The 72,089-nt window shown below is 37.8% G+C and overlaps 2 long non-coding RNA genes and 1 pseudogene across 3 annotated transcripts; 1 reads left to right on the top strand and 2 right to left on the bottom strand.

Annotated features, from left to right (window-relative positions):
• Nucleotides 1-25,858: 25,858 nt before the first annotated feature.
• Nucleotides 25,859-27,566, top strand: LOC148938061 (uncharacterized; annotated as a pseudogene).
• Nucleotides 27,567-31,054: 3,488 nt separating this feature from the next.
• On the bottom strand, nucleotides 31,055-58,480 carry LOC148938059 (uncharacterized). 2 transcript variants are annotated; one of them, XR_016138334.1, is made up of 4 exons: nucleotides 57,801-58,480; nucleotides 35,200-35,560; nucleotides 33,240-35,120; nucleotides 31,055-33,153 (listed from the first exon to the last, which is right to left on the bottom strand). It is a non-coding gene; the product is annotated as an uncharacterized LOC148938059 (long non-coding RNA). The 2 variants fall into 2 exon arrangements; XR_016138333.1 differs by having other exon boundaries at nucleotides 31,055-35,120; nucleotides 57,801-58,473.
• LOC148938060 (uncharacterized) lies at nucleotides 54,614-56,953 on the bottom strand. The gene is made up of 2 exons (XR_016139360.1): nucleotides 55,866-56,953; nucleotides 54,614-55,763 (listed from the first exon to the last, which is right to left on the bottom strand). It is a non-coding gene; the product is annotated as an uncharacterized LOC148938060 (long non-coding RNA).
• Nucleotides 58,481-72,089: the final 13,609 nt, after the last annotated feature.

Genomic DNA, 72,089 nt, shown 5'->3' with positions numbered 1-72,089 from the left:
GCACGCGGTTCATCTTTAAGACTGAAATCTCCTTGGCGAAATTTTTGATACCATCTTTTACATGTAGTATGACTTACAGCATTCTCTCCATATGCAGCACAAATCATTGCAGTGGCTTCAGCAGCATTTTTCTTCAGATGAAACGCGAAGTGGATGGAAAATCGAATATGCTCTTTTGTTATTGCCATCGTGAACACTACTGATTTTTGAGGTTATGTGCATCAAACGCCGTATGGCATTTTAGAAGGCCAAATGTCAACGCTTTAAAACGGCAAAAGGGCGGGAAGATATATAAAATTTAAATTGTTATTTCGATTATATGAAATCTAAAGCTCAGAACTTTTTTGTACACCTAATAATAAATTTTTTCTCAGTGTAATAAATCAATATTAACATTTAAGTATAATTCCATAATATATATTATTTAATATAATTTATATTAATATTCTTTCAATTCTATCAATATACATATTGTGCGTATTGTGTATTATGCGTATTATATATTTATATAACCATTTTTCAAAATCTGTACCTCTGATAAGCTAAATCTATATATTGTAGATAAATTGTTGTACGGAATGTGAACTCAAATTTTGTAAATAAATTCCTTGAGAATTCGCGAATTTCCAAGAATTTTAATCAAAATTCCAGGGAATTTATAAAATTTGTTAAGACAGTCTTAAAATAAATTTATTTTATCACACAAGCTCTTTAATATTCTTTAATATTCTTTATTATTTAATTATAAAAAAAAATTACTTGAGATTTGAATATTAAATTGAGGAATACTAAAGAAAATAATATGAAGGGTTGTATAACAATTTGTCCATAATACATGGATTTAGCTTATCGGAAATACTTTGAAAAATAGTTAAATACACAACGCATAATGATGAAGAATATCATTATAAATTATATTAATTAAATAATGTATATTATGAAATTATACACTAAAAAGTTAATATTGATTTGTTAGTTACAAAATTAATCTACGCAGGGTGTTTCATTTTAAGTAATATGATCGATTATCTCGCGAATCGATGATTTTATTGAAAAAATTTTTGAACGAAAGTTGTATGGCTTGAAGGGAGACACATGATGGAAATGTGGACTTGACCTTGAGTGACCTTGTCAAAATCAGGTCAACGTCATTAATGTTTTTTTAAATAAAAATCTCTATTTTTATTAACCTCTATTTTTTAAAACCTCTATTTTTATTACATATTCTTGTAGCTTATCTCGAGAGCTTTCCAAAACATTATAATAAAGTTACGTTTCATTGAATACTTTCCGAGTTATGGAGCTTGAAGATTACAGTACCGCCGGCGTTATCCATGTACGCATGCGCGTGTGAGCAGGATTCTTACGCGCACATGTCTCCGCGATCTTTTTTTTTGATCGAAGACAAGGGAAATGCATTGACGCACACCTAGGGAGCAACCGTTCCCCCTAGGTAGTGGTGGGACTCATCCGTTAAGCGGAAATACCCACTAAAACCCCTCCTTACATACATATGACACCATTAAAGGGAAATAACCTCGGAACGCCAAAGGGCATAACTTCAAGGTTGCCCCAGTCATAACTGAAGAACAGTAACTACGTGCACGACTGACAAAAACACAATTAGGCTTACCCGAATGGGTCTCTATTATAGGACGTCACGAGAAGCGCCGGCAGGGGAGGAAAAAGAGGGCTCCCCGCCCACATCTCCCGGCATTCACACCACGCTTATAAGGAAGTGAACTACAACACACACCAACCATCAACATCATAGATATTACATTAACGAATTAAACAAATAATTAATTAACACTGACGACTTCTAGAGTTAGCAGATGACGAGGACGGTTAGTACCGGATCAGCACGCACAGAGGCACGCGCCAATCAGGACAACGAAGACGAGCAAGGACAGCAACGCGGGATGTGCCCAATGAAAGGAGAATGCGATCAGCCACGCTGGAGACCGATCCCATTACTCCCCCGAACAGGAGATCGACACGTCAAAGGACGCGACGCTATCCAGTCGGATCTTCCACCGCCAGCTGTCTCCTCCTCTCCGCATCCTCTTTAATACACATAACCTCTTCCGAGAAGGAGGAAACTACCCCCCAATTCTCCTCGCCAGAAAGCAAAATGGGGACCAGCGTATCCCTAGAGAGTGTTCCCCACTATCAGCGTCAGGTCGTCCCGCCAGAAAGACCAGGCGTCACAATCCGACAGGGTATGGGACGCATCATCTCTACCACGCTCGCAGTGTTCGCATCCATCGGAGTAATACCTCCCGATCCGTTTGAGGTAAACGCTAAAGCACCTGTGGCCAGTAAGGAGCTGGGTCATCCTGTACGTGAGGTTCCCGAAGCCTCGCGTCATCTATCGATAAAATGGGAAAGTATCATGGCCCTAACACGTTGAGCCGGGTCACCAGGGCCCAACCCCTCGATGTGTGCCTTTCACATATTGAGCATTATCTCGTTGCCTTTATCCTTTATGGCCGCGCGAACTCCATTCGAGATTCTACAATTGTTTCTCCGCTCAATCTACCGGATAGTATTGAAAACATACAGTCTGTTCTCTGCAATAAATCGAAACGGAGGGATCCTAGCGAGCAATGTAGCCGCAATGTACGACACAGTACGGTATGCCGAGATAACTCGGATTGCCACCCGACGCTGCATCCGAAGCACCAAACGCATGTTACGATTGGTAAAAACCTGATTTTTCGCCCACACAGGGGCCGCATAGAGCAAAACAGAATGTATGACGCTCACATACAGTATACGCTTCGCACTCGAGGGGCCACGCAAATTAGACATCAAAGCATTAAGAACACCAAGAAATCTCTCCCCCGCATTGTTAAGGTGTTCCGAAAAGCGCCAATGAGTATCAATGATAACTCCAAGATATTTCATGGTATCTCCCGTGATCACGGGGCCCGAGTCCAGAGTGAACTGGAGAGATCCGGGATCAACCCCTCGAGGGCTAAAAAGTAAAGCTTCGGTCTTGACCGGAAAGACCTCCAGGCCCAATCCTCGAATGTGCTGCATGACAACTTCGCACACCAAGTTGACCTTATTACGTAGAAATTGCCTCGACTCGCTCGCCACAAGTAATAAAGTGTCGTCTGCGAAGCAGACCATACGAGTACCCATTGGTAACCCCAAGTTCATCTCGTCATAGATTATCCACAACAGGGGGCCCAACACCGAGCCCTGTGGAACCCCGCAAGTCACGCCATAATTAAGTGCTGCACCGCTACCTTTAACCGCAACGACAGATCGACTTGACAAATAGTCCTTGACAATATTTACCAGATAAGCTGGTATCCCTTTGTTCGCCAACGCAGAAACAATCCGGTTCCATGGCAAGGAGTTAAATGCATTCTTAATATCTATACTGATGGCCAAGCAAAACTTGCCCTCAGCAGTATAACCGTCTACAATGTCACGTACGTGATTAATCGCGTCGCAAATCGATCTACCAGATCTGAACCCAAATTGATTCGGATTGATGTCATCGTTAGGAAGGGATTGCATAAATTCCATCAGCCCACCAGCCTACAAACTTCTCCACATTCACCTCTGAGGAACTCCAACCTTTAACAAGGCACCTAACGTAAGGTCCATTGCGGCAAGGACGGAGAATGGACTAATACAAATAATTATGGTCCGAGAGCGAACAACAGGAGGCATCAACCCTACAATAAAAGTCTCGAGCACCGCCGCCAGGAATCAAACACAGGTCCACAACGGATTTATCCTGCGGTCTCTCGCAAGTCGGAACCCCAAGGAGGTTTGCCACCACCAACCCAACCATGTCGATCCACTCCTCCAAAATCACCCCCCGGACAATGGTGATACGGTCACCCCAACTGGTGGATCGAGCATTAAAATCACTGGCCATTACGATTCTGGATAACACACCGAGAGACCCTACAACCTATCAACCCTACACGAGAGATCGTCGAGGAGAGAATTAAACTCCGCGAGGGATCTATTAGGAGGGGAGTAACAACTAAAAATCCGCGTGTTGTTAGCCTCCACGGCAACATAGTCATTTCCGCGATACAGCAATTTAGTCGAGATGTTACCTCTGTTGTTCAAAACTAGAATAGCACAGTTATAGTTCAACGATGTGTACCACATACCTGCATCAGTAGTCTTATATGGCTCTGAGATCATCGCGATATAGGTCCTACGCTCAATCATCCTGCGAATCAAAAGATCCTGGGCCCTCCTATCGTGATTAACATTGATTTGAATAATTTTATTCATTATTCAAATCCATAGCCATCCCCTCCACTGGCGCCAGCCTCCGAACTGGCTTGAACTTCCCGGGAAACTTTGCTGCCCCACATCGAAGGCTATCTATTCTGTGATTATGCTGTATGCCAGCCTCAAAGCACAGCACGCACCTCAAAACGTCCCGACACTGCTTCGAAATATGACCCTTTTCCCTACACTTATAACACGACCCCGAACGATCTGCCCCACTCTTACACTGGGAACTCAGATGACCAAACTCCAGGCAGCGGTAGCACTGAGTCTTCTTCTGCGGCATCAGAGTCACTCTAATCATGGACTATCCAATGAGGATCTTGCCCTCCCGAGCAAGTCTCAGTGCAGCAACCAGGGGACACTTCACCCACACAATGTTAAGCCTATTCGCCAGTTTCAAGGGGTCACTAAGAATGACTGCGTCCAACTTGCATCCAGTAAAGTCGGCTATAGCCCTGGAAATCTCCTCCTTTACGATAGAGTCGTCCAGCCCAGCCAGTCTAACCTCCGCCATCCTTTCCGGACGAGACACTCTAACACTGGGACTTATTACCTGTTTCACCTTCTCGGCCAAGAGATCCGCCTTGGCCGGGTTATCCTTTCTCTATACCTCAATGAGGATATCCCCAGATCTCGTATATCTGGTTCTGGAGCGCTGAATACCCTGCTGCTTGAGAGAGATCATTTCTCTGATCTTACGAAACGACTCAGGGATCACACTCTTGTCTTTAAATGTCTTTAATCACTATGACCGAGGATCGGGAAGGCCGACGCCTATCCCCAGGAACAGCAACCTTTCCCGATCCAGACTCATCCTCTTCTTTCCCTTTCCTTCCATGAGGGGTTCCCCTTCCCCCACTCCCCAGACTGGGTAAAGTGGGAGGAGGAAGTGAGTCCTTCCCTACCTTCCCAGAAGCTCTCTTCCTCTTCGGCTTCCTTCTAATCACCCTCCACTCACCATCAGTATCCGTGGCGGAAGGCGGAAACACGTGGCCGATGGATCAGACGTGTCTATAGTCACCTTTCTCGATAGAGATGACCGGGGCTTACCGGTAATCGGTTTCCTGATGTCGTTACCTTCCTTAATTCCGACCTTTCTTGATGTTATAGGTGCATCCACCAGGACAATGGAAGGATCACGCCCAACGATCGTAGAAGACCTCGGAGCACTAAAGAAGCCCTGCGCAGTGAACAGCTCCACCATGCAGCTAAAAACGGCAGAGGCCACCCTCTCCTCCACCACAGGTAAGCTATACCCACTTTTCTCACCGAGGGGAGAGGTAGCACACACCTCGCTATACGTCTTCCTTCCAACATTTTCGGGGGACTTCCGCGAGGAGCCAACAGGACGCCGAGGGGGGGGAGATCTCCCCCCCGGCACTCCAGGGACATCCAGTGGTCTCTCGGATCGTTCTCTCGTTCTTCTAGATTCCAAAAGAAGACATTTGTTCTCTTTCTTCAAAGTGTTAACCTCCTCCTCAGCGACTTGACCTCTCTCGAGAGGGAGACCGTGCGTCTAAGGTTGTCATCTTCCACCTTCGCCTCAGCCCTTCTAACAAGTTCCTCCGATATTATCTTCATTTTCCCGAAAAAGGATCTAAATTTACCGTGAAATTCGCCCTTCATCTTCGTACATCTAAAACGAAGGGACTCGGCCTCGTCTGCAAAATATATCAATCTCGCCCCCAGATGCAGTAGTAGGCATTCGCAGGTCAACCGAGTCGAGAATCGATTCCTCTTCCCCTTTCGCTCCATCGTCAGAGTCATCACTGTCAATGACTACTGCCCTCCCTTTTTTTGCAGAACGAGATCCGACGCTACTGGCCGTCGACATCTGGTCCTCCTCCGGTCGGTCCATATTCCAGCCCAGCTCTCCAGTCGGCCATGTCGTCTCTCTAGGAACCGGCTTGTACGGACCCCGGTAATTGAAGACAGGAGGACGACCCTTCCGCTTAAGCTTGGCCAAGACCAACTCGCCCTGTGACACGGAACGAGCGTTCGTCCAACGTAGGGGAGGGAGGAACAAAGTCCCCCATACTGAGCCTCCTCGGGGAATCCAGAGGTAGGCGCTCCACGCTCACTCTGACCTCCTCATTTTCAACTCTCCTCAGTTCTCGAGAACTAACTAGAGTAGCCATACTTTTGTCTATGTTAAATGCCTCGGTCGACTTAAATGATTCATCCAGCGAATTGGCTTGTTGAGGATCCATTTCCATAATGTTCATAAAACGGTTCGCCCATCATGGGAGCCCTACCGCGGTAAGGCTGCTTCCCCGCTGAAAAGAAATCCCTAGCAAAGAGTACAGAAGCCTGTCAGGCGGCCCACCCTATCTGCACTAAAGATGACTCTACTGAAAAAGGATACGGGATAGGCCCGCGCCATAAGTGATGTTAAAGGTTTAACGTCACCCTTATTACACGAACCCGTACCCCTCCGAAGGGCGGACATCTGTGCCTCAGGCTAGACAATGCTGCAATTTGCCCTATGCAGCTCCGAGTATGGGAGAATACTGGCCACATAACTCCTCACACACACACACACACACACACACACACACACACACACACACACACACACACACACACACACACACACACACACACACACACACACACACGCCTTCGAACCCCCTTCAACCCCGACATAGGCCCCAGTCACTGGAGGGAGAGCTGCCATCGCAACATGGGGGTTCACGGGATTTTTGCCCGCAGTCTCCCGGAGGAGGCTACGGGACTTATGGTTACCCATATTACTACCCCAGAGGCCGCGACGCCAACCTAAACCCTCCAGCCCGGTCGGGGGGCAACTACTCCTCCCTTGGTTAGTCTATCGGGAATCCAGGGATCCTCCACCGTGTCTCATGCAAACAAACACATTCACTCGCTCCCATTCACTCCAGCTCGGGTATTGCGGGTGCGCGAGGCCCGTACTGTCTCCCTCCCTCACGGGAGGGACGCAACCCCTGCAAACGCGATCTATCCACACTGCTTGACATACGCTCACGCGTACAAAATTGAATCCAATCCTTCCCAATTGAACGATTCAACTTTCTTCTTTTTTTCATATAGCTTTTTCTTTCAATTTTTTTACATTAGTAGACTTTTTCAAAGCTTTTTTCAAAATGTCCGCTTACAGTTCAAATGAAATCGTTAATATTATTCTTGTGCTTGGTGAAGCTGAATGAAATTATTGTAGAGCAGAAAGATCGTAATAGATTGTATCGTAATAGATATCCGTTTAGACGACATCCAAATGTAATACAGATAAGAAAAATTTTATTACGAGAGCGTAGAAGAATCCGTAAGAGAAACCGCAAGCAAATAAATGTTGAAGATGACGTTAATTCGCGTGTATTAGCAATGATAAACTTGAATCCTTCGACTAGATTTCGACTAGAGAACTGCAACTAATTTAGAAATTCCTTATGTGGAGGATTTTACAAAGACATAAATTCCATCCCTATCATATCACTTTAACCCAAGATGTAAGTGAAAAGTGATATGAGGCTAAGAAGACAATTTTGTCGTTGGGCATTACGAATGATAAGAGAAGATTCAACTTTTTTCCAGTATGTTTTCTTCAGACGAAGCCTCATTTCATAACAATAGACAACTCAACAGGCATAACTCATTATTGGTCCATATACAATCCTCACTGGACTCAACGTGTTGATAATCAACATCATTGGAGTTTAAACACTTGGTGCGGAATTGTAAATGGATTTGATTGGTCCATACTTTTTTGATAATCATTTAAATGGGGAAACTTATCTTTCTTTCTTGCAGAATAAATTGCTTAAGCTTTTAGAAGAGGTTAATCTTGTTACTCGAAAAATGTGGCAGCAAGATGATGCGCCACCCCATTCTCATCGTATTGTGACAGAATATTTCAATAATATCTTTCATGAAAGATAGATAGGGAGCTGTGGATATATTCGATGATCTTCTGATTTAACTTCGATTTTTTTTTGTGGGGCTAATAAAAAATATTGTTTACAAAATTTTGCCGACATCTGCAGGAGACATGAAAAATCGAATAATTAATGTTTGTCGTAGCATTTCTCAAAATATTTTAATTTCAACAGTAGAAAATTTTAAAAAACGGTTGAGGTTATGTCTGCAAGAAAATGAAGCTCCATTTGAATCTTATTAACAGCTAAAGACATATTCGAATTGATTTTGCCTTAGTTGGCTGGATCAATGATCGGTCTTGCCCTAGTTGGTCAGATCAATGATCGGTCTTGCCTTAGTTGGCCAGATCAGTGATCGGTCTTACCTTATAACTTAACAAGTACTTAACGAAAAGTCACTTTATTATTATTAGTGTTTTGGAAAGCTCTCGAGATAAGCTACAAAAATATTGTTGCGGCCGTGCGGTATTCCGTTCGGCGCTGCTAAAAGATAATCAATATCAATCGATAAGAGTTTGAATAGAGGATCGGCCCTTGGCAACGCGTCGTTCTCCGACTGTTTTTCAGATTTGACGGCCAGATTTCGCGGTGGCCAGACGCGTTTCTGTACCGTTGGTTTAATAAAGAGCGAGTCTTTCCTAAAACAGTGTTCTTCTTTTCCGAAAGCGCTCCGCCGAGTATCGCGATCACGGGAAGTAACGCCGCGAACGCGACAATTTTGGGGGCTCGTCCGGGACCGAATTTTTCGATTCGTGTGTGTGTGTGTGTGAGAGATAATGGCGGAGCGACAAACAGAAGAGACGGGGACTGGACAGGAAGAGGCGAAAAGTCGGAGAGTAATCTCTGCGAGAAAAAGGGCCTGTACTCGAGTGGAAGGGCCGGAGGCGTCTCCGAACTTGGAGGAGATTCTTCGCTTAACGCTGGAGGAGTTTCGCTCTCTGAGGGAGGAGCGCGCTCGTCGAGAGACAGAAACATTTTCAATGCCCGGTCCGCAGGAAGAGATTTCGCAACGTCCGATATCAGGCCAGTCATTTCCTTTTTCAAATTTTAATTCCGACTTGAAACTTAAGCCCGATATTTACGACGGTAGTGTTCCGTTGCGCGAATATCTTACGCAGTTTAATTTAATTGCGCGGGCGAATAATTTGGGAAACGCAGAGAAGGCTGTCGTATTAGCGTCATGTCTCCGAAAAGCGCGTGCGATTTTGGAAGGGGGCACGGATTTTGAGAACTCTCAATTTGAAAATTTAGTCGCGCGTTTAGAGCTACATTTTGGAGAAAATTTATCCTCGCAAAATTATTATTATCAATTTACGAATCGAAAACAGAAATTCGGAGAAGATTTAGCTGCATTAGGCTCGGATATCGAGCGTTTATCTCGATTAGCTTATCCTGAATGTTCTCCTGGAGTTCGTGACAAAATTGCTTGTTCTCAATTTGTAGTTGCATTGTCTGATGTGAATGTTAAACAGACATTGCAGCTAGAAGGGTTACCGTCTTTGAGGGCCGCGGTAGAAAGAGCTTTGGCTATTAAAATTATTAGGGAGAATTGTTTAAAAGAGTGGAGAAATTTTGATTTTAAAGAGGTTAAAGATTGCTCGAATTATAAGAGCAATCCTGAAGAATTTTAAGTAGAGATTTTCGGGGCCCGGTTTTCCAATTTCGACATTACTTTTATTTCTTGTTAATTGTTTTGAGTTACTGTGTTCTGTTTTATTTTTCTTTAAGCTTCCTTTCGTCGTGAGAAGCGTCATGGGGAGATCCTCGAGCCTGAGCACCAAGCAAGATCTTCAAGCTCGTACTTCAAACTGAAAAGAAGTCTGCCTCGCCCCCGGTTTTCCGAGTCGTGGTTTTTCCGGGGGACGATGGGCGAATGCCGAGGCAGGGGCTTAGTGTGTCTTTTAGAAAGACGAAAGGGTCCACGACGATTACCCCCACTTTGCCCGAAAAATAGAAGAGAGAAGTGCGCAAAGCTCAAGACGAAGAGTCAAGAGTGAAACGCGCGAGAATTTCAAGAACAAGATTCTTCTGAAGAGTAGAGAAGACTGGGATTGGAAGTAGCGGCGCCCGGTAACCTGAGGCAGCAGCCCAGGGTAGGGCAGGAAGTCACCAGGAGCCCAGAAGTCTTTTCCAAGAAGAAGTTCTTGAAAGAGGAAGAATTGTCGGGACGACAATTTTATGAAGAGGGGAGGCAGTGTTGCGGCCGTGCGGTATTCCGTTCGGCGCTGCTAAAAGATAATCAATATCAATCGATAAGAGTTTGAATAGAGGATCGGCCCTTGGCAACGCGTCGTTCTCCGACTGTTTTTCAGATTTGACGGCCAGATTTCGCGGTGGCCAGACGCGTTTCTGTACCGTTGGTTTAATAAAGAGCGAGTCTTTCCTAAAACAGTGTTCTTCTTTTCCGAAAGCGCTCCGCCGAGTATCGCGATCACGGGAAGTAACGCCGCGAACGCGACAATTTATATATGTAATAAAAAATAGGGGTTTCCGTTTAAAAAAACATTAATGATCTTGACCTGATTTTAACAAGGTCACTCAAGTCCACATTTACATCATGTGTCCACTTTCGTTCAAAAAATGTTTCAATAAAATCATTGATTCGCGAGATAATCGACCATATCACTTAAAATGAAACATTATATACAGAGTCCCAAAACTCTCCCTTTGTAGTACTTTGTAGTACACTACGTGATTTTTTAAGCTAAAAGAAACAACTTTTTTCTTTAGCAAAATTGCGTGCGACGAGTAGTTTTTACAGTAAATCAAATTAAAAGTGACGAATGAGCACGCGTATATGCGTAGCGGGCGCGCGTTCCTCAGACCGACTGTGTTCACAAGTCGATGATCACTTGATATCAATCATGATTTTTCGGTGCATTAGATTTGATAATGACTAGATTCTTTATTGATCTTCGAAAGAAAATCAACATTTTATCAATCTCATATCGATGTTGCATTAACAATAGATTATTAAGATATTTTATCGATATCATATTGATATCTAGTTGATATATAAGTAATATCTAGTAGATATTCCTTTGTAGGTAAATAATGTACCATAAAATTATAACTAAAAATTTAGTTGCTCATGCAATATTTATTATTTATATTATTACACATATATACTTATTACAAAGGTACTACATATTGATATTTAAGATAATACTAATTGTTTTCTCGTTTTGGCTTCTTATCCCTGCGAATGGTTGAAAATTTATCGTACAAGTAATTTGTTACCTCCAATTTCCTCTTGTCTCTTTCCTTTACATCGGGAGGTACTTTTTCCAGATCCATCCTTTTATCAAGAAGAGCTAAATTAAAATAAATTATATATAAGTCAATTTATAATATATAGAATCTTTTAAAGATGCAGATATGATTCAATTTCTTTCTCCTTTTTTATGTGAAGCCAAGAAACTGTATTCTGAAGGAATAAATTAGACATCTTCAACTGGAGTTCGCATTAATAGTAAAATTCTTGTGTTAAACTGTATTCTTGATTCTATAGCAAAATCCCTAGCAAATAAAGCAGTTTAATGGTTTTTATGAATGTAATTAGTGTATTTATCCTGGTTACGGTCTAATACCATCTGCTGAGCTTGATATAAACCCAATTACAGTTAAATATGCTATAGATGTAGGTAATAATTTTGTTGTTAATCTTCTTGAAGATAATAGTTTTATTTACACTGTAACACGAATTGAAACTGCTACTAATATTACAAAAATATATGAGAAAGATCGAACCAATAATGATAGCAAGAAAGATATATTATAAGCTGAGTAAATTGAAGTTCATGGAGTTAAAGATATTAGTCCTGTAGCAGTTCTTTTAGAGTTTAATCTTGTAAATGGATTTGTAGATTATATGCATTGTGTCCTTTTAGGTGTAGTGTGACGTCCTGGGAGGTCCTGGTAGAACGGACGGAGTCGAAATCAACAGATCCTCGACAGCTATACTCAAACGTTATTTGTGAGATTCTTTTCCTTTTGCGTTAAGAGGGTAAAACCAGGATTAGATACTGCGAAGGAAGTGGGTAACAGGAATGTCGAAATGACTTTTATTTTTAGAAAAGAGTTTTCGATTTTGGGAATGAGGAATAATATAATATCACACTTGTGGTATTTGAATCGGAATTTATTCACTGTTATAAATGATAGGTATATATATGTATATATATATTTAGCGAGTGCGAGTGGAAGTACAAGTGCAAAAATATACGTGCGCGTACAAGTGCAAATGCGAATGCGAATAAAATGCAAATATGTAAGTGTCCGTGGATGTGGAAACGTAAGTGCGAAATAGGAAAATGCGCAAAGGTATCGTCGCTTGAGGTTTTTATATGTTGTCAAAATATGGAAGTAGGGGTGACCTAAATTCCAATGTTATGATTCTACAGGTCTGAATAAAGCCTATTGTTAGTCTACTTTCATTGTGAGTCAGCTATGATTCACGCATTTAAGACCTTTTAGTTGTTCTTGACATAGTTTTCTATTGGTCGACTTAGCCTACATTTGCTATGAGTCAGCGATGACTCGTGGTATTAAAATATTATGGCGCCCTTGACATTTAACGTTGGCCTACTTTCGCTTATAAACTGACCATGAATCAGCGATGACTCGTGATACTAAAATATTATGGAGGCCTTGACATTTAACGTTGGCTTATTTTCGCTTACAAACTGATCATGAATTACACTTGTGACTAAATATTATGGCGGCCTTGACATTTAACGTTGGCTTATTTTTGTTTACAACCTGACCATGAATCATATTTATGACTATTCGGTCGACCTTTTTGTTTTCAAAGAGTTATATTTCGTTATAATAATTCCTTTCTTATAATTAACAAACATATAGTTTGCTTGAATTTAAGCTTTTATAATAAATATTAATCATCGCAATATCGTTTTAAATATACTTTACAATTTTATAATAATAATGATTACATCGTATAATTAGTATATCTACAATATATCAGTATAACTCTTTTTACATTTGTAATACATTATTTATTAAATGTTTTCAGGTACAAAATGGCTCTGATTGTGATTGGTTGAATCGTTAGGGTAGTTTCCATGCATATTAATATTCAAGATTTTTGTCATAGCCATAGGATTAGTGTTAATGAAAAAAGGGAAGTAACAATTATAAATATAAGTCTAGGATGAAGGTTTCTAGAAGTTGAACTGGTTTATATACAGAGATTTGCCTGCTGAACTGATTTGAGTTTTTGAGGTAAGTGTATGTAAGGAAGTTTATAATTGTTTAAATATCTTCTAAACGGTGCGAGTTAGATAGGTATGTGTAATGAGGTAAGTTGCAGGATTTCCTGTGTGTTGTCCAAATCTTTCATAATAATTATTTGTTAATATAATAATTTATTTATTTATAAATTTTATTAAACGAAATTTAAATCGTAGAATTTCTTTTCTGAGATAAAATATGTTTCTATCGGGGTTGTTTATATAATTTCATAAAGAAAACTATATCTTATAAGGTTATAAGATCCTTTATCGCGCCCATTGATAAGCGAACCCACGCGCGCGCGCGCGCGCGCGCGTGTGTGTGTGTGTGTGTGTGTGTGTGTGTGTGCTTTCATATACCCTTAATTTTGTAATATATCTTGAGAATTAAGAATCGTAACCACAAACTATATTTATGTTTTCGAAAGGATTTTCGATGGAGAATGTATTTATACAGGAAAAATATATCCATATAAAGACATCAACAAAATTTATCCTTGAAATAAGGATATGTATCAGATGAACTGTTGAATAAATATTTTGTCGTGGATTTTGTTATATTGTCATTATGACTTTTATTCCTTATTCATATCCTTTCTATTGTTATTGTTAATTTTGTTATATTTATTATTAAAATGGAACAAACGTGAAAGATTTGATATACAAGGGTTTCTTAGTTTCTGAAATTATATTTGACGATATGAAGAAATTGGTTGGTATTTTGTTATTTATATAATTATATGATTTTGTTTATTAATTGTTAATAAAGATATTACAATGTACCGATAATTGTTTTGTTATAGTTTTCGTGCATTACGTGGGCGAGGTTATATTTCTTACATTCGTTTTTTATTCATTATTTACTATTTGTTGAGATTTTATTGTTAATGTTGAAATGCTTAGATAAGGATGCGATATTTAGCTCTATTTTCTTTGTTACTTTATTGAACAGTCTGGAGAAGTGATTTCGGTATGTTCTGTTTTTTGTTAGTGAGGTTTCTAGGGAAAATTTACTAGGAACATTAAGGCTGTAGTAGCGCCATAAGGTTGTGGTAAGGAGCGGCCATTTTGTATAAATCTTTAAATAATTTTAAGCGGTATATTCTTTTATTAAATGTATAGGAAAGATTTGACGGTGCTCTCCTAACACAGTTAGTCATAAATAATTAAAAATTTTGAAAAATTTACACTGAACATGATTAGAGGTACTTTCGGCGCTGGGACGTGACACTTGCCGGAGCGTGTAATTCCTCAACGAGTCGTCACCTCTCGGAGCTAACATTTTTTTCACGTCCATTGGATCTCATGTTTCGACAATGTTTAATAGTAAATAAGATATACGATTTAAAATTGTTTTTTTTCTCACTGACGTCAATCGACTGGCTCGTTTCGTCGATACGCGATTAATTTATAATAATGCCGGCTTCGCGAAGTTCTTCGATGATCAACAGCATCTTGTCGTGAGCGTTATTACTAGCTCAATGCGAAGCGTCGAGTAATCGGAGTCGATCCACCAGCTCGTTGAAATCATCCCAATGCGTAATCGATTTTGTTGTCATTTAATTTCATGGCGGATGGTATATTGCCAATACCTGCACCGCTTTTCTTATATGTAGATATGAGTGGAGCGATGATATTAATGTACTTATATCTCTTGTTGCCCATGATGGGATTATAGGCGCTATGGCCACGTCTATGAGCATTCGTTGTTAATAGAATACTTTTATACGTTTGTTTGTCATCTTCGGTGAATGTAGTCTCATCGGAAAGTCTCTTGAAGATCAATTCGTATAATCCTGGTGTACCTCACATTGTATCTCACATTGTCTATGATTATGGAGTCATCTTTGTCAACGTCAAACCTTTTGTCACCGAGCATCGTACTACTTTTGTCAAAATAAACACCGTACATATTATCGATCGCTTTATCTATGTCGTCACCGAGAAGAACCCCCACACTTTTGTCCCAACGGTCCTAGCTGACCATGAAGCACCTCGCTTCCTCTTTGCGTTTGTAGAGTTTATTTGATGGTTGTTTTCGGTGATGGTTCACTGACGTTTTTTTGTCTCAAAAACATTTTTGTTTCGTACAAAGGTATTTTCGGTGGTTCTTTAAATGATTCTTTCGACAGCAGGCAGTTCTTTCGATAGTTCTTTCAGTGTAGATTCGTACGTGAATGAATCTGACGTGGCGTTCAATTGTTTTGTACGTTGCTTTTTAGGCGGCCATCAATTAATTTCAACCATCCAACATCCGTCCAATCCCTGTTAATTGTAGTGTTATCATCGTCGTCATCACTGTCTTCACGTTTCTTTTTCTTAATACCGATATTCTTTGCAACATTGACTCCTTTTTTAATCAGCTGAGATTTCTCGATGTATTCAACAATTTGTTTCAGAGGTTCGACGTTGGGCTTGAAACGTCTTTTCAACGCTACATCTTCAGCTATTTTACCAGTTTTCAAAGCGCGATATTTTTTGCGAATCGAATCGCTCGTTTTCGCAATCTGCTTTCGCTATTTTCTCGCGATCTTTGATGTTATCCATGTTGCCTGCTTGACGTATCGATTTCGACTAATCGCGTTATGATACCACGAACGTGTTAAATTCTTTTCTGTATCACCGATTGATAAACGAACTGTCCTTATCTATCACTAAAATCCGTACTCGCGTTGCCAACAATCGCGGCATAACGCACAGAATTCATCGTACGACATGTCGATATTCACATGATCATTGTAAACATATTTCAAGTTAATACTATCCTGTTTGAATAGGATCAGCAGATTCGCATTGTCGCGTGTCACATGTTTAGGTATCCTCGCGTACGTCTGACAGAAATAGAAACAATCGACGTTCGAGTGACGGCCCATCGAGAAGAATTCTCTCACTGCATTTTGCTTATTGCATGCAACGTCATCGAAGACAAAGATCGAATTGGGACGTGCCTCACTCGGTGGAATGACATCATTGTTGTTGGAGAATGTAAAGTAACCGATTTCGTCGATCGATGTCAACAAAGTTTCGAGATATCGATATTTTGGTTGTTGCAGCGATTTCGATTATACGTACACGTTCTCGAAACGTACAGCGTGCGGAATTTTGAGCAAGCTTATGAGAACATTGGTTTTATCGCAATTCGACCGCAAATGATGGCGCGATACTCGGTAGCATTTCATCGTGCTTATGCTCCGTCGCGATGTCCCTCATCATTCGCGCTTTTTCGTCGCAATTTCGCGACGCGTATCGTCAGTGGCTGCCGCACGAATTTCATGTTCAAACTGCGTTATCTAGGCTTCGATCGAACACCTATTTATAGGCGCGCGAAACCGCGAATCGCTCAGTTACAAAAATGTTTCTCGCGCTGTCGCATCCCTCTGATATTTGGGACTTGAGCGCTGAACAGTTGCAATATATATATCGAAAGTCGTACTGTTATGCGCGTGCGGTGAATGTCCATCATGTGTAGAACAAGCTTCCGGATCATATAAAGACGAATTTGGACATTCGAACTTATCGTCGCTGTGTCGAGCATTATAACCAACCGTGGCAACGTACGCACATCTAAGATAAAAGATTGTAGCGTATGTCAGCAGCAGCAACGTCAAACGTAGGTTGCAGTGGAGGTCTGCTCAATCGAGCTATAAATGTGCTTCTTTTTGAGTTACATATTTCCGGCTATCAATTTTGCGGTCCGGGTATTCGGCTGAAGAATCGATTAGGTGAAACGGGCATAAATCCATTGGACGCGGCGTGCCGTGAACACGACATTGCGTATCCTCAGAGCAACGATCTCGCCGACAGACATGTAGCGGTACTCGCCGATAAAGCCTAGGACGCGTCATCATGACGGATTCGACTCTGAGCGAGAAAACTGCAGCTGCAACTATTTGGACAGTGATGAAAGCTAAAACCAAGATCGATATAAGTATGAAAGCGAAGTGCAAGGGCCGTGGTACTGTGCGGACGTGTCTCTATCGCGCTTCGCCAAGTGTGTTCTTTGAGTTTTATTTTTAATTTTGTTCTGTTTTACATATTAATTTAATTTCGCAACATTACGAGTAACATAACGATATATTTTTTGTTAATCCTACTTATTTTGTTAATTATATGGAATTTGATTTTTCAAGTGATCGTGGAGTGATCTCTGCCCCTGCCGACACCTGTTCTGTTCTTTTATTCATTCTTTATCGATTTTGCGTGTTTATTGTGTGCTTTTTCCGGAAAATATTAGTGATATTCAATGGCCTATGTTAGTTGAACGATAGTTATATTAATGAAATGTACTTGGTTTATTCTTCTAATTCATTAATTTCGAAAACGTGGCAACCAAGATGGCGGTTTTTCTAATGCCGTCCGCGATAAAGACAATATGGCTAAACGACAAGATAGACAGTAATATATTCTGGGACGATATGCTGTGATCTAGTGTTTTTACATTATGGCGGTGGTTTTTCCTACAATTAAATATGGCATGAAATAGCTATATGGCGGAGAGTGCTATAGTGTGATGCATTGGATGGCTGCTCTGTTTTATTCTGAAGTCCGTCTATCCGGAATGTGTTAGCTGCATGGATTGCCTGAACCGTGATTTTTTATTTATTTTATTTTTTCGGAACAGTATGTTTCTTGTGTGTACGTGTGTCTTAAATGCAGATATGTGTGGTGCAAGGATTATTCACGCGAGTGTGTCTCTGAGCGATTGGCATACATTTGATGATGCGGTTATTGGAATATGTTTCGGATTGTATTTACAGCAATTACAATGTTAATTAATGTTATCGCTTGCATCGCATATATTTTGTTTATGTTCTGTGTTCTTTGTTTCTGCAGTGATAGGTTAATGAAAATATATATATGCTTCTTATTATAAGATGATATCGATATTACTTTTTGTTTTTGCTTATTAAAATCTCTTATTAAATACCTTTTTTATTATACTATTTTTGACATAATTATTACATAGTATTCAATTAATATTTTATATATGCTTTAATAATACTTCAGCTTATAAGTTATGTTGACAGTTGGATATACTGTGTTGCATAGAAATTCCGCTGCAGATTTTGTATATTGTTTATTCAGTATAGTGAATTTTATAATATTAATTCTCGAATATTAATTCAGTATTCTCTGTCATGAGTCATTTCATATAAAAACTAAATAATGATTATAACTGATAGGATGATTTTGATACGTTGAATAATAATTTTGAGTAAAGCCTATTCGATTTAGATATATCATGTTCTTGAAATAATTGCATTGTAAGTAATGAACGATTATTGAGTACTAATAGTTAAATGAATTATTATGTCACATTGTGCTAGTTATGTACTGGCCATATTATAGTATAAATTGTACAATTTTTGATCACAAGAAAGGGTATATGCTAATGAAATATTACATGGTATTCAAATAATATTTTATATATGCTTTAATAATACTTCAGCTTATAAGTTATGTTGACAGTTGGATATACTGTGTTGCATAGAAATTCCGCTGCAGATTTTGTATATTGTTTATTCAGTATAGTGAATTTTATAATATTAATTCTCGAATATTAATTCAGTATTCTCTGTCATGAGTCATTTCATATAAAAACTAAATAATGATTATAACTGATAGGATGATTTTGATACGTTGAATAATAATTTTGAGTAAAGCCTATTCGATTTAGATATATCATGTTCTTGAAATAATTGCATTGTAAGTAATGAACGATTATTGAGTACTAATAGTTAAATGAATTATTATGTCACATTGTGCTAGTTATGTACTGGCCATATTATAGTATAAATTGTACAATTTTTGATCACAAGAAAGGGTATATGCTAATGAAATATTACATGGTATTCAAATAATATTTTATATATGCTTTAATAATACTTCAGCTTATAAGTTATGTTGACAGTTGGATATACTGTGTTGCATAGAAATTCCGCTGCAGATTTTGTATATTGTTTATTCAGTATAGTGAATTTTATAATATTAATTCTCAAATATTAATTCAGTATTCTCTATCATGAGTTATTTCATATGAGAATTAAATAATGACTATAGCTGATAAGATGATTTTATACATTGAATAATAATTTTGAGTAAAGCCTATTTGATTTGGATATATTATGTTTTTGAAATAATTGTATTGTAAGTAATGAGCGATTATTGAGTACTAATATTTAAATGAGTCATTATGTCACAACGTGTTAGTTTATGTGCTAGCCATAGCATAGTATAAATTGTACAATTTTTGATCACAAGAGAAGGCATATGCTAATGAAATACAGGTAGCACCATCTAGAAGTATCCATGTAAATCGATTCCTCGAACATGATATGAATCTGTTCGTAGTAATGATGACACTACACCAAGTACGTCCTCTAGGATATTAATTAAGATATTAATTAAGATATTAATAATATTAAGATATTAATAAGATATTAATTATGAGTCTGTTCGGTTTGATCACTCTGAGTGCAGATCGGTACACCTTTCCTGGGGTATCGTGCTGGGATGTGTTATACCGGAATCAATATCCATATTGTGGACAAGTTAATATTTAAAAATTTTTTGCTATATAATTGGTAGCTCTGATTCACTTGATCGCGCATTTATGTATTGCGGATTATATATGAAAGTTACCTTCGAACTATAATTTAATTTCTGATTTAAGTCATTCGACTTAGTCTTTCTACTTTGACCTGCAATACTTCTCTATATCCATTCATGTGTAATGTTCTGTTTGTATCTTTGTTACTTTACATTGCAACTCGTCTTTTTCGATGGGTTATGTAGCACTGATTCATTCAATACTTAATATTTATTTTAGTTTATTACGTTTTATTTACCTTAATTATGAAATAGTTGACTTTAATTACGCTCTCTCAAGAATCAGCTTGGAGATTGGACTTTAAAGTCATAATTTTGATTGATCTATTATGAGAAAGTGTTTATCACTAGATATTTGTGATTTTATATGAGTGAGACATCTTGACTTCTATGTGTGACGCCCTTGCCTCCTGCCGCTGCTCCGCCGCCTCGCGCGCTCGCCGCCGAACGCCACCGTCCGAGGAAGCAGATGCTGATGCCACGACTAGAGTGGTAACTTCCGCTTTCTTTCTCGTCGGCCATTACCACGCGCATTGTGTCGAGCGACCTTTTTGTGATAATCATCGGACTCGCAGCAGCCACACGTCTGCTAGAGAGAAGGAGAGAGACTCCGGCATCAACATCGTCAACGTGTCACTGTGTCGTGACTGATACGTGACCGTGCAGTGAAGTGTCGTGTACGCGTCTGTGTAGTGTCGCAAGTTCCGTCTCGCCGGCTCCGTGCGACCACGTGCGGCGCGCCGCACCTGTTGCGCCGGGTGCCCTCTGCCTTTCTCACACTCTGTGCGCCTCCACCTCTCTCGCTTGCGCGCAAGATGCGTGCGCTCGCTCTCTCTCTCTCGTTCGCGCGTGACCAGTTGCCATCTCGCTCTCTTTCTCGCGTGTGACGTCTCTCTCTCTCTCTCTCTCTCTCTCTCTCTCTCTCTCTCTTTCTCGCTCGCCTTGCGTCACTCCTCCTCTCGCTCGTGAGTGACGTCTCTGCACGCGTTTTTCCGCATGCGTCTCATCTGCGTTTTGCGTTTTATTCGCATCGTTTGGTTCTGTCGTTTTTATTCGCGCTTGTGATTGTGCCGTCATCAATTTCTGCATGCGCTCCATTTTATCCGCGCCCGCGTTCCGTTTCGCTAGCGTCTGTGTGTTGTTTTCCGTCTGTATCGCGCCTCGTTCTGATCCGCGTTTTTCCGAGCGTCCCGCGTGCACGCGCAGTGTGTGTTTCAAGCGCTCCGCTTTTCTCTTACGAGCGATACATTTCAAGTGCGTTCTTTCCCTCCTTATTCTTTGTGATTTCTCGTTTCTAGCGTTTCAGTTCTCGAACGTTTCTCCGTGTCCGCGGTGCCCTTGCTGGCATTGTACGCTTCGTGAAAATAATATTGTCACGCGCTGTTCTCGTGTTCGCGATGCCCTTGCTGGCATTGTACGTCTTCGATCTCTTTATTCTGTGATATTAGTTTTTAATCGTTGTAAATATCGCGCCTTTGTTCTGTTAACCCTGTGACTTTGATACGTTCTAGAATTAGCGATTGTGTTCAAGAATAAACGTGGCCGAATCAGAACTTCGCGAGACGTTGCTGGCGACGGTCGGACAACAAAATTGTGGCGTGAACTCAGTTATCCTGCCTACTCCTGCCTATCTTTCAGAGACTCGAGCCTGCCTTCTTCGGTAAGGCAGTTCCAGCGTAGCCATCATTGGCAGAGCAATTATTCGCTACACATACTTATAGCTATAATTGAATGTTTGTTATGTTCCTATTTAGTATTTTGATCATTTATCTGTGGATCTTCTTTGTGCATCGATAGTAAATGATACGGTTACACGTTTCGCATCTAATTATTTCCTATTGTGATTTACGCACGGGAGCGAGGCGTGACAACGTGGACATTTCTTCGCGCAACGATGTCTCCTATCGTTTCGAAAGCTCGTGTTGCACGCTTCGCAGTAACCGCCACGCGAACCGGTTGCAGCTCTTAAATTTAATATAGGGTTATAATCCCACGATCGACGCGAATCCTCGTGATACATTATATTTATTGTATACAAAGGTTCGCCTCCGAAGTAGGCGAGTAATGCACGACCGTCGTATCTCAGTTTTTCACTTCGACCAAAACTATAATATTAAAATTATAAATTATTATAGCGATATTTTCCGCGGTGAGAAACCGTTGAAAACGTTCGATTTCATTCAGAAAATAATTTTAAACTAGCCAATGAGTTGTCTGGCATGCAATTGAATGACGACCATACACTTGTGTCTTTCGATGCGATCTCTTTGTTCACCAATGTTCTTATTGACCTATCAATCGACAATATTGCAAAACGCTGGGGAGACATCTCGAAGAATTGTGACATCCCTAGGGACGAAATTTTAAATGCAGTCTCGTTTGTCCTAAATTCTATCTTTTTTACGTTTGACAATGTAATCTACAAGCAAACCTTTGGAACACCCATGGGTTCCCCATTGTCTCCGATCATAGTCGATTTAGTATTAAGAGATTTGGAGGAGAGCGTGCTTGAAGATGTCAGGGCGCATTTGCCTTTTTTTTATAGATATGTTGATGACATTGCAATGGCCATTCCTTCCCGATTGATTGATGAGATGCTTGGAAGGTTCAACTCGTACCACCCTAGATTGTAATTCACTGCTGGGGGAGGGAGAAGCGAGTTGAATTTTCTCAACTTGACCTTAAAGATTATTAATAAGAATATTGAGATTGATTGGTTTCATAAACCCACATTCTCGAGAAGGTACCTCAATTTTCATTCCCAGCACCCTCTCACCCAAAAAAGAGGCACTATTGCTGAACTCGTCGATAGAGTTCTTATTGTCCCACCCGAAACCCCACCAAAAAAACTTGAATTTAGTGATTAAGACTCTGTTATTGAATGATTAGCTTTATCTTTGATAACATTCTCTCAGCTTGATATACATCCTCTCAGCTTTATCTTTGATAATATTCGAGATTAAAAATGTATTCAGGCAAGAAAATAAATCAAGAATGTCGAATGCAACAGCGCAATCACATGGAACAAAATGGTTTACTTTACCTTTGTTCCGGAAATTGCGATTAAATTCAAAAAAATTGTCGATGATTTTAATGCAAAATCCGCGTACTTTAGTATGAACAAGCTAAGAGGCATGATCAGGGTTCATAAGGACGCTCTACCAGCATATTCCAAAAGGAATGTAGTGTACAAGATCTGCTGATGCGGCAATTGTGATGCGTGCTATGTCGGACAAACAATGAGACAATTAAAAACGAAACTGCATGAACACCAGAGTCATATACGTAGGAACACGACCACACATTCAGTTACTGAACATAGATTAGATTGCGATTATGAATTTGACTGGAACGGTGTGAAAGTATTAGACTGTGACGTAAGTTGCAAAAATGACTAATCTCAGAGATGCTTTTTATTAAGAGACAGAATAATAGTTTGAATTCACAGTCGGATACTGAATTCTTACACCACGCATACATTTCGGTCTTGAGCAGGCTGTAACCTCAGCTTTGTTTTGATGACAAGCTGTTGACTTGTTGAATCACCGCGTTCAGTCACTGCCTTGAACTCGAGGCATGCGGACGCGTTGTTGGTGTGCTGCTGCACGAACCGTGCATTTCTGTGCGTGCTCTATTCGATATGTGTGAGCCGTGTCCATCCGATAATCGACAACCCTTAAAGACTACTCTATCTCTTTAAGAATGATAATCATAATTCAATGGGTCAACGAAATCAATTAGTGAGCACGTCGGATGAACACGGCATCTTATCCTTATTTTTATATTTTTATTTAATTTTCATTTTTGTATACACTGAGGATGACTCAAACTAGAGTCGAAACTTATGTCATATTTTTCAATTTGTAATAAGGAATATAAATTGCGCACTGCAAACAGCGCTGATTCTTATTTGCCCTTCTATTATTTCATATTTAATTATAAATTTATCGGAAAGAATAAATTATTTTAAAATTTAAAATAAATAATATTAAATTTACCTTCCTAATTTTCTGGAGAATAGTCCGCCCGTGTTTCGCATTGATGGAAAACCTCGATCTTTTCTTCTGAAAGCTCATCGCACATTTGCTTGAAGGCTCTTCTCCTGTTTTTATTTTCTTCAACTTCGTCATCGGCTTCTTCATCGTCATCGTCATCTTCTTCTCCTTCTCCATCTTCTTGTCTTTCTTCATCAACTTCTTCTTCTCCTTCATCTATATCTTCTTCTTGTTCTTTTTCATTTTCCCCTTCATTTTCTTCTTCCTCATATTCGGATTTATCCAAATCGTTTGCTTGTACTAAAAAAGAAACATCGTTGTTATTATTATTATCTTTTTTCAAGAATTAGCTAATATTTAGTTTTATAACTTTTATTATTTTAAATAATTATTCACGCGGTGTGTAAATTTCGGTGTCGGCTTCGCTCACAGCCATCTCCTCATCATCGATATTTTCTTCCGCATTTGAAACAAAATTAAGCTTTTATTAATTGAATTCGATATTCAGTGTATATACAGTGAACTAATTTTAAAAGCAATATTTGCTATTTTCTTACCTGAAACTAGATCAACCAATGGGATACCCTTCTTCTCAGGCTGCGCGTCTATCCGCATTCGCACTCGTCCTAAAAATTCGATATTTTAATTTAAAAATCTGAAAATTTAGAAATCTAGATTTTTTTAATTATATTAATTTTCTATTATTTTACTCACGCTCGTTTACTCCTTCCGCCTCGTCTTCGGCGGGGCGTCTCAATCCCCGTGGTTGGTACGGATGTACAACCGTGATATTATCTCTCGTTTAAAAAATTTAAATTAGAATTTTTTATACTTACATTCTAATTTCAATTACCTTAAAAATAAATATTTATCTCCTCCGTTGTAAAAAAAGTGATATGTCCGCCAGTATCATCCTTCTCCACACCGCGCCAATTATATATTCTTTTACAATATTTAAAAGTCTTTTGTCCTCGAAATGCCCTAATCTGAACATAATGCTCAATAGGGTTTTCGAGCATTCCGGTACGAATTTTGCAAACATGATATAATTTGTTTCTTCATTTGTTAATAATAAAATATAAGCACTTGCGTTTATCGTTAGGTTGATATTCGCGCACACGATAAAAAATTTTCTTAATTTTTCACAGAGTATTATTTTTTTCACTTTTTCACTATTTTAGAATATTATAGACAGCGAACGAATCGGTGCAATAATGTAAAAACCGGCCAAGTCACTCACGAGAAAGTATAATCTCGAAAATAAACCTTTTCTATAATTCCGCGCGGTATTTATACTTTGAAAATACCGGCACACTCCAAAAAGAGGATGGCACGCAAAAAAATGCAGCGCCATTGGATAGATCAAAATTTTCCTTAATACAGGTTACACTTTTTCTATTCTCTGAGCTAAAACATAGCTGAAAGAAAACGAACTCCCCACTCAAGAAACACTTCTAACCTCCTCCTTTTTTATTTTGTAGTTTCTAGGTTTATTAAATAATATTTTGCGAAGAAGTTTTAAAAGTCTAGAAAATCTAACCTTTAAAAGATTTTATAATTTTATAATTTAAAATTTTTTTAAATTTTTTTTTTTTAATTTTAAAATCTTTTAAATTTTTTAATTTTAAAATTTTTCTTTTGCCCATCTGCACGCGCGTTCTTTTTTCTTAGTAGATAAGCTAACGAGCTCGACGAATTCGTCAGCCCTCAGTTCATTCGAGTGTCATCCTTCGAGATTTCAACTTCATAAATCCGAAGTAGTCTTTTACCTCTCATTTCAATGTGATTATTAGTTACATTTGAGAAGAAAACAGGAACAATGACGAGTCGAAAAGCTGTTCCCGATACCGAGAAGCGCGATATTCCGGAGCCGAGCAATGTTCCCGATTCCGAGAGGCGCAAGTACAGAATATCTATATACGATATTCCGAAGGGAAATTGTAAGGAATGAAACGATAAGTTCCATATGATGCTCTCGACAACATATGGACTCAACATCTCTCACACGAAAAGGATACACATTGGATTGCAAACAACAAACGAAGGAGTTTTCGTGTCAATGGTTAAATTAACCGGTAATTATGCAGAAGGAATTTATTTCACTGATTCCTGACAACAATTCCTAAACAACATGGGGCTTATCGATGAGTATTTAAACGCTACAATAAATCGAGACCGGAACCTATCATTGTCAAAAATGTTGCGATCAATTTTACCTCCTCTTATGGGTCGCGGTCCATATTACTGACGTATAAAGAAAATGAAGAGACCACTATGAAAAATATCGAAATTCAATATCGAAGAACGACTATGGATTCGCAGTCACCGACGAAGAGACGTAAAACCTTTGCTGTCGCAATTGTGATGCAGAAGAGTACTTTTCACGGATTGGAAAATATTGTGAAATGCGTCGATGCGTACTTAAAACCTTTACAAAGCGTGACCGATAATGTTAACAAATGCACGCAATATCTTATAAAAGAAATAGAATTAAACCTTCCGAAAAGTTACATAGATAGTGTGTTGTAGCTCAGATTGTACAAGATTGTAATTAGGGAAAGTCGGGTTCGCCGAGCCTTAGGAGTTAGAACTTCGAGCAGGATCGTAGGTGGAAGATTCTTTTGATTAAATATTATTACTCACTTTCGTTAAGTAGCTGATTTACGATACGGCTTCTTGATAATGATTCATGTGAATGTTGCTATTACTGATAACGACTGACCGTGACGAAATATAACTGTCTTGTTACGTATTGTGACTGCCCGCTCTCTATGATTTAGCGACCGTTTTTATAGTATTTTAGTAGTGTCGTTTTATAATTCTAAATCAGACCATATATGGTCAAAACGGCACGCTTTCGCAAATTCCTCGTTCGCGCTCCGCTTTGGAATTTGTGGACTTGCTTTTGCATGCTTGCATTTCCGACCGGCGTTTTCATAGCATCGGCTATTCCGAGATTCGAGAATGATCATGAGGATAAGATATAATATGGCAAAAATAATATAAGAAGTAATTCGGGCTACAACATCCCTCCCTCGCCGGGAAAAAAAAACGGAGTTTTTCGCATTACAATTCTTCAACATACATTTACATAAAAATTTTAAAATCGTGAATTTTCGTTTCTTCTGCGCAGTTCGCTATTTTTATTTACATTTTTTGTTTTCTTTTTTCTTATGATTACACTTATTATTCCTATTATAATTATAATTATTAATAATCCGCTGAAACTAACAAAATAGGTAAAATGTACGTTTTGGAATACGTTCGGCTCCTCATCTAGTTGCTTATTTAATTCGTTTATTTTTGTGCTTAATTTTGTTAATTCTAACGGGTCTTTTAGTATCGGTCGCAGTTTTATTTTTTCTGTGAGCTGTTTTGCACCTTTGATGTTTTTTGATATTAACGTTAGATTGTATTCCGGTAAATGTGCTCGTACGTAACGGATCGCTATCTATCGTCGCGTGACTATTGTTATTTTCGGCGTCGTTAGTTTACAATCGCCGTTTAATTTTACTTTACCTATACCATTTATCTCTAGTTTTCTTACTTCCGACTTATCATATTGAATTTCTATTTTTTGGTTTACTTGTGCGAAATATAGTCACGCTTGTGGTTCCGTTAGCGTTAGCCATAAGATTTCAGAAATTATACGTCCTTGTTCACAATTCTGGAGCTGTTCGGGTGCGTTTATATAAATTTGCACTTCGCATGACGCGTCCGTACCTATGATGATAGATGGGAAAATTTTGTTCGCATATGTAAGTTTGATCGTTTTGTATGCACGTGTTTAGTTCACGCTCTTCTAATAATATATAATAATGGTTTTCTTTATCTATTGCTATTAAGGCGTGATTTACCCGTATAAATGAAAAGATATTCGCGTGTTCGCGTATTGGAAACGGTATCGGTTTTATTAATTTGAATGTCGGGAAAGTTACTGGAAATCGGAAGATCGTGTAGTATCTGTTTTATCGTAATATGCATTTATAGCATTTATATATTTCTGGGTAGTGCGCCAGTTTTATTTTATTGAATATTCTCAGGGCGCTTCCTTGGAACCCTATTTTGATAAGTCTTTTTTATTTGTATTTTTATTTAGTTTTAGTTTTCCGCGAATGCTTTCATTCGATTTGCATGCATAGTTATCGTACGGCGGCCCATTTTTATCTTGTAATTTATTTCGGACAGTTTTTCTATAATTATGTACGGTCCGATTCATTGCGCTTCTAATTTCTTTGAGCGTCCTCGTCTAACTGTCTCGTCGTACAGTAGAACGTGATCGCCTATTTGAAAATTTTTTATTCTCGTGTTTCGGTACTGTTTCGTAGTACTGTTTCGATTTTATCTTTTCTTGCTTTACACATTCTCTCGTTACTTGTTTCGTTGCACGGATCTTCTCTCGTAATTCTTGTACGTAATTGTCATACGAATAACTTATCTTCGGTGGTTTGATTAGGGCTGTCGGTAGTTCCGCTCAGTGCCCGTAAATTAATTCAAATGGTGTGAATCCCGTCGCCGTGTATGGCGTTGTATTATACGCAAACATTGCGTAGGGTAGCCATTCGTCCCAATCTGTTTGGCTCTCATTTATGTAATGTCGAAGATATTCTGCCAAAGTTTTGTGTGATCGTTCTAATCTCTATTTTTATTCTAAGCTCTATTACTTTTGGGATGATAGGCTGTTGTTTGAATCTTCTCGATCTTCAACAACTTGCATGTATTTTTAAATATTTCACTCATGAAATTCGTGCCTTGATCAGTTAAAATCCTTTCGAGAATCCCGTGTTCGGCAACTATTTTGGTGACAAAGACTTTTGTTATTTGCTTCTTGATTCTCTATCGGAATCGCTTTATTAAATTTCGTTAAATTATCTTGAAAAGTTAAGATATATTTGTTTCCGGCGTTCGTAATGGGTAATGGTCCCACTATATCAAGCGCATATTTTTCGGTTTTTTCGGCGTGTCGATAATTGATAGTTTGGTTTTTTGGTTTAGTTTATTTTTCTGACAGAGGTTGCATTTGTTAATATAATCCTCCACGTAGCGCGTTATATGCGCCAATTATGTAATAATTTAATTCGGTTCAGAGTTCGTGAGACTCTTGGATGCCCCTCTGTCGACGCATCATAATATTCATAAAGTATTTGTTGCTTTTCTTCTGCAGTATATTCTCGTTTTATCTCTTCCTCTGTTTCGTCGTCATCGTTTTTCTCTTCGTGTGCGACGGTGTTTAACTGTGAGTCAAGAGTGATTGGATTTCTATTTAGTGCATCCGCGTTTGTATTTCCTTTGCCTGCCTTGTGAATAATTTCGTAATCATATTCTTCTAGCTTGAGTTTCTACCGTATCAATCTAGATCTAGGGTCTATAACGCTGAATAGCTAAACTAATGATCGATGATCGGTGATTATTTTAAAAATTTCGTTCCGTATAAATACGGAATAGTATGGGGAGTTAAATACTTCCGTCGGAAGTATTTAACTCCCCATATTATCGCTAGAAGCTCTTTCTCAATCGTATTATAATTTCGTTCTGCTTTATTTAATACTCTGCTGGCATAGACTATTGGTCGATCTTGACCTATTCGCCCTTGTGATAATATTGCTCCAATGGCGTAATCGAATGCGTTGGTAGTCACTAAAAATTCTTTAGTAAAATCTGGGTAATTTAATATTGACGCCGTAATTAATTTTTTTTTTAGTGTCTGGAAAGCGTATTGTTGCTCAATACTCCAATTAAATTTTTCCTCCTTTTTTGTTAGTTTTGTTAGAGATTTGGCAATTTTCGAAAAATCTTAAATGAATTTTCGATAGTATCCGGTCAGTCCTAAAAATAATTGTATATCTTTCACCTTTTTTGGTGTCGGAAATTTCTCTACCGCTTGCAATTTATGGGGATCAGATTGTATCCCATTTTCCGTAATAATATGTCCTAGATAAGTAACTTCTTTTCTGAGAAATTCGCATTTATCCGGCTGCAACTTGAGATGGTCTTTCAATCGTTGCATTACTTCATTCGTTTATTGTGTTCATTCAATGTTGCACCGTATATTATTATCAAGATAAACTGAACATCTAAGTCCTTGAATTCCGGTTAACACCGAGTTCATTAGTCGTTGGAATGTCGCGGGCGCGTTTTTAAGTCCGAACGGCATTCTATTAAATTCATAGTGTCCATATGGTGTAAAAAAAGCCATTTTATTTTTATGTTCTTCCTTCATTTGGAATTTGATGGTATCCGGATGCGAGATTTAACGTTGAAAAATATTTTGCATTTCTCAGCTAATCTAGGATGTCTGTTATATTTGGTTGTGGAAAAGAATCTCCGATTGTTAGATCGTTTAATTTTCGAAAATCCACTACGATGTGTAGTTTTTGTTTCCCAGATGCATCCACTTTTTTGGGTACTAATGGCGCATTCCATTAATTCGTACTGTGTATTATTCTGTCATCTAACATCTTTCCAATCTGCCGATTTACTAAGAGCAAAAGAAAACGAAGACGCAGAATGACAATTCTTCGTTTTCTTTTGCTCTTATCGTAGTATTTACTTGTCCTCATGTTTCTTTCTCTTGTCTCGGTCGTCTTACTTAGTTTCTCTTTAATCCATTGGGTTTGATCAGCATTCTTTTTTATCGTGTCCCGCCTTTTTACAATTTACGCAATATTTTTCCATCGCGTTTACGCCGATGGGTTTTTTGGCTCTGGGTAAAGAAAATCGGTTCGAGTATCTATTAGTTCGACAATCTCGTCCGACATGTCCGATTTTTCCGCATCTTTGCGATGGCATTGCGATATTTTATTTTCGCGGGCGGATGTGCGTACTGTATTCGCTTTTGCTCGCCTAAAATTTTCCATTGGTCCTTTAAATTTCTCTTCCACGCTCGCGTCAGCGATGGCGTCTTGCAGCGTTGTATAATATTGTGATCGTACCAATAATTTTATGTCGTCTAGTAATCCGAACTGAAAATTGCATAGAGCCTGCTGCTGTATGGTTTTCAAGATCGCTCGTTTACTTTCTATTGTGTTATTTCGACCTTCTGTCATGTTCGTATAGCTCCATAGCTAGTTTGTCCGTATGCAATCCAAACGCTCTTGCCGATTCTCCGAATCTTTGTTTCAACGTATTGAACTCTAGTTGCAAATGTGTAGTACTTTTCTTGCTAAGATAGCAAACTTTTAGCTCTCTTTTTAACTGAGCATATATTTCGAGTTTGAAAATCAGTCATAGCTTTGTCTTTTAGTTTAATGCACAGTATTGCTTCCAGTAGCGTTCCTTCTTCCATCGGATTCGTATTTTTCATAGCGTATGATGCAGTACTTAAGAATTCCGGCAGCTTATGAGAGATTCCATCGAATTCCGAAATCATATCGCGAGCTTCTTTTAATCGTAGATATCCTGCTACGGTCTTGGATCGGTTTCGTATGTCTTCGAGTGTTCGTCCGTAAGTTATGTCTAATGGCTCGCCACGGAGTTGTTCATTAGGTACTTGTGCGAATCGGTTTTGAAAACCGTAATTTCTAGTCGACCTATTCGTTCTTGTAGCGCGCGAATTCCTTCTAGCAACACGTCTAATATTGATTCATTGTTCGGTTTTGATTGCTCTACCCTTCTGCGTGAGGGGCCTGCCGAAGCTTTGAGACGTTCTATTTTCGTATCTATTTCTGTGCGGGTTACCTCCGGTTCCCTAGTTTCTTCGCTACGAGGTATACGTAATTGTCGTTCTGCCATGTTTTTATGCTCGAGATTGTGCGGAGCCGTGTAATATTCTTCCGGATCGAAAATGCTATCGATATAAGATGTTAGCGAGAACTGTCTTCGTTGTGAATTTTGGCTCTCGCCTCCTTCAGTTCTGGGATGCCGTCTGTTTTCGTCCATTGATTCCGGCTATTAAGCTCTCGTCAACGTCATTGAACGGAAATACTCGCTCGATAAGTATGTGTGGATGGAGCACAGTTGTCCTAGATCGGCACTCAGCTATCTTTTTCGTACTCTTTCGATTGTAGGCTTGTTATTTTCTGACGGAGCCTTTTTCGTCTGCCTGTTTTTCACAGGTCTTGTAATTTGAGAAAGTTTCTTTTCTGCCTACAGCTTTGGGGCTAGTACTGCAGGTCTTATGAAAGTTGCCAGAAAAGTTTTTTTTTCTTTCTGTCCGTTTTGTCTGCTAGGATTTACTCTCGATTTCTGCTCGGTTAGCGATTATTCTTTCAGATTGTATGAATCGTGGGGATAATGTCGACAATTTCACCGCTGCCACCAAAATGTTATAGCCCGGATTGGATAATTACAAGATTGTAATTAGGGAAAGTCGGGTTCGCTTTAGGAATTAGAACTCCGAGCAGGATCGTAGATGGAAGGTTCTTCTGGTCAAATATTATTATTCACTTTCATTAAGTAGCTGATTTATTGGTACGGCTTCTTAACAATGGTTCGTGTGAATGTCGCTATTACTGACAACGACATGACATTGGCCGTGATGAAGTACAACTGTCTTGTTACGTATTGTGACTGCCCGTTCTTAGTGATTTAGCGACCGTTTTTATAGTATTTTAGTAGTGTCGTCTTATAATTCTAAATCGGACCATATATATGGTTAAAACGGCGCGCTCTCGCAAATTCCTCGTTCGCGCTTCGCTTTGGAATTTGTGGACTTGCTTTTGCATGCTTGCATTTCCGGCCGGCGTTTCCATAGCATCGACTATTCCGAGATTCGAGAATCGTGAGGATAAGATATAATATGGCAAAAATAATATAAAAAGTAACTCGGGCTACAACAGGTGATATTATAAAACTCAGTTTAAAAGGAAATTATCACAAAATCGCGCGCAAAATACGTATGCAAATAAACGATTTAACATTTCTGGATATGTATTTCTGGATATAATATTTCTGGATATAATATTTGTGGAATTAACTTCTCTCAGATTTAATGAAATTCTTCGTATTATTTTCTCAAATCGTAATTTATAGCTTTTATTTATAAATTGGTATAATATGTACAACGATATAATAATAAACTTAATGATTTTGTAACTTAAATTCCAGTCTTTGTCTCTTATTTTCTTTTCACTCCAACCTAAAATTAATGCGCTACGTCCTTCGAGCTAGAAATATCTAAAAAAATTTTCAGACATTGCGTTTGTTATAGAATAAGAGTTTCATATAACTCCGAGTTCATTAGAAAAACGTCTAGTGCGAACCTGTTCGTTCCTGTTTTCCTATTTCGCATTCCATTTTCGTCAGGTCAAGTATATTTCCTTCAGACGCACACCCTCCCTTCTTATTCGAGGGCTCGAGTTTGATGCAATCTCTCCTGTCATGCTCCAGGAGGATTATTTGTATATTTGCCAATGGCGTTGGAGGGTGTCGCCGTTGCAATCCGACCTGCATTCATCGAGAAAATAAGACCATCATCTCTCTGGAGTATCGGTCGTGGGAATTCGAAAGAATACATGTATTAGGTGTACAAAAAAGTTCTGAGCTTTAGATTTCATACAACCGAAATAACAATTTAAATTTTATGTCTTCCCGCCCTTTTGCGGTTTTAAAGCGTTGACATTTGGCCTTCTAAAATGCCATACGGTTTGGCGTTTGATGCATATAATCTCAAAAATCAGTAGTGTTCACGATGGCAATAACAAAAGAACATATTCGATTTTCCATCCACTTCGCGTTTCATCTGAAGAAAAATGCTGCTGAAGCCACTGCAATGATTTGTGCTGCATATGGAGAGAACGCTGTAAGTCATACTACATGTAAAAGATAATATAAAAAATTTCGCCAAGGAGATTTCAGTCTTGAAGATGAACCGCGTGCTGGACGCCCTCAAAAGGTTGAAACGAACGAATTGCACTGCTGGATATAAACTCCGCGCAAACTGAAAAGGAGCTTGCAGAACAGCTTGGCGTTACGCAGCAAACCATATCCGTACGTTTACATACGGTGGGAAAGGTTCAGAAGGAAGGCAGATGGGTTCCGCATGAATTGTCCGAAGACAACAAAAATCGTCGGCATGACACTGTACCCACTTTGCTTTCAAAGTTCCGGAAAAAAGATTTTCTGCACAAAATCATTACAGGCGATGAAAAGTGGATTCTTTATGATAACCCTAAATATAGAAAATCATGGGTTGACCCTGGTCAACCTTCAACATCGACACCAAAGTCCATCCACGCTAAGAAAGTTATGTTCTGTATCTGGTGGGATTGGAAAAGTGTATTGTATTACGAATTGTTACAACCGGGTGAAATTATCACGGCAGACCGCTACCAACAACAATTGACCAATTTGAGCAATGCATTAGAAGAAAAGAGACCATTTACTGGCCGAAGACGTCGTAAAGTGATCTTGCTTCATGACAATGCTCGACCACATGTTGCGAAAGCGACTCAGGACCATATCTTTGCGTTAAGCTGGGAACTTTTCCCGCACGCGGCGTATAGCCCAGACATGGCGCCTTCCGATTACTATCTATTCTGATCGCTGCAGCATCATTTTTTTTTCTGATACACATTTCGTGAGATTTGAAGAGATACGAAAATGCATTGATGATTTTATCGCTTCGAAGCCGGTGAGCTTCTATCATCAAAGAATTCGCAAGCTACCCGAAAGATGGGAAAAGGTTGTTGATGTAAACGGGAAATATTTCACTGATTAATATTTTTTTGTTTGTTTTTGAATAAAGATTGAATTTTACAAAAAAAAGCTCAGAACTTTTTTGTACACCTAATATATATATATATATATATATATATATATATATATATATATATTGTAATATACGTATATATATGTATATCATTTTATTGTTGACGTGTTATTTTAAACATGTTATTTGCGATAAATATCATCACATGCCTCGGTAGTCGAAAGGATAAGATGCCTGCCCGGTAAGTAGAAGATCCAGGTTCGCTTCCTGGCTGAGGTGGTATTTTTTCGCAAAATAATTACGAGTTTTGACGGTTCGTGGTCGGGCCCCGCCGTGACGCACACCCTCCCTTCTTTTTTTTAATCTTTCTTGTCGCAGATATCACTTTATCGAATTCAGAGCGGTCTCGAAACAAATTTTTAAGTTTCGCTAGCTATTAGACATCAAGAAACCTTTTGTCGTAAAGAAAAACTTGATTTACATCCCATATATACAAAGTAACAAATTTCTACCTTCGGGACGTTCTGCGTATCGTACCGCAAAAATCTTTTTCCATTAGCGCGGGGACAAGCATATCCCTTCAGACGTTCATCATCCTTCTTATCGTTGGCACCATTTTGTCGGACGCACGAGCGGTCCGAAACAAATTTTAATAATTTCGTTAGCTATTAGATCTGGAAAAACCTTTCATCTTAAGAAAAAAACGTGATTTGTATCTCATATATACAGAGAATCAGTTTCCTTCTTTCGATCTAAGTTGTGTATCATATCATAAAATTCGCATTCCGTTCTTGTCAGGACAAGCATATTCTCTTCAGATGTTCGTCGTCCTTCTTATCGCTAGCACTATTTTGTCGGATCTCACGAACGGTCCTGGAACAAATTTTAATAGTTTCGTTTGCTATTAGATCTAGAAAAATCTTTCGTCTTAAGAAAAACGTAATTTGTATATATGTGTAACGTCCGGAGAGCCGCCATTTATATTTTTTTTCCTCTTCCACGCATGTAATATCACCTTAATATAATTCATCGCCAGCGACTGAGAACGGCCATTAGCTCTCCTGCCGTTCCGCCTAACATGGCGCACCCCGCCATTATTATGCTACATAGATGTAATATTATTCTAACCGTCTTCTTCAATAATTATAAATATTAACATTTAATAACACATGTATTCGATTATCCTAATCACTTTCCTTACTAACTACAATATTTAATCACCTTCCTTACTAAACAACAATATTTGATATAATACACGAAATACTTTATAATTATACTTTAAAAATATTTAAATTATAATAATAAATATAATGTTCCTTAAACATACCTAAATATAATATCTGCATTAATAATAAGATCATGTTAATGATAACGATATTAATTTAATTAATTGTAAGATTATTACTACAATAAAGCTCGCATTACTGTTACGCGCATCATCTCCAGTCAGCCACGCACTGATTGGCCGATCAACGACCGCCATAGATATGCACAGCCTAGCTCTATAGCCTAGCTCTATAATCTATGCCGCCGCCAACGCCGTGCGTTGGCGTACCCACGCTACCGTCATGTTGCGCAACAGCGCCGCCGCAAGCACGCGCTACAACGCGTTCACTCACACATACTCCTCCACTCTTGTGCGCGTCGTCGAACAGTTGACATCGCAAGCGTCTTGCTCCGATCTCTAGTACGTAATTCAAATTCTAGTTGCGTAGTTATTCAATTTCTAATTCGTATTCCGTTCTATTTCTAGTTCATATTCCGCTACAATTTCTAGTTCTAAATAAGCGATTTTGATTGTTTATCTCGTATTAGTGAGTAAAGCTTCGTGAGTGTAACCTTTAATTAATTGTTTAAATATATTAATATTAAATTCAAATCGCCACGTGTTCGTTCTTTCACACGCTCCATCACCGCTTTTATCCGCATTAGAATAAAGCTTCGCGCGTGCAACTTTTAATTAATCTCCTGAATATAATAATATAAAATTCGAATCACCATGTGTTTGCTTTTTCATACGGTTCATCACCGCGTTTACTAACGGAAGTGTTCACGAGGGCACGAGGCAATTAGATGTTAATAGCAAGTCCAATATTGACTAATCGATTAATTCATAATTAAAGCAAGAATTCCGATTATTTCTGGGGGCAAGGTGTTGTGCGTCATCCGCACTTACCACTGTTACGTCAAGATCGCGGAGGCCCCTCCGATAAGCTCAGCGGCAAATTATTGAAAACGCTCCCGAGGAATTTCAGCAAATTACGCGGCTGACCTTGCGATTAAACCGACGTCGAGTAATTATTTGACCGTGAGCGAATCAGTGAAACGGAAAAATTGGTTAGCCGGCGCGATAAAATGCCGTTGGGAGCGGGATTCGTCTCGTCAAGGTAATATCGTCCGCAGATGTTTTCTATGGTGTTACCTAATTCCCTGAGTACTTCCAGAGATACGATAAAAACCTCGGTACATTCGGGGCAAAGCTCGATGTCGCAGACTATTACGAGACTGGTACGGCAGCTATCACAATGATGCCGGACGGAAATGTACCCAAACTGGAACGCGTAGGCCAGTTCCAGACGATACGTAAGCATCCCTTCTGGTATTTCTTCCTTGTATCGAAAGCACAGATATTCGGCACTGTTAAGGAACGATTCGGCGGTAGTGTCGTCTACGCGTCGATATCCAAATGTGGTAAGGCAATGCACCGTACTCATACGATATTTGTATACGGCAGCTGGGTGAGTGCGTGAGTCTCGTGGCTCGAGGAAACAAGGCGGGCACATTACGTCAAATAACGTGTGTTAACATTACGCGGCGAATATTCAACGTTAAATAATATTTCGAAACTAGAATATTTCTATACGCAACGGTAAAGCGGCTCAAAATCCTGCATGCCTTAAGGGAAAGTAGCAAGGGAGGCAAAAAAAAAGGGTCGATCGTAAAACCTTTCCGGTCGAGTGATGTGACTATGCGGCGGTCGCTCGACGCGAACAAAGCGAATGATGTAACCGAAAGAATTCGGAGCACGACGAGTATACTTATATTCGTTTACATCTAATTTTCTTATACGTATACTCTTTCACCGGTGTAAACGTATGCCTGGTGGGAAAATGCGAAAGCAACCGGAAATAAAACTCAATGCATAATTCTCACTTACCTTTTGGTGTTTGCTCTACGCAGATACTCTTCGAGGGAGATATGTGGTCGAAAACTGCTTCCTTGGTAAGCTGCTACGGGCACGGATGGGGCTGGCAGGGCGCTCCAGAGGCGATCATGCACGAGGAGTTCGTACTCGCCGTCGTAAGTCACTCCTTCGTCGATTGCATTGTGGTCGTAAATCGCGGCCACGTGGAGGTCGTATTCGAGTCGCCGAAGTGCGTTGTTACGACCCGCGCGATTTTTCCGTGCCTTAGGCATTCGACAGAGGCTTTAGGCGTATATTATATTTAATGAAAAGGTTAAGGTTAGGATATTACATTCGGCTGCGAGCCAATTACGCATTGGTTCGGCGTCGCGTTGGAATGCAGGAGCTACCGCGTGCTCGAAGTCCGATGTTTCCTTCGTGGTAAGTGCGGATGACGCACAACACCTTGCCCCCAGAAACGATCGGAATTCTTGCTTTGCCGTTAATTATTCGATAAAAGAAGACTTGAGTTATTATGAACGCCCGTTGCCTCTTTAGCCTCGCGAACACATCCGTTATTATCGGAATCTCGGAGACAAGGGATGAGATAATGAAGGACACGTGGCGTTAAGTAAAAATCGATATATTTAGATATTCACTGAATTTACTTACACTCACGAACAAGATGGTACGGAATACTAATAATATATATGTTAAATTAGAAATTGAAATAGCTAGGATTTGAACTAAATTTAGAGATTGAAATACACTTAAACTTGAACGAGACAAGGATTTAGGAACGATGCTCGCACGGTGTTCACTGATCGATGACGCGCACAAGAGTGAACGAGTATGGCCGCGCATTGTAACGCGTGCCTGCGGCGGCGCTGTTGCACAACATGGCGGCAGCGTGGGTACGCCAACGCACATGGCGTTGGCGGCGGCATAGACCATAGAGCTAGGCTAGATGTACATATCTATAGCGGTCGTTGGTCGGCCAATCAGCGCGTGGCTGACCGGAGATGATGCGCGTAAAAGATGGATATCCAGCTCCTTTTTACTATCCGGTTTGATAGCCGAATTATTAGTATCCGGATATCGGATCGAAATTTGATATTTAAAATTGGTGCCATTAGTGCGGGATTCGAGACGCAGAGTCCTCTAGGAACAAAGCTAATCATTTTTTATCAGATTGGCTCTCTTTTGTACAATCTTTTTAAAGGTTTTAAAGGTTTAAAAGTGTATTTTCAATAATGCTGAAGTGCATTAGTGAAAAGTTTTCTAACTTAACCTACGAGAAGATATTAATAGCAAAGTAATTAGAGAAAATTATTGATAAATTCATCTTCTACATGGTGTAGACCTGAAGAATATATCGTTCATTTTATTGTTGCATTCAATTATAAAATATAATGGCACAAGGAAAATCTAACGTATGGAAATTTTTAAAAATATGTAATAATGATGAAAAAAAAATAGAAGGCGATTCACAAGTGAACAATAGTTCGCAAAACAAAATTATGAGAGATAAAACGCCTAAATTATTCTCTACAAAACCTTTCTGGAATCACTTGAAAAATAAACATCCATTGACAATAGAAAATGTAAGATATTGAGTTAGGCAGATGTTGAATAGACACGCGTATATATATATATATTAGCACGGTTATTATATTACAATATTCTATATTGGTTTTCGAATGTCTCAATAGCGGATTGCCTCTATCTCGTTTTCTTTCCATTCTGTAGGAGGCGCCTCCCAATGTTTCGTTCCTAACTAAGACTCGTAACACTCTCTCCCTCGTTATTATTTAAAAGTTCAGCAGCTCAGGTCGTCTTCTAATTCTCTGTGAACGACGTGGCGCAGTCTTCGGAGTTAGGTCTGCAGCTTCCCTAGGTAAGGTAGGTTCCACAGATTCCTGTTGCTCTTCAGAAGTAGGAGTGATAGCCCTTCTTATGACCGGACTTTGTCCAGGTAGTGTGTCTCACTTCTGGGCTAAGTTGCACAGTTTCTTTTGTTTCAGGTTGATTTTGTGTCGGTATGGCTTCTTGCAGATGTCTCGGACTAAGGTGGTGCGTATTAGGTATATAGACATTGTCACTCATGCATGTGGACTTTATAATTTGGTCAACATACCTTTGGTGTATCCTTCCGTTTACTTCCACTTGATACTGCAGTTTCCCTCTTCTGTTAACGATTTCTCCGAATTTCCATTTATTACTGTCATACATTCTAATCTGTACTCTATCTCCTCTGTTAAATTCTTTTCTTACTAGCAGATCATCATTCTTGCCTTCTTTTTGTTTTTCTTCTCTTCTTCTTACTAAGTCATTCCTTGTTCTATATAGTCTCTTGAACATCATCTCTCCAGGACTCAAACTCGTCGCACTATTTGATGTTTTCCTGTACATCATCAGGAATTTATGAAGTTTGTCTTGTAGCAATCTTTCTTCATTAGCCATTGCTTTGAGTTTATTTTTGAAAGTTTGTACATATCTTTCTGCTTGCCCATTTGTGGATGGATGAAAAGGTGCAGTGAACTTTGCTTGAATCCCATTTTTCTTAAAAAATCTTAGCATTTCTTCTGATCTGAACTGTCTACCATTGTCTGAAACTTGGGTGATGGGTAGCCCGAAAGTGACATATAACTTTTTGAGTATGTTTATCGTTGATGTAGCTGTGATGGATGTAGTTGGTATGACTTCTAGCCACTTTGTGTAAGCATCTATAACCACCAGGAAATATTGATTCATGAATGGTTCGGCATAGTCTATGTGAATTCGACTCCATGGCTCTTTAGGATATTCCCAGCAGTGTATTGGTACTTTTACAAGATTTTTCTGCATTAAACAACACATCTTGCATTGTTTTACCATATGTTCAATATCTAAGTCAATATTTTTCCACCATACATAGCTCCTAGCTAATGCTTTCATCTTTATAATACCTGTATGCAGTTCCTCTAAGATTTGAGGTTGTAATTTCTTAGGTATTACAATTCTTGTACCATAAAAAATGCAGTTGTTTTGCAATGAAAATTCATGTAGTCTCTTTGGGTCCATTTTGCCTGATTGAATGTCCAGGTACAGTTTTTGTAAGTCCGGGTCTTTTCTAGTCGCTTCTGTAATTTCTTGTAATGTTATGGGCATTTCAGAGATTTGGTTTAAATAGAATGCATCATCATCTGTTAGGTTTTCCTTTGTTGTTTCTGTAGAATTTATTTGTCTTGAGAAATAGTCTGCATTTGCATGATCTGTAGTCTTCCTGAGTTTAATATCATAGTTAAACCCTGCTAAGAAATTTGCATAATGTACCAGTCTAATAGTTGTGGTTGCAGGTGTAGCCTTTTCAGGATGAAGTATTCTGACTAATAGTTGGTTGTCAATAATCAATGTGATTTTTCTTCCATAGCAGAATTGAAAAAACTTTTTTAGTCCCCATATTAACGCTGCTGCTTCTTTGTCCAGTTGGCTGTAACCTTTCTCGGCTTTAGATAGGGATCTTGATGCGAATGCTATGGGTCGTTCCGTCTTGTCTGGCATTATGTGTGATAACACTGCTCCGAATTCGGTAGGTGATGCATCTGTAGCCAGGGGTCACTGGTAAATTTCCATGAAATGGTGTCAGAACTTTTTTCCACACATTTCTTCCTTTAATTCTTGAAAAATCTTCTCACATTCTTTTGACCAGACAAATTTTGTATCTTTCTGTAACAGATTATAAAGTGGACTTAGTTTTGATGCCAGATTTGGAATAAACTGCTGATAATAATTTATCATCCCCAAAAAGGTACGTAGAGATGATACATCAATAGAACGTGGGCTATTTTTGATATCGTTAATTTTATCTTGAGTAGGATGTAATCCATTTTCATTTATTTTATGTCCCAGATAAGTTACTGACCTTTGGAAAAATTGACATTTCTTCCTATTTAGATGTAGTCCACATTTTTGTAATTTCTGGAAAACTGTTCTAATTCTTTGCAACAGCTGGATGTATGTTTTTCCTTGTAAGGTAATGTCATCAAAAAAACATGCTGTACCTTCTATTCCTTGTAGAGTTTGATCTATGTAACGTTGCCAAACATTTGGTGCTATTTTTATACCAAACATTAATCTTTTTACTTTATAGGTGCCTTTTATGTGCTTATGGCCTGCATTTCTGCTGTATCATCATTGGTCATCATGTGTAAGTATGCTTGATTTATATTCAGTATGCAGAAGTATTTTCCACCACTTAATTTTGAAAATATTTCTTCAATTCTTGGAATAGGGTAGTTATCATTTTCGAGATTTTTGTTTATAGTTGCCCTATAGTCTGCACATAAGCGCATCTTTCCATTCTGCTTTATTACAGGAACTACCACCGGTGTGCCCCACTGCGAGTAAATAACTTTTTCTAATATTCCTGCATCCTCCAATCTGTCTATCTCTGCTTCCACTTGATCTTTGAGTGCGAACGGTACTGGACGTGCTTTCAAAAATACAGGTATTACTCCTTCTTTCAATTTAAATGCAGCTTGATAGTCTTTAATTTTTCCAATCTTTCCTGAAAATAATTCTTTATATTCTTCTATTAGGTTTCATAATTTTTCTTGAAATTCTTTTTCAGTTATGTCCTTATCATTTTTATATATTGCATTCACTTCAAATTGTAAATTTAATTTTCTTAATCATTCTCTTCCTACTACTGGATTTACTTTTTTTTTTATCACAAATATTCTTCCTTGAACTTGCTTATCTTTGCATATAATTTTTATGTTGCCGGTCCCGATGGGTTGTATGACTTCACCTGTGTAAGTTCTCAATTTTACTGACGTATTTGTAAGTTTCAGGTCTTGGAAATTCTTGTTGAAATATTCATCCGAGCATGTTGTAACTGCTGCACCGGTATCCAATTCTAAAGTATGTAATTTTCCATTTAAGTTTAATGTTATTTTGAATTTATCATTTTGTGTCATATTTTCCAATGGTATTTTATGTATCTCATATATCTCTTTATCGCTATCATGTGATGATGAATCTTCTTCAACTTCTAGTTGTTTTTGCTCCTTAAAACACACAGATTGTAGATGTCCTTTAGTCTTGCATTTCTTGCAAAACAGTTTATTTTTGAGTCTGCACTGACTCGCTGTATGATTATTTTTACCACAACGGAAACACTGTATTTCTTTTTGCTTTGTATCATTTTCTTTATTTGTGTATATATTTTTCCTGGATTTGTTTACTGATATTTTATTTATGTTAGGTTGTACTTCTTGTCCCATCTCTTTAATTTCTGATTTAGACGTCTCTATGGCTATGGCAATTTTCATAATGTCATCAAACTTGGTATTTAGTGATTCCTGTAGCAGCCTCTCTTTTATCTCTGCATTACGCAGTCCTCGAATAAATTGGACTCTGAGGTGAGTTTCAAATGTTGTTTGTTTGCAATTATTGCAAACAAAGTTGCATTTTTCGCCTATTTCTTTTAACCCGGCTACATAGTTGCGATGCTTTCGTATTCTTGTTGCGTTCTAAGGCAAAACTTATGCTGTTGTGCTACTTCCCCAGGCCTCAGGTGCTATGTGGCTCCTCAGTATTTTCACTAATTCATCATACGATTTCGACTCAGGTGTATTTGGTGCCGTTAAGTTTTTCAACATTTGGTAATGTTTCGGCCCGATACAGTTCAAAAAAATTTGTAATTTTGTGGTTTCGTTTGTAACACCCTTTAGGGTTATGTAATTTTGCAATCTTTGCAAATAGCTGGTAAATGATTCATTTACCTCGTCGTACGGCTGTAAGTTGATGCCGCTGATACTTTTCGTACCTTCATTTAGCAGTGCTTTTTGTAGATTTGCCTGTTGCAATTGCATGCCGCGCATTGTCTCCATCATCTGCGCCAGTACTTGCAATAGTTGTGCCTCCATTGTATTTCGTGACAGGGAAAACGGAAGGTTGTGAAGTGGGTTATCGTCACAGGAATTTGAGCTCCTGGAAGGAAAAAAGTTGGTGGACACACTTACGTAATTTTTCCTTTTAAGGTCTTCCTTTTATGCTTGATGCACGTGTACCTACCACGCGTGTTACTTTTGCGCAGATTCACTTTTTTCACTTATCCTATCCTCGTTGCCAAGCTGTAAGATATTGAGTTAGGCAGATGTTGAATAGACACGCGTATATATATATATATATATATATATATATATATATATATATATATATATATATTAGCACGGTTATTATATTACAATATTCTATATTGGTTTTCGAATGTCTCAATAGCGGATTGCCTCTATCTCATTTTCTTTCCATCCTGTAGGAGGCGCCTCCCAATGTTTCGTTCCTAACTAAGACTCGTAACAGAAAACATGGATGGAAATATAAATATCAACAAAGCTGAATGTGATCCACCAAGCTCTCCATCATCAATCTCAAAATCAAAATCTCATCAGCCTACTTTACAATCTTTAATTAAGAAAAAAGAAATGTGGTTTTTAGATGATCCAAAAACCATGAACATAATCAAAAATATCTGTGAATATTTTTTATTTTTTTTATATATATTTTTATATATATTTAAGAGAAACGCTATATATTTTATTTTGAATAAATATTAAATAATTAAATATTTATGCTAATTTGTCAGTAATGTCATCGTCAAGTTATGTCTAATATTGTTCCTAACGAACAAACGTTCGTATTATAATAATAAATTAGTTATAAAGTTTAAAATTCTCAACTGTTTATTTTCGTTATATTTTAGACGAAATGACTCTTGATGCTGAACCATTCGCATTAGTTGAGCGAAAAGGTTAATAAAATATTTGGCACCGCAGTATCCTCTTGTAGAACATATTTTTCTGAAAAAATTATGCCACATCTGTATGAAAATTTGAAAATATGTTAAAGAAAAATTAATTACTGCGATAAACATATCGTTCTCCATCGATATTTGGACTAATCTAACAAACAACGAGTCATTTATAAGCCTGACAGCTCATTTCATACGAAGTGATGATATGCAAAGAGAAATACTTGTACTCAGCGCGAAACATTTTCCTGATAGTCATATTGGTTTCAATACTCTCGGTCAGATATTAAATGATGTGATGGAAGAATGGCATATAAGTTCTAGCCAAATTCATAAAAAGGATAATGATCGCCCACGTTTCGCAGTTCCAGAAAGCATGATTAATAGCATTATTCGTACTTACCACGATGATAAAGCGTTGTGGATTTGATAAAACATTTCGGAATACACGAAATATATTGATTTCCTATGCGAAAACGAATTCACGATTATATTGAAAATTACTTGACGTGTTTGGTCGCAAACTCGTCAACGCATCGATTTGAAGGGCAATCATAAACCGGTGATGCGTCGACTGTACCTTATACAACGTTGCATCTCGATCATTTCGAGCCTTTCGAAATTTTCAATGATGGTTATAAGTATATTTTAGTTTTGGTTGATTCATTTTCGCGTTTCACATGGCTTTTTCCAACTAAATCTACAAATTCTAGAGAAGTTAGACCATTTACGAAATTTGTTCAATATCTTCAATATCTGGGTTATCCGTCAGAAATCATTACTGATCACGGTACAGCATTTACATCAGAGAAATTTTTACATTTTTGCAAAACTTAAATATTAAATTGCGACAAGTAGCAGTGGCTTTACCATGGGCGAATGGTATTGTAGAACACGTAAATCATTTCATCAAAAGTTCATTAGCAAAAATTATAGATTCCCCGGAGGATTGGAAGATAAAATTAAAAACACATTCAACACATCATAAATAGTACGCATAATTCGGCATTAAAATCTTCACCGTCGAGAGTATTCAGTTTCGAAAAAAGAGGGCAAGACGACCAACAAATAAAGTCGTTAGTAACCGAATTAGCAAAAACACCTATTTCTTTTGATGAACAAAGAGAAGTCGTGAGGAATTTGGCTTCGAAAACAAATGAAAAATTGTGGGAATATAACTGTGTTATTACGATAATCGATATAAGAAACAGTCGAAATATCGAGAAGGTGATTATGTCCTCGTGCGAATTACGCAAAACAAGCCTGGCGAACGTAAGAAACTCAAACCGAATTACAAGGACCGAATTACAAACCGTATATGATCGCGAAAATTCTAAATCACAATCGTTATATCATGAAGGACATTCCGGGATTCAATATAACACAATGTGCCTATAACATGATAAACTGAAATTTTGGGTCAACCTAGTGGAATCCTAGGAATATAATTAGTATTATTTTAGTTAAAATTAGAAGTTACATGGTTGCTTTTCTTTTTTTCTATTCTATGCCATCATCGAGAAATTAAAAACAAATCTTAGTTTAAGAGGTATTATGATTAATTAAATATTTTAGATTACCTTATTAATCATTAAGCGTTGTGATAGGTTAAGTACTAGAATTTAAATGCGTTAGATGTAAGCTAGTTATGTAAAAAAAAAGCAATTAATATTCTTAAGAAATCTATTGTGTTTGAAACATTTATATTTGATTTTATCCTGATTATTAATATTTGGTTTATATTTTCATGTTTAGTTTATATTTTGCTTACTTCCATTTTGTTTTATATATATATATATATATATATATAATTCAATTATGTTGTAATTTTCTGTTATTTAAGAAGGAAGAACGTTTTATATATATATATATATATATATATATATATATATATATATATATAGTACATTCGAGGCGAATGTAACATCAGAATGGCCGAGCTGTAAGAATTTTTAGACCACTCGTTACGTTGCTCCAATTGTGGTCACTTCGGCAACTAGCGGCGCTCATCACACATCACGTGAATATCACGATGAGACAGCGCATGCGTATTGTTCAGAAATTTGGAGAATCGGTCCGAAGCATGCCGATATTGCGCCGATTCGACACTCGATATCTCGCTTCATTAGTTATCGATTGAATAAGTAATTCGTTCCGATCTTTTGTAATAATCGAGTCTCGTAATCCGACACATTAGTTTCCAGTGCCATTTTCGGTAATGCGGAAGCACATTCGGTGTTCAATATTAATCATTGATTCAGATTTTGTGCGTGCATTTCGTTTCTTGCACGTGCGTAATTTTCGAGTATTGTTTTGTTTAAATAAATTGATTTTATTTTTAAATACGAGTTTTAATTGTGCCATCCAAGATAAACTCCTCATCCAAGTTAAAGCTCTCAGAAATAATAAAGAAAAACTCTTCAAACCAGAGGTGGGCAGTATTTGAAATACATATTTAAATACATTTTGTATTTTGTATTTAAATCCTTTTTTTGAGTATATTTTGTATTTTGTATTTAAATACTTTTTTTAGAATATTTTGTATTTTGAATTTTATTTGTAAATATATTTAAATTTTGTAAAATGATCAACCAAACAACATCGTGTCTACTGTCAGTAGCTGAATTCGTCGAAATTATTAGTGTCGCTAGTTGCCGAAGTGATCGCAATCGGAGCAACGTAACGGATGGCCTATACAAATTCTTACAGCTCGGCCATACTGACGTTACATTCACCTCGAATGTATTATATATATATTTGCGCAAACTATATATATATATATATATATATATATATATATATAAAACGTTCTTCCTTCTTAAATAACAAAAAAATTACAACATAATTGAGCAATATATATATATATATATATATATATATATATATATATATATTAGGTGTATAAAAAAGTTCTGAGCTTTAGATTTCATACAACCGAAATAACAATTTAAATTTTATATATCTTCCCGCTCTTTTGCGATTTTAAAGCGTTGACATTTGGCCTTCTAAAATGCCATACGGTTTGGCGTTTGATGCACATAACTTCAAAAATCAGTAGTGTTCACGATGGCAATAACAAAAGAGCATATTCGATTTTCCATCCACTTCGCGTTTCATCTGAAGAAAAATGCTGCTGAAGCCACTGCAATGATTTGTGCTGCATATGGAGAGAACGCTGTAAGTCATACTACATGTAAAAGACGGTATCAAAAATTTCACCAAGGAGATTTCAGTCTTAAAGATGAACCGCGTGCTGGACGCCCTCAAAAGATTGAAACGGACGAATTGCAAGCACTGCTGGATATAACTCTGCGCAAACTGAAAAGGAGCTTGCAGAATAGCTTGGCGTTACGCAGCAAACCATTTCCGTACGTTTACATACGATGGGAAAGGAAGGCAGATGGGTTCCGCATGAATTGTCCGAAGACAACAAAAATCGTCGGCGTGACACTGTACTCACTTTGCTTTCAACGTTCCGGAAAAAAGATTTTCTGCACAAAATCATTATAGGCGATGAAAAGTGGATTCTTTATGATAACTCTAAACGTAGAAAATCATGGATTAACTTTGGTCAACCTTCGACATCGACGCCAAAGCCCAATATCCACGCCAAGAAGGTTTTGCTCTGTATCTGGTGGAATGGGAAAGGTGTGTTGTATTACGAGTTGTTACAACCGGGTGAAACTATCACGGCAGACCGCTACCAACAACAATTAACCAATTTGAGCGATGCATTAGAAGAAAAGAGGCCATTTACTAGCCAAGAACGCCGTAAAGTGATCTTGCTTCATGACAATGCTCGACCATATGTTGCGAAAGCGACTCAGGACCATATCTTTGCGTTAGGTTGGGAACTTCTCCCGCACGCGGCGTATAGCCCAGACATGGCGCCTTCCGATTACTATCTATTCCGGTCGCTGCAGCATCATTTTATTTTCTGATACACATTTCGTGAGATTTGAAGAGATACGAAAATGCATTGATGACTTTATCGCTTCGAAGCCGGTGAGTTTCTATCGTCAAGGAATTCGCAAGCTACCCGAAAGATGGTAAAAGGCAATTGTTGATGCAAACGGGGAATATTTCGCTGATTATTATTTTTTTGTTTGTTTTTGAATAAAAATTGAATTTTACAAAAAAAAGCTCAGAACATTTTTGTACACCTAATATCTATACATACATCTTCGCAATAATTATTATTAATTCTTTTTTGTTTGTTCTTTACAAAATTGACTATATATTAATATATAAACATATATAAATATTGATATTAATATAAATAGATGTTAATATAGATGTTAATGTATATATATATATATATATATATATATATATATATATATATATATATATATATTGAAACATTTTATTTAGTTTTTGTATATTTTTGTTCGTATATTTAATAAGAAATAAAATACGTATTGACTGTAAATTGTGTAATTATTGGATAAAAATATTAAACAAAATCTTAATTAAATATTATAAATCATTCTTTATTGTAAACCTTTATTTTTACAATAAAACAAACTAAAGACTAGACATAAACTAAAGTAGTAAATAAACTAAAAAACATTTTTTAAGAATATTCTTAAAAAGTAATATTAAAGAAACATAATATTTTTGAAACATATTTTGAAACATATAATGTTCAAATATTAAAAAAAACAAACAAATTTTTTAAACATAAATTCAGAACATACATTCTACTTTCATTCATCTCTGAACTAAAAAAATAATAACAAAAATATTTTTTAACGAAATAAATGTATAAAATAAAATTCAAAACATTCTTTAAATCATAAAATAATTTAAAAAAATCTTTATCTTTAACGAAATAAATGCTTAAAATTAAACATTAATATAACATTTTTGGTTAGCTTTTTTAATAATAAAAGAAAAAATATTTTCTATTTATTTTGTAAATCTAAATTTATTATTATAACGGTTCATCCTCGCCGGGCGTGTTGTGCGAGTTCGGATGCGCGGACGTGCTCATCGGTTGCCGGATTCGGTAATTAATAAAATTATTTAACTCGGATGTTTTGTTAAAAGAGTGTATATTTATTTGAATTAATCCAGGTGGATACATAGCGGTGTTGATTCGCCGTGAGATTCTCGGTGCGGGCGAAGTATGCGCGGTGCGCGCGACACGTGCGTCGGGGCAAGAGATTGGCTCGCATCGGGGCCTACTGGTCGCGTAGGCACGTGATCGAGCGTGATTCGGCGATAGCGCTCGCAGTGCGTGCCGCAGTATTTTCGCGCGGTCGATGTGCGTTTGAATGTCAGGAGGGAGAATGCTTGCTCTGGCTCGTAAATTTTGCACGAGAGATAAGTATGCTTGTTGGGGACTGAGAATATTCCGTCCCGTATGCTCGTGTATAAGCGGGATTGATGAGACCGAGAATGCTCTATCTCAGAGTGGAAGATAGAAGGAATAAGTGACAAGTATGCTTATCGGAGACTAAGAATGTTCCGATCCGATTTGCTCGTATCGTTAGTAAGAAAGCGTTGAGACTGAGAATGCTCTGTCTCGAGGGAAACGAGAGTCAAGTATGCTTGACGAGGACTAAGAATACTTTGTCCCGATTTTTTCATCTTTGTGAATAGATGATACCTGGTGTCGAGTATGCTCGGTGGAGATCAGGAATGTCTGGTTTATTGGTATCGGTCGGAGATGTGAACAGGTCGTAGAATCGAATCGGTCTGGTCTGTCTTATCGTGGATCGACCGGATTTATATATCCGGCCGCGTCTGCTATTTTGCGCTAACAAAATAACAGCAGTGTTGATTCGCCTAGCTCGCTTGTTGGCAGGTGTTATGTGCTGTTCGCTGTGAAGTATGTGCGGTGTACTCGGAGTGCGCGGCGCGTGCATCGAAGCGAAAGATTCGTGTCGGGGCCTATTGGTCGCGTAAGCGCGTGATTGGTTAAACGGTGGTTCGTCGAGAGCGCTGCAGTGCTCGCAGTGCGTGCGGCGTTATTCAGTATTTTCGCGCGGTTAATGTGCGTTCAAACGCCAGGAGTGAGAATGCTCGCTCCTGTTCGTGGATTTTACACGAGAGACAAGTATGCTTGTCGGAGACCGAGAATACTCCGTCCCGTGTGCTCGTATTGTTAGCAAGAAAGCGTTGAGACTGAGAATGCTCTGTCTCGGAAAAAGCGAGAGCCAAGTGTACTTGACGGGACTGAGAATGCTCTGTCGATTTTCTCATTTTTGCAGATGGATGATACCTGGTGTAAAAATCGTCGAATATGCACGGCGGAGATCAGGAATGCCTGGTCTCGGTTTTCGGTATCGGTCGGAGAATGGAATAGAGGATGAATCGGAGGATCGGATTGGACAGATTATTTTATTCTAGATCGGCCGGGTTTGTATACCCGGCCGCATTTGTTATTTTGTGTTAACAAAATAATGCGGGTCGTCGACAGTGTTTGACACTCACGTGGCGAATGCGTGTTCGGTTGCGCGCGCAATGATCGGTGCGTTCGGTATCTCAGGCGCGCGCATCGGTCGGTGTGTTTAATAGCGGGCGCGGAGCCCGGTCGCACTTACTGACTAGAACGATGCGCGCGAGGCGTATCGTTACATTATTAATATATTACTTTAACTGTATTAATTATCTTTTCTTTGTATTTTTATTAGTTCCTGTAACAGTTTATTCTTTTCCTCGCGTAATTTATTTGTGATTAGTAATTGCTTTTCGTATGATTTTCTCATTTTTTTGTATTCATTTGTAACGGGGCACATCCCTCCGCTCCGTTCCTCCTCCGATTTTCCCCCGACCGACCATTCGTCGGGGATCGCCGAACAATAGGCGGAGTGTGGCAGTGGCCGCAAGAGGCATTTATGCCTCTTTTTTTTAAGTATTACGATACGCGATACTCCGAAGCGTCGGAGAATACCATAAAAATATGTTTGTTTTCGTGGTATTTCCTCACACCGCGCCACGCGTCGCGCCACCAAGCGCTAGCGCACCCCGCGCCGCACCACGCACCGTACCACCGAGCGTAAATGCGTCCCGCGCCGCATCAACGCCGCGCCACGCAAGCGAGCGAGCATTCTGCACCGCGCCACGATCGCGTCTACAAGCGCGTGACCACCTCCGCACCGCGTCGTTACCTTCCCACCGAATTCCTTCCCTACTCTTAAACATCCCCCGCTCCTATTCCTTATAATCCCCAAAAAACCAATTATACTCGATCCTTTTTTTCCGCTCCTGGGAAGAGAGATGCTAACCCCAAGATCGACCAATCCGACCGAAAATACCGAGGTCGATCTCGGGTATAAAAAAGCATCGCTCTCCACAGGAAATCACTCCTCGTTGACTCCTGTTCCTCGCTCGTTTTCCAAGAGCACGTCTCAAGGAAGCGAGCATTCGAAATCGGTAGAAAGCCTGAGTTTTGGGGCCCTCCCCAACGCGCCAAGTTCGCTTGGCCTGGCCGAAAGCCGTAGCTTCAAATTTTTCACGGCAAGCCGAGAGCTGCTGGAGTCTCCCCAGCGTGTCGAGTTCGCTCGATCCGACTCCGCCGTTCCCGAGATTTCTTCACCGGGTATCGGGGTTCTCCGTTCCTCTCCGAGCACCGGGGTACGCCTTGGTCGGCCGAGTACACTCGGCACCGACGCCTCTTTCTCCGCACACAGCTGGGCCCCTCCCCGGCTGGCCGAGTTCACTCGGCACTCACTAAGACAGACGAGGGGTACACCCTCGAGCCCTCTCGGCAGGGAAACGGAACGGGTCCACCCGTTCTCCGATCTAAACGATCCGACAACTTCGCGAATATCTCACCCTCGTGACAACGCCCGCAACACGCGTGCACGTTTTAAATCACCGCTGATTTAAAGATCCGCGACGAACATGTGCGACACCGCCGCCGCCGCGCGCGCCCCGCGCCACCAAACTTCGCACAGCGACCAGTATCGCGCCAACCGCCAGAGCGATACCTCATTTGTATCCAAACAATATCCGCGCGCCGATTGCCATCTCGCCCGTCCACGATCACGGTCATTCGCGATCGGTGCATTCCATCGCACCATTGTTATTTGAATAAATCATTGTTATTTCTTATAATTATCGCCTAACAACTAGATAACCAAATTTCTGTCTCCAACGTCCTCGCTTCCTCCTCCTGATAACCGACTGACCGCTCTCCGCGCGGGAAAGCGAGACCGTTTTACATTTATTATTTCTTTTTGCATCTCACATTTAGTCTTATTTTCTTTATGTATATCATTTGTTAATTTTTCTAAATTTCACATGTTGACATGTGTCCAAAACTTGTGCTTATTTTCTTTATATAGCTTTTGCTTTTGAATATCTATATTATAAATTATAGAATCATTATTTTTTATTGATAAAAAATTCAAGTTGAGAAAATAGATCTAGTCATTCGGAATATCTCCGTTATATTTTAAGTAATATAATATTAATTATAAATCACAAATTGTTGATTTATTGTAATCATTTTGAATTAGTATCAAAGAACGTATAATAAGAATTCTTGCAAAATATAGTAAAATATAGTAAAAATATTAATCGATAATGTTTACATTTGATAAAAAAGATTTATAAAATATATAAAAAATTTATTTTTATTACATTAATCAATAAATAACTGTATATTTAAAATGAATTATGACTTTGTTTTTAATTAAGCATAATTTATTTCTAGATATATGGTTATTCATTCATTATTGAAGCAAAAAAGAAATTTGATATATTTACAATTCTATTCCATTAATTTCAAATTTTATTTTATCAAAAAATATCTTTTTTGTAATGTATTTTGTAATGTATTTTGCAAAAATTTTCATTATATATTCTTGCTTGTGTTATCAATTAAGATGACCGTAATAAACCAATATTAGTGAAATACAAATGATTTTATATTTTATCTATTTAATTAATTTTTCAAGCTTTGCTATATCTTATTGTAAAATAAATGAATATAACAAATAAATATAGTATTTTATTTAAAATGTTTATAACTTTTAATATATATATATATATATATATAATTTTACAAGGAAATTGTCATTATATTATATTTTCAAAAATATTCTATAGATTAAATATGCAATGTTTCTTTATATTAATAAATATAACGAAAGTATTTTATCATTGTAGAAAACTTATGTTTTAACGTAATTTTATAATTTTTTATAATTTTTTATTTATCTTTCTGTTACCGTTAGTATTACTGATTGCAATTTCATTATAAGTTGGTTCATTATATATTGTTTGATGTAATGTTGTTAATTCGTTATATGTTTGATCTGATATTGTTGATTCATTACATATTACCTGCTGTGATATTGTTGGTTCATTATGCTGTCTGATACGAAATTTCTTCATTACATATTGCTTGATGCGACATTATCGGTTGGTTGATTACATGTTGCTTAGCTTTAATTTGTATACTTGTATTTATACTATTATAATTATTTTCATTATTTTCATTATATATGTAGATCTACAATATATTTAAAATAAATGATTAAAACAATTTTATTATATAAGAAACGGTTTCTAATAATTAAGACTTTTTTTACTTAAAATCTAATATAAAACTTACAAAGATGTTGACCTACTATCATTTTTTAAAATTATGCCTTTATTTTCTGATAACAATAAGGGTTCAATGTTGTTTTTCGCCTAATAGTTCTGCTAATTCTCTATAATTAAATTAAACATGTTTTATAATAAATATTAATTTTTTTATACATTTTAAAATTTATTGATATACTTATTCATAAGGACAACTTAATCTATTTCTTCTACTTTTTTTATTATGGGTTATTATATTTTTATAAGATCGTTCCAATGATTTATATTTGTTTTCTACTTGTATTGCAGAAACATTATAGCTTTGCATTTTCATTTTTTCTGAAATTTTTGCAGAATCATTTTGTTTTAATTTTTCTTTGTACAAATAGATCTATATTTTCTTTATACAAAGATAGAAATAATTTTGTACTCGTATCTGTCCAACAAAATGCTTCTCTATATATTTCTTCTTTTCTATTCATATCCTCATTATTTAATTCATTTGCATTACTAGGAATATCATGTCATGTTATTAATATGTTTTTATTATCAATAGTACATACTGTCAAAATTAAAATCGATTTCTTTGTATATGTGAAATTCTAATCCTGCTGCAAATGCATACAACAATATATTAATTTTTATATTTTGTTTATACACAGATGTTGATACACAGATTTAAATCTACAGAGGCTGATATTCATAATAGTAAATAATTTTGAATTCTTCGTTAAATAATATATAAATAGTAAATTTAGAGGGGCAATCTTAATATTTTCAGAGATACATGTAACGTATCTATTTTCATTTATCAGAATGTTTCCTGCGCCATCTTTTTTGATAAATGCTATTTCTACATTATCGTTTGCCATTGCTGGAAATGGAATGCCAGACGGAATAATGTGCGAAAGTCCGATTTATCAAATAAATGACACCTTGATATATAATGACACTTCTGTACACGTCGGTGTCCGTCGGTCGAATCTCCTGTTCGTTATTCCGTATTAGCTTTCTTCCCTACTTTTCTCCTTCGAGATTATTCTTAAATAATAAATATCTTAATTCTTACAAATAAATATAGTTTCGAAGAAGAATCTGTTTGCTATTATTGTTTGTCTCTTGTCTATTGTCTCGATTGTTAAATGTTTCGAATTATGTTTTTCAACTTGCAGGAATTGTCAACCTTTCGGTATTACAAAGACTAGAAAATAATAATCATGGAATACAGTAAGTATAAATTTAAAAACAAATATGTAATATTTATATATAATATTATTAATTATATATAATTATAATTATGCATTAGCGTCCGATTTTCTAATCTACAAATTTTCTACAAATTTAATATTTAATGAATACTTTTTTTTTATTTTCTAAATAGTAATGCCGATAATTTTAACTTGCATATCTCAAGTACTATATATTAAAATATATAAACAATATCAATCAGATATTGAATTTATACTTTAAGAAAGTTTCTACTTTCATATTTATTGATTAATATCTTATGGTATTCAAACTTATCGCTACTGATTGAATTTCGTTTGTCCTGCACTGCTTGCACTGACTCTAGACCTAGAATTCAGTGAATTCGTGCACTAAGTTCTGTTGCACTGGAATAACGAATAGTATCAATGACATCATTTCGGAAATAGAAAACGCTTTAGTGTACACTTCTTGCACTAGTTTAAAAAGTTCAGGAATAAAAAATAAACCTTGTCTCCTTACACCATGGCGACGATAATAATGATGACGACGTTTCTTAAAGTAAAAATTTCCAAATCCGACTTTGCGTAGCAATATCTCTGCTTATACGGCATGTAGCAGAAAAATAAAAATACTTTTATTATGCAACTGCGGACTCAAGCTATAAATCAAGCTTAAAACTTGATTAGTTTAGCTATTATTGAGATTCGATAATTTCAGATGCTCGCATCTCGCGTAGTCACACGGTAGTTCTCGGTTGACTTGACACCCGAGATACATCGCATATACTGTGTGTGTGTGTGTGTGTGTGTGTGTGTGTGTGTGTGTGCCTGCGTGTGTGTGCGCCTGCGTGTGTGCGTGCGTGCGTGCGTGCGTGCGTGCGTGCGTGCGTGCGTGCGTGCGTGCGTGCGTGCGTGCGTGCGTGCGTGCGTGCGTGCGTGCGTGCGTGCGTGCGCGTGCGCGCGCGCGCGCGCGTGTGTGTGTGGACGCGCGTGCATATGCCTGTATATCAAATTATATCAATGTATAGAATGGTAAATGCGAGTGGCTCGACATTAGAATCATCAAACGAGCAAATTTAGGAAAGCGAAAGCTTCCGAAGCGGAAAGACGATCGTAAGACGTAATAGAATCGTAGTCGTAATCATAATTCCAACACACAATAAATTGGTAAGCCTGTTCTACAATGCGTCATGCATCACAATCAAATATTCTCCCCATATTTGACTGTGATTAGCCCATTCTTACAGCCCACGACACCGATACACGACGCATTGTAGAACAGGCCGTAAAGGATATATGTCGCTAATTCCTTGTGCGTTGGAATTACGACTATGATTACGACTGCGATGATTACGACTTTGTTACAATCGTTCGATTATATCGTCTGTCGGTGTCATGAGCCGTAAACTGTAAGAATGGACCAATTACAATCAAATATTCCCCCCACATTCGTTTGTGATTGGTCCATTCTTGTGGCTTGCGGCTTGTAACACCGACATGCGACTTGTTGTAGAACAACCTTAGGCTTAATTTGACTAGCGAGAATATAGCGCGAGAATTAGATGGCTGCCCTTGTCTATTATTCGAACTGGCCCAAACTCCGAGCACTTATGGATGTATTTTTTCATCGTACATAAGTCAAAATTCGGATAAAAGAATAAAAGAAAAAAGGATATTATGAAATAAATTATTGAAAAAAAGTCAAGAAATTAATTTTTAAAATATATATTGTAAGTTAAAATTAAATATATAATATATTTAAAGAATTAAATTATATTTATATAATTTATATATATATATATAATATATATATATAAAATATATTTATATATATTTATATATATTTATATATATTTATTATAATTATATATATTTATTATATTTATTATTTATAATTTATATATATTTATATATATATATATATAAATTATATATAATAAATTATATATATATATATATATATATATATATAATTTATTATATATAATTTATATATATATATATATAAATATATATAAATTATAAATAATAAATATAATAAATATATATAATTATAATAAATATATATAAATATATATAAATATATATAAATATATTTTATATATATATATTATATATATATATATAAATTATATAAATATAATTTATATATATTTATATATATTTATTATAATTATATATATTTATTATATTTATTATTTATAATTTATATATATTTATATATATATATATATAAATTATATATAATAAATTATATATATATATATATAATTAAAACATTTAGAAATATATGCATATAAATAGATTGAGTGGTAAAATAAATCATCAAGAGTAATGAAAAAAAGAGAGAAAGGCGAGGGGAAGAGGGGGGGGAGAGAGAGAGAAAGAGAGAGAGAGAGAAAAGCGGAAGGAGCAATGAACAAGCTGAATGTTTATACTTACGTATGACTTTGCATAATGATCAGTCGATTCTAACGATGAAACAGGTCCATATCGAATAACAGATTAAAAATTCTTCCACTTTTCTTTATAAATTGTATTATATTTCAACACATTCATGTAGTACACTTCACATCATTCACTCACTTGATCAATTAAACAAGGAATTTATTAATAAATCAATCAATAACTAATTATTCAATATAAAATCACTAATAATTGTTCACTGTGCAAAAGTTTTTGAAGTGACTACTATTTCTTCTAATGATTTTGACTCATGACTCGATGCAGATCACGAATAATTAATAAAAATAATGTATAAAGCAAACTCAGCAAATGATGTAACAAAGTTACATCGAATTGATAGGATATTCGAAATGATAGGAAAACAAAACGCGAAACGTCACAGTCGTTTCAAAAAATTTACACAAAAACAGAACACATTGACTTAACTTAGAGATCTCAATAAGACTATTCGAAGGAAACATGTGTTTACTCGACAATGGCTGTGTTCAGCCACAATATATACACGCAACTCTCGCGATTTCAGCTTGGATAAAAATGAACTGCACATGCGCGAGGTAGCTAGCCGATCACAGCATTGATATTCTATCTTATTTTTCTCTATTTGCGCTCTCTATTACAACCATTTAAGATAGGCTGCACTCCAATATTCACTATCAGTACTGAAAATATATAATTCAGGTCACGTATATTATAGATTTTCAGTACTGGCAGTGAATATCGCAACGCGGCCTCATAGAAATAGAAAGTGGAGGGAACAAAGATTTCATACAAAATAAAGTAATAAAGTGATTAGTAATTCAATAGTAAGTGTGCATAAATAGTGACTGTTCTGTATTATAAACAGTGTTCAATGTTTAGTAAAATAGAATTAGTAAATAGAATTAGAAAGCTGAGAAAATAAAAAATTATTCTTACAGAAAATAGTTTCTCTGTACAAAAATTATACAGATTTGCTATTTTCTATTTGTTATGCTACGAAATCAGACAATTTTTTTATTAAATCGTTAAAGGATGAATACAAATATTTATTTTGTTAACTTGTATTATATTTTAAACAATATAGTACGTGAAGTCGTCAAGATTAAGTACCAGGCCGCGCTGGCCTGAGGAATGCGCGCCAGACCTGATCGCTACGCACATACGCGCGCTCATTCGTCACTTTTAATCTGATCCACTGTAAAAATTACTTGTCGCACGCAATTTTGCTAAAGAAAAAAGTTGTTTTTTTTAGTATAAAAAATCACGTAGTGTACTCCAAATGCGAGAGTTTTGGGACATCCTGTATATCAATATCTGATGATCAATATAAAAATAACAATTAAATATAACAATGATGCAGTATAATAAAAAAACTAAATAAACGAGAATGAGAAAGTATTGTTAATAAAATCAAAGAGTTTAAAGAATAGCATATACAAAAAATTTTTATCAGCAAATAGTTGAGTAAGTAAAAATCAAAATAATATTACAACAAAAGACTAATAAACAAGTCACTAACAAGGGGAAGATGCGGACTTGGGATCACTGATTTTGAAAAGGCTTATATATTGTCGCGCATGTGGCGGTCACAAATCGCGAGCCGCGTTATGCGGATGAACCACACGCGGAATAACAACTCTCTTAATAAAAACTTGAGAACTTTATTAATAACGAAACAATTACAACACCGTGGACACACGTCCGTCCGCCTCAAATTTGCGCGTAACAACAACCAGAAAACCGCGTGTAACACAGAACAATCAACGACACGTCGTCAGGGAACGATCCTCTGTTTTAAAATATCGATTCTTTTAATATTGATTTTCTCGAAACGACAAACGAAACATCGCTCAAGTCATAACAATATGTTAAAGTACTCTATTAGAAGAGTACTTAAGTAAAAGGATAGGACGTCATATTTAGTTGTTTTCAAGAAAAACTGATTTAAATTTATAACGTTCCTTATAGACCGGCTACGTTAAACTCATTATCGTCGAGATCGAGTAGTTCGGGTGCTCGGCCCTGTATTACCAATCTGTCAACCTGGGTTTGATTCCTGCCTATTATACTTTTTTTTTAATCTAGAAAATATTTATTTATTATATTATTATGTTAAATATGTATTATATTATTATGTAAAATAAAATTAATTTAATTAACAATTGTTTATATTTAAAATTTTCACTTTTAATTTCAATTAATAATTTAAAATAATTATTATAGTTTACTTGTTTTTATGATAAATATCACTCAAACAATTGTAATCAAACTGCAAGTATTAACAGTGATGAAGATGAATTAATTCTTAGTAAATTTAAAAAAATTAAATAAAAAATTAAATTAAATTAAAATATACTATATTACTATTAAACTATGTTAAAAGTGACATTTTATTAGTTTTATATCGGACAGAATTGTAAAATAATAAGATTGTTAATTGAATAAAAATTAGGTTCAAGTAAATTATTAATTGAAATTAAAAGTGAAAATTTGAATATAAACAATTGTTAATTAAATTAATTTTATTTTACATAATAATATAATACATATTTAACATAATAATATAATAAATATTTGTTTTCTACATTAAAAAAAGAGTATAATAGGCATGACTCGAATTCGGGTCGACAGATTGTAGTACAGGGTTGAGCACTCGAGCTACCCGATCTCGGCGACAATGTTTAACGCGGCCGGTATATAAGGAATATTATAAATTTAAATCGATTTTTCTCAAAAGCAACTGAATATGGCGTCCTATCCTTTTACTTAAATACTCTTCTAATAGAGTATTTTAACATATGTAAGCCTATTCAAAATGGGTAATCCCAAGTCCGCGCCCTCCCCTTGTAAGATCAATAAGCTGTAAAGGAAAAAATATAATAATTACAGTTACAATTGATAAACTCTTATACTCACTGTGAAAGACATAATATACCGCATCACAATTGAAATAAAATTGAATAAATAAAAAGGAACATATCAAATTTCGATTGAAACAAAGTCATGGATATGATAAATACCAGAACTCCAATATTTTAAAGCAACTTCAGACTAAATCTAATATAAAAATATAGTCGATATATGTCCGCAGAGGCAACATAAAAGGTAAAGTCCAAAAGCATGAATTTCAAACCGCTCCATCGCCAAATCGGCAAAATAATATTGACGGTATAATTCGCTGTGAATCCGTCACAATAGATTATATAATATCCGGAGGATGCGACCTAACTCGCACGAATATTGCGTATTATTTATTGCCACGTGTCAATGTTCTGGTCACTTATATTCACTTATATCACTTATGTCACTTATATCACACAATCTATGGTAAAATTAACAATAATCAAGCCGCGCATAGTCGTATCGACTTCTCGGGCAATACGCACAGTCCCACTCAAGTTAAGAGCTATATATTTCTGGCAAAATTCACTGAAATCTAATATATTTCACTTTGGATATTCCAGTCATGAACAGAGCTGCCAGAAACGGCATTCTGCATCACGGCAGCATCGTGTAATATTTATTACATCCTTTTGTTAACATGTCATTTTTATGTTTTATTTATTATTGCTATTATAAAATATTTAGCATGTTTCTTTTATTTCAGATTACAGAAGAGGACGTGGCCGTGGGAGCAGTCGTGTTCATTGGTACCAGCGGCAAAAGCACATTGTGCCCTTTAAGAATATCACAATAATTAATAATTATTGTATAAAAAAAAATAAAAATATAAAATATTATATATAAAATGTGTAGTAAATAGTAGGTATACTACACCGGTTCTAACTGTGAAGCTCCGAGGGGGGGTGCGGGTGTGCGGGGGGAAACGGTGGACGCGGGGTAGAGAGGAGGGGGAAATCAGGGACGGCGGTCCTTTGAACTGAGCCGCGGGGGCGGGGGAGTAGATAAGATAGCCAGAAAGGCGAAGGTGATATAAACAAATAAATAAATAAATAGATAAACAAATAGGTACACAAATAGATAAACAAATAGATAAACAGGTGACACAGATGATATAAAGAAATTGCGCATGGATATAACGTCAGAGGGGGGGGGGGGGACGGGCCCCCCGCCGCCGCCGCCGCCGCCACTCCGCCTCGCCCGCCATGTTCTCATCTTCTCTTTTCGTTTCGCTGTCTCTATTGTATATCTACTATCTCTCTCTTGCATACCTACCATCTCTTCCGTTGCGACTCTTTCTTATTACGAATCTTATGATATTCTATTTTTTTTTTTAGATAATTATTTTTATGGTGGGAGGAAAGGAATAAAAGATACATATTGTGTATATTATATATGTTTATTTTTAAACAAATTGAATATATTTTTCATTTAAGTGTGAAACTTTTTTTATTTACATTTTTTAGAAGAATATATATATATATATATATATATATATATAATACTTTATAAAATATTTAATATAAAATTGTTTAATCTAAATTATATCACACCTACACATTTCTACAAATATCTCCTAATTATTTCATAGTTCAGTACGTCAATTTCATCCAACCAATAAAATGCTTCTTCATTATTTATGAATTCTTCTATACATATCATACATTGTTCCACCGGTCTTAGTATTAGTAAAAATTTATGGCACTCAAAACAGTTTGTTTTAATTCCCTATTGTCTTCGATAACTTTACGTAATGTGTGCCACTCTCTCAATTCGACAAAAATAACTGTCTTCTAAAATAACTCTATCCAGTTGAGGTTGTTTTTCCACCGGAAATTTCATTCTTAGAAAAATAATTTTTAATTTTTTAACTTAATATTCCATTTTTATTTATTATTCTATTTTCACATTAAAAGTTTGAAATTTACCTGATTATTTGTTCTTGAAAATTTATAATTTCGTTATATTATTCTAATATAATTCTGAGTCTTCTTTGTAATCCTTTCTCTGAGTCTTTACCTTTGCAAGACTGAATGTCTACTCATCTAGTCTAACTATGAAAATTTATAGGATGTAATCTGAGCTTATCTGAGGTGCTAGACGTTTCGCTTATATTTCAGTCGATCAATATAAGATTCGTCTTAGATGTTGTTTTTCTTCATTTCTCCGTGTTATAATTCCTTGTTATAATCGCGAGCGACGAGTTTGACTAGCCGATTGAACGTTACATCGGACAAAAAATGTATTGGATCGTTGGAATGTTAGAAGTAATCGTCAACGTAAAGAAAAGAAATAAAAAAACATATTTCATATACCAGATTTATTTATTTTATTCATGATTATCTGACCATCAATTAAACAATATGAATACATTTTGTAAAGCGCAATTAGTATAGTGATTCCGCATTGCATAGTATTATCAGCGTTCAGATTGTTCAGAGAATCTACGTCTTCGTAATCCACATCCAGAGTCTTGACGTAGACGCTCTCGCTTATCGTCTAGAAGCAAGTTCCATAACCATTGTCATTTTTCGAATCCCTTGACATATACTACAGCATCGTTGTCATCATCTTTCGTTCCGTGCACAGCATTTGTAATCAAACTTTTTGCTGTATAGAACCATTCGTCGTCCCATCGCAGTCTATGGTGATGACGTATCATTCAACGTACGTGAGACTTGTCGACACTTGCGAGGAAATGCCACGGTATAGGGCTTGCGAAAATATAGTGAGAGAGAACGATCCGAGAGCAGCAAACTCCTTTACGACAAATTGTCCTCCAACGAGGAAACCTTGCAGGTCTACGAACGTTAACACGACCATGACGAGTAATTTTTTGAGACTGCGATTGATTTCGATATATCATAGATTTTGTTATCTCTCACTCATATGCCAGCGATGCTTTTAGGAGTGTCTTGCGTACAACATTGGTCATAATACGAATACTGAACCACGCGATCGTGTATAATGAGACAGTGGTATTTATCGGTACATTCTCCTTAATCTCAAATTCCATATCTCACGTCCACGGTTATGCTCTTGACCGATTCGTTTTGTTGAGAACAATCGATGATTACGAATGGATCGTTATGTAAAAAAGATGTGACGGTGAGACTCAGCTGGAGATACTTATGTCCGTAGTAATCCTTGCAGAAATGCACGTACATTTCGTACAACACGAACCACCTGTTTTTGTCGAAATCCAGATTCATATCGTACGGATAACATTCTGAGTTCAGATAAATATTTCCACGTCGGTCAAGCAGTCGTCGAATCGGCTCGTGTCATCAGTCATGACATTTTTTCGACCTGCAGAGCGAAGATGACATATCGCGGCTTCTCGAGCTGAGTAGCGGTCTTGATGGCCCACGAATGCTTGGTTGTACGCTGTAACAGCGGAAACTCGTACAGATCCCATGAGCGAAAAGCCATGTTCAAATATCGTCCGCTTTCCAAAGTGCGCAGCATCGATAGTTTTTTATAACACGTGTGGCATTCGCCATTGTATCGTGAATAAGTCGACCACAAGATCCAACGCCGAATTTCCCATCAGGCAATTGTTGTCATTATGCGATTGTATCAAGATCAACTCGTGACGAGCGTTGATTACACGTCTGTAATCCTTATAGAATCCCAACAGTGCATAGAGAGGTATGCAAAAGTTAAAATATCCATCCGCGTTAGTCGTACGCGCACCTCAGCCGGCATTCCTCAGAATCTGTCTTCACGCTTCTGTCGGATGACGTCGTTACGTAGTGTTTGAGCTAGTGCTATACATTTCTGTTACGATCAATCTCTACGCCATCGAGTTTGTATCAAATTTCATCGAATATATACACGACAACATTATTTCCCAATACTACATCAGATCCGTCGACAACTTTGTTCTTCGTTAGTTTTCCCTTGACATATAGAAAGCTTTCGTATGGCAGTGTGTACAGATCCTGTTGCTGTATTCTTATCTCATCGCTATAACCGAACGGTTGTATTGGCGAACGGGTTGTACGCATGAGTCTCAATCTTGATGATGCGATCGTCGAAGATTGACTTGTCTTCGATGTTTAGGATATCAATCATCTCACAAGTTGCGCCTCGCGAATCCTAAAGCTTGTAAAAATTTAACGTTTGACGCGTTGAGTTTTTTTCCACTTCTTGATGCAGCCGGATGAGTGAGTATTATCACTTGATGTTTTCTTTGTAAAAGATGCGTTATCTCTCTGCGTATGCTTCCATTCGTTCAATACGAGCATCTCAAATATCACGCTCGGGTTATCACTGTCGTACGTGCAATCTGATGGTGATCTCTTCTCCTCTGAAATCGAGCAATCGTCCGTTCTGGTCAACAATGCATATTGTTAGCTCGTAATGCTCCATACAATGACTGGCAAGTAAATGCATCGGCCTTTCTTTATCTTATATCCTGACGGCACGCTCGACAAAAATTCGTGTATCGTGTGCACACTTTTGTCGTTGCTGTACGCGCCCGCGGTCACATTGCACTCTACACGGATAATATTTACGTTCATTATGTTAATCGACACGTCCGATTCATGCCATCTTCGCGGTTGCAATACGCTTCGAGAAACCCAGCAGCGATCTAATGTTATTGGGATTTTTAAAGTTTATTCTGTAAGCGCATTTAATCTTTGACACTTCATCGTGTTGTATTTGTGCGGAGCACTATCGGGTATTCCTCAATTTCGTCATCGCCGCGCGCGGTGTCACCATCGGGCGTGTCGCGATCGTTTCCGTAAAATCTCACGTCTCAAAAATTCATTTATGGTCTGAAATTCGTACGACCCCTCGTAATCGTCGTTTTCTGTGTCATCTTTGCCAAAATAAAATGTATTGTTCGAAGCGTTTACATTCGGTATTGTGTGATAAGTCTCCAAAATTGTTAAACCAAGCTCGTAGTCAACGTCGCTCAAATCTATGACTGGAAAGTAATTTACCGCGAGAACGCTGCTCTTTCCGTTCAGCGTAAGCGTCAGCGACATGTTGGAAAAAGCGTTCAATGAATACTGAGACATTTTGTCGGACTTTATAAATTCACGCGCATCGACCGTTTGGAGAAACCACAGGCACAGCTGTCCGCAGACGCTCTGATCGTACGTCTGATAGGATGTCCGATTGTACTCTATCATAACATCGAAATATCGCATGAGTTCCTCCGGGCGGTCGAAGATTATCGAAACTGTCGAAGTACACGACGCGATCGTTTCTCTTTGCGTACGCTACGCAATGAGTACCGGGACCTATCGCATCATCTAGATTTATGATACCGTTCTCCTTTCGACATGCGCCGCTAATCGGTAATGCGTTACATATGAAAACACTTCTGAAGTACGACACGCGTATACGTATCTCGCCAACTGTTCCAATTGTACATTGGTGATTACGCCCGTAGGTACTTTTATCTTTTTGGCGTTTTTTTCTTTTTTTCCTTTTTTCACTGTGTTTACCTCGTCCGTGTTTATACGGAACGAGATATAATCCTTGTTCGCGTGTTTCCATCGTGCGATTGTAACGTTGCAATCCTCGAGCTGATGTCGCGTGGCTTTCCTGTCGTTTACCGTTTTCGTCACGCTGGCCGCTTCGCCGATCAAGGATCTAGCGCGCCCAAAATTGGCAGAATCGGTAACATGCTATCTCGTTTCGCCGTTAGAAATATTCGTTTCTTTTTTGCTGGCTTTTTTCTTCGCTTTCATACCTTTTTTTTGTTTAAAGAGGAGGAATCTTCGTAAGACCTCCAACGGATGACAGTTGGGGAGTGTGGGATTCGAGTGGGTGGCACGTCGAACGAAAAGCCATCCAGCCTCGCCTACCCACTAAATCTCCTCTACAGCCTGAGAGATCATTCGGGAGAGAGCCCTGGAACGTTGACAGAACAACTCATCACGGATTCTCCCCCTGGTCTTGGCCAATTAGAAGCAACGAATAAATACGCGTCATGAACCATACTAGACAAAAAGGAAAGGACATAACTTTTTAACGTAATGAAACAATGAACAAATTATGTTAATACCGATTTTTATATAGAAGTTAAATGTACATCCGAAAATATAAATTATAAATAAATGACAATAGTAACAATAGTAAATTATTCCATGCGGTGAGTTCATATACTTGTCAAGACAAACACAAGTAGCTAACCTATGCCCTATCGGTCCCTTTCCGCCTGCTCCTTAATGGATATGACCTCCCTCGCGAATTTATTTAGTGCGGACCACTCTTGTTGTCCGTGAGTGATAGCTTCCAATATTTTTCTCAAATCGGGAGGATCTATATCTCTCAGCTCGAAACCTAATGAATTAAATAATTCATACCTCTTCCAGAACCATGCTCTACATTCAAGTAGAGTATGATCCGCATCATCGCGTTTCCCGCTCGTGCAATGTGAAATAAGAAGGGAAGGTGTGCGTCATAGCGGGGCCCGACCACGAACCAGTCGTGAAAATTCGTAATTATTTTGCGAAAAAATACCACCTCAGCCAGGAATCGAACCTGGATCTCCTCCTTACCGGGCAGGCATCTTATCCTTTTGACTACCGAGGCATGTGATGATATTTATCGCAAATAACGTATTTAGAATAACACGTCAAAACAATACAATGACATACACACATATACATATATTACAATATACATATATATATATATATATATATATATATGTATATTTTCTCGAATCCCCACAATCAGTACTTCAGAGCGATGTTGGTCTCTCACTTGATGGATGCAGGACTGCAGCGGCGACACCTTCCAACGCTATTGGCAAATATACAAATAATCCTCCTGGAGCGGTTGCATCAAGCATGGGTCGAGCCCCCGAATAACACAAAGGTGTCCACAAAGGGAGGAAGAAGCCCGATCCATCCGGGCCAAGAACTCGTTAAAACAGCCATGTCCACTCAAAAGCTGCGTCATATGAAATGTGAGCGAGCCATGCTTGCGACTCATCCAGCCATCAAGTATAGGAGCAAAGGCCTCCCTGATTCTAACCCCGGATTGTTTTGGGTCAGCTAAAAGAGCCCTCTAAGACTCCATTGCATCTACGTCTGCCCGCTTCCTAATTTTCTTCCTCGCTCTGCTAGAGATAACGTTCCCGGCTCTATTTTCCCTCTCTTTCCAATAAATACTCGATAGTCTATTGGTCCTAATTTGAAAGGGAAGAATTCCAGCTAATAAAGTAGCGCCGACATAGGAAATCGTTCTATAGCCGCAGACCCTGATTGCAAGAGTTCTCAACACATTTTTCACCTCCCCGACTATTATTGTCTTGTAGTCCAGCTTATCAGCCCATATGGCTCCATAATACAGGATAGACTGTATCACTGAGGCGTAAAGTCTTCTCCTATTTTGACCCGGTCCCCTTAGATTAGGCATCAGTCTATTTAAAGCGTCTAGCAAGTTTCTAGCACGCGGAATTACATAACGTAAATGTTCCCTAAATGACAGATGCGCGTCTAATATTAATCCTAAATACTTAATTCTAATGTTCACCTTAATGTCATGTCCGAATGCTCTTAATTTGCGGAAGGTGATCAGGTAATGGGAGCCTTTTTCTACAAAAAACTGAAATTTCGGTTTTTTCCACGGCCATCTCCAATCCGAGCTTTTCTATTCGATTCATGATTCGGTCAGTTGCCAACTCGGTTCTTCGCACCGCAACGCCAAAATCCCTAGCGACTGTGACCAAAAGCGTATCGTCCGCGTAACAAAACAGATGGCAATCTTCAGATGGCAATCTTCAGATTTACCCTCTTTCAAAATCCTATCATACGCCAGAATCCATAAGAGAGGACCCAGAACCGACCCCTGAGGTACTACCCTAGTAACACGAAATTTTCTCAGTTGGCCATTCCTATCCACAAATATAGCATAGCGATTGCTTAAATAAGCCCTGATTATTAAGCACAAGTAACTAGGAAACCCTTTTTGTTCGATTGCCGTAATAATTTCTTGCCAATTGATGGAGTTGAAGGCGTTCTTGATGTTCAAGCTGACAGTGTAGCACTTTCCAGTATTTGCACTTATTATATCTGTAACTTTCTTGATAGCATCAATGATAGAGCGACCACTCCTGAAACCGAACTGCTGATTGGACAATAATTGGTTCCTTTCTAGTATCTCGTACATTCTATTGGCGATAATTTTCTCGAATAATTTGCCAATCGTATTCAATAAACAGATCGACCTAAAGGACGATAGCGAGTCTAACGGTTTATTCGGCTTTCTTAACACCAGTTTGGCAATCTTCCATTCCTCGGGAAAGACTCTCGTAAACACCTGGTAAAAAGTGCAGCAAATACCTCTTTTGCAACTTTCACAGCTGGTATCAGTATCTTATAAGTAAAACCGTCGGGACCTGATGATTTCCCATTATTTTTCAGTCTAGTAGCCGCCAATCTGCAATAGTAACCATAGTAGTATAGTAGTAACAATAGTAATTCTGCAATAGTAACTTCAGGCACGTCCTCAATCATTGTACGGGGAATTAAACTCCAGGGTGCTTTTATATCCCTGCCCTCCGGAAACAACTGCGAGATCACTCTCATAATGAACTCTGGGTCCAACGATTCACACACCGGTGGCGTGAGGATTCTCAGCTTCTTTGTGACAAGCTTATATGGGCAACCTCAGGGATCCTCCTCGATGGAGTCGAGGTCAGCTCCTGCCATGCATTGTCCTTTGCCTTAGAAATTCTTTTTCTAAGTTCCTTTTTTGCCTTTTTAAATTCTTATAGCCATAAGCGTCTCCAGATTACATGCCCTTTCCGTGCTCGAGCTCTCGTGTAGCGTCTCCTAACCGCTCTGCATTTTTTCCTATATCTGGCAATCTCCTCATTCCATCAATAAACCTTTTCTTTACTAGGGTGAATAGTCACTCTGGGCATTGCCACGCAGGCATCTCTGATGATCTTTTCAATTTTCTTAATAAGTGATGTTGTAGCCAGATCTACAACTAATAATAAAAGTAGTCCGCATGGCAACAAAATTAATCCGCATGAAATTCGGAAAAAATCTTTCGAAAGACGACATAAATACGTGATCGCCAAAATTGCGATCAGTCTTTCGAAAGACCGCAGAAATGCATCGCGCGAGAATATTGCAAAAACTCTATCAGCAAATTCCTCAATTTGTTGATCGAATCAGGCGTGATATTGAGCAATCAATATCACGCGATCAATCGACGCAACCGATCAGAATGCTGATCGGGCATCGATCAGTCTACATAATCGACCCTACAAGGCAGAATCGGGAGAGAATAACATAAGAATAACATGTCGTTCGGAATCATTATTATAAACATCGCGCAAGATATTACAAAAGCGCGACGAAGTTCACGCGAGCCGTATTATCAGCATCTCAGGTGACATACTCTGTCATCGGCCGCCAGAGTAACGTGATACGCGCCGACGTTTAACCGTGTGTAAAATAATAAAATAAGAAATACTAATCAAGAATTTGTGCATTTATTAAATAAACCAATTAAAATAAAGAAAGTATTAGTGTATAGAAGTATTAGTACAGAAGAAGATCCCTACATTCTTTTGATCCTGCTCGGAGTCCCAACTTCTTAGGCTTAACGAATCCGACTATCCCTACTATTATTGTTGTAGCCCATCTGGGGTACAACATTTTGGTAATAGCGGTGGGATTATCAAAATCCCTTAAGAGCAACAACTTGAGAGAACCATCGTTGATCAAGCCAGCAGAATCAATCAAGTAAGCCCCGACGCACTGCATTATGGGCAGAAGAAAGGAAAAAAATTTCTTGAAGAAACAAGATAAGACTTGTAGTAATAGATTACAAGCAGGCAGAAGAATCAAATTCCCGATAAGCCGAAAATACAAGACCTGTAGAAAACAAGCGGACGGAAAAAGCCCCGTCAAAAAATAAGCCGCCCACGAAATTGTGTCAAGTGTATAGTGCAACATTAGTAGAATTCCGACCTACGACAACGAGTGTCCAGTGGCAGCGGAGCAACGACCAGAGAGTCCACGAGCACCGAGAGCCAGTCAGCGCTAACCGTGTACAACGATACCAGGCAGCAAGGACGCTTCACCGACACGCACTACTACACGCAGCCAACTGACACGCCAGCACAAGCAGCGACCATGCGAGCGTATACGATCTGTCTTCTATTGTAAGTCAGAAAAATCATATTTTGTAAAGGCGAATGTCCGCAGCGAAGGACAGCTTAGCGAATGCGACTTGGCAAAATCGCGGCCAATAAATAACCCCGTAAAATTTCCGCACACTATCTCCGCGTTAAATACCGCAAGAAACGCGTTAAAAGAAATACGCGATAACGTGCGCCGTATACTACGATACGATAGTGACGATACCGATTCTCACATTAACACATACGTACAAGCGCGCAAATACATACATACGAACTTACGAGACGGAAGCATATTTAATTCTTTCAACATATACCAATCGCTAATAAACGAAATGGCTCACTCACCTGTCGAACAACAGAACGAAATCGACAACGAAATTTTGCAACTACGACATTCGGTCGAGAGACATGGACCGCAAGAAAGTCGAACGAACCGCCGCGTCACAATCGACGCACCGCCCGATGACATTCTCCTTCGAGAATTAATGGATGAAATACGCGATCTCCGTGTGCAAGTCAACGAATTGAGCCGGCAAACACAATTGCCTATGGGCGAACGAACGAGAATATCTCAGGATTTTTTGCTACACTCGCTAGATCTAACTTACGGACATTCGTATCAAGATATACAAAACCAGCCGGGAAATGCACTAACATTCCTCACATTGAAAGACGCGCGTAACATGATCCCAGATGTCGACGACACGTCACGAGGACGCGTGTACGAATTTCTAAATGCAAGTACGTACGCGATAAAAAATATACATCCCGCGGATGAACATTCTTTATTAGAAGCCATTCTTTGCACTAAATTCAAAGGCAAGGCCATGATGGATTTCCGTACGCGAGATATAATAAACTTCGAACAGTTAAAACGAGAACTAGAAAAGGAATATTTAAGCAAACGAAGTATCGCATTTACAACTCGAATTTAACTCGCTTAAACAAAAACTAAACGAGAATGCACAAGAATTCGGTAGGCGAACAGACAATATAGCCATGGAATTATACAAATCCATGGAAGAAGGAAAAAATCATACGGTCGAACAGCAACGCCCGATTTTAGAAAATATAAAAGAGCAGGCGCTCTACAATTACCAGAACGGTTTACACGACGAAATTAAATTGATTGTATGATCAGCAGCGATATCAAACGATACAGGAAGCAATCGCAGGAGCAACCGCGGAAGAAAAAATGCGAGGACCTAGCACGCGAAAGCTAACCTATCGAAACCGGTCAGTATTTAAAGCGCATT

This window comes from Pogonomyrmex barbatus, unplaced genomic scaffold, assembly GCF_055798465.1.
Source record: "Pogonomyrmex barbatus isolate J1 unplaced genomic scaffold, ASM5579846v1 scaffold1, whole genome shotgun sequence".
NCBI classification, from domain to species: domain Eukaryota; kingdom Metazoa; phylum Arthropoda; class Insecta; order Hymenoptera; family Formicidae; genus Pogonomyrmex; species Pogonomyrmex barbatus.
Note: the sequence above shows the minus strand (reverse complement) of the source record. Positions and strands in the feature narration are given on the sequence as shown.